The 72,089-nt window shown below is 44.2% G+C and overlaps 6 non-coding genes across 6 annotated transcripts; 4 read left to right on the forward strand and 2 right to left on the reverse strand.

Moving 5' to 3' along the window:
* Window positions 1–8,662: 8,662 nt before the first annotated feature.
* trnal-aag (transfer RNA leucine (anticodon AAG)) lies at window positions 8,663–8,744 on the forward strand. The gene has a single exon. It is a non-coding gene; the product is annotated as a tRNA-Leu (tRNA).
* Window positions 8,745–11,582: 2,838 nt separating this feature from the next.
* On the forward strand, window positions 11,583–11,664 carry trnal-aag (transfer RNA leucine (anticodon AAG)). The gene has a single exon. It is a non-coding gene; the product is annotated as a tRNA-Leu (tRNA).
* A 2,838-nt stretch (window positions 11,665–14,502) lies between these two features.
* trnal-aag (transfer RNA leucine (anticodon AAG)) lies at window positions 14,503–14,584 on the forward strand. Its single transcript has one exon. It is a non-coding gene; the product is annotated as a tRNA-Leu (tRNA).
* A 2,839-nt stretch (window positions 14,585–17,423) lies between these two features.
* Window positions 17,424–17,505, forward strand: trnal-aag (transfer RNA leucine (anticodon AAG)). Its single transcript has one exon. It is a non-coding gene; the product is annotated as a tRNA-Leu (tRNA).
* Window positions 17,506–33,910: 16,405 nt separating this feature from the next.
* Window positions 33,911–33,992, reverse strand: trnas-uga (transfer RNA serine (anticodon UGA)). Its single transcript has one exon. It is a non-coding gene; the product is annotated as a tRNA-Ser (tRNA).
* A 37,632-nt stretch (window positions 33,993–71,624) lies between these two features.
* On the reverse strand, window positions 71,625–71,698 carry trnai-aau (transfer RNA isoleucine (anticodon AAU)). Its single transcript has one exon. It is a non-coding gene; the product is annotated as a tRNA-Ile (tRNA).
* Window positions 71,699–72,089: the final 391 nt, after the last annotated feature.

The following is a 72,089-nucleotide window of genomic DNA, read 5'->3' on the forward strand; positions in this document are numbered from 1 at the left end:
GCTTTTGATTTCAGTTACTATGTTCCAAAAACTCCCTTTTAGAGTGAGGGGAACAGAAAACTGCATTTCTAATAAGTCCATGGAATTTAGCAAGATTTATTGAGGTCGCTTCTCGTCGATTCCCACGCAGGTTTCCAACTCAGTTGTATCGATGTGGCTCTGTCCAGGTGGTGAACATCCCTGCAGCAATTGCACGGTTTAGGTAAAAGGCAAGGAAAGTGGCATCCGAACTGGCCCCGAGGTCAGAGCATCCTCACCTGTGATCTGTCGTTCTCGGATTGTAATGCTACCTCCGCTTTTGGCTGGAGAACATTCTTTGGGACTCTTATCTGCAAACAGACACAGTGACTGAAACTATGCTGCACGGTATGATGTGGAACACGGCCTGCTCAGCATTGTGCATTTTCCCTGTAGTCCGGTGTGTTTCATGTTCCGTGTAAACGTGAAAGTTGTCCTGTTTCGAGCAATGGGTGAAATCATTAGCAAAGTAAGAATCGAAATTGCAGTAATGTCAAGCAGTTCATGGTTATTTGACCAAATCATAGCGAACATGTTTGCTCACGCACTCACAGATACATTTGTAGCTGAAAAGAGTCTGAGAAGATAGCCTCAGCTTACCATTGATTTTTATCCGGATTGATGAGCTATCATTATTTGTTGCGAAATTGATATTGTAGCCGGCACATCCAAGCAGCCGTGCGAGTCGGGAGAGGAATCATGGAACCCTTTTCACGTGACTTCCCATCTGTTGTCATGCAGGAGCTCAATTGGAATGCAGAAAATGGGCGGAGCGCAGCTGGTAGTGTGGCCGAGCGGTCTAAGGCGCTGGATTAAGGCTCCAGTCTCGACAGGGGCGTGGGTTCGAATCCATTTCTACTGTTCAGTTGCAACGACACAGCTTGTTTAAAATGCCGTTTCCATTCCCGCTGTACTTCTGTTCACAAAAAAATTTGATTTGCTTCCGGGGAATTAAATGTGTAGTGGGAAAGTGCCAAATTGTCTATGCTGTCTTGATCGTGTTCGCCTCCCGCGTGGAAATTTGCAGAACGCTCTACTGTTGCTTTATGTTCCAAGCATGTTGAGATTTTACTGGAACCGAATGGAGACTGCTATTTCATCGCTGTTGTGAAACAAAGTCCTGCGGTGAGTCGATTCATCGTTACTTGGCTTTCTGGCGAATGGGAAAATCGTTCCGATGAATTTTGATGTCATATGTTATTGAATTTCTCCAATTTCCTTCGTTTCCGTCCCGGAGACACCGGAAGGGAAAGGTAATCTAATCGAGACTGTGATTGGTGAAATTCACTTTTGTGGCCTATTCTTATTATGTTCTTTCTTTCTCTCTTTTCAGCATTGTCTGTGATATGGTGGTGCACTGAGGCTCAAGTATCATTGAAAGAGTAGTTTGGAATTGCCCTGATGTTAGTTGTGAGATTACTTTATGGCTCATGCCTCGGAGTGTCTCACATTTAGCATTCATGCTCACTGTATCTGAAAATGCATTTGGTTTGCCAGTTTTGTTTGTGTTGCGTGTCAAAATGTTTTCTGTTTTGCGATTCGTTCAATACATTACGAATTAACAGGCTTTCTGAGATAATTTCAGCTGCAAAACTCCTCAACTGAGAATCTGGGAAAATTTCACAGAGTATGGTCAGTCGGAGCAAAAGTAAGAAGTCCTTCGTTTCTGCAGTGTTTCACAATACTACTTTCCAGTGAGCAGTCGAACAGACTAAAGATTGTGCCACAGACTGCGACGGCATCTCGGCTAAAAAGCTATCCTTTTAAAGCTGGTGTAAGCAACACAACGTTATTGGGCTACACCGGGTGAAAACAGATTACTTCGGTGTATCTCGTCCATGCATACCACACAGCCAAAATTAAACAACTCCCATGAAACAACGAGCATTTGGAAAACAGAAAGGTGAAAGGTAGAATGTCTTCAACTTTCAGTGTCGGATACCACTGAGCTGCAGCAGGGGCGGCTGTGGGCTTGTTTCTGTAGCATAGTGATCAGCACGTTCACCTTCCGCAAGATAGGTTCCCGCGGTCGAAACTGTTTTGTTCTTCATCTGCAGCCTTTTACATTGGACAAGAACGGAGCTTTCCTGCTTGCTTCCCATCTGCAAACCTGCCTTCGAATTTGCTTGAACAAATCTGCTCTCGTAGTGAAATGCAATGCATTTCCATTTGATTACTGTGCAGAGCATTGTAAAGATATTCTACAAACTGCTTCTGATCATGTGCCATTCAGTTGGAGAGTGTAGTTACCGATCCTTCCACGAAGAGCAATACTGCATTTGCATTCCTTGCTGATGCGGCCCGGTTCAAAGACAGGGAAGAAGAAGGTGATGCGCTGGTGTCACAGTGCACCACGGATTCCTGAACTATTCTGTCTGCCAATGTACCCCAAAGTCGTATCTGAAGGCCTCTTTGGAAGCTGTCTGTCGTTATTCAAAGTGCGAGAATTGGCACCAGAGGTCCTGAATCATGTTTTGGAGCAGTTCGCACGTTAGCGGCTCATTCAATCAGCAACAGCAATGAAAGAAATTGCACTCTCAGAGGAAGCTCTGGACCTGTGCTTTCAAAGCTAGTATTAAGGTGCGCCCCGAGATCTAAGCCATGTTGGAATTTAAACGGAGGAATCGACAAAGAGGCTGCAGAATAACATCGCATCCTTTTGCTTTTCTTTAAATCACTGATGAGCAGGAAAATGTCAACGGTGGGAGAGCGACTGGGAAAGTGAGGCAGTTGAGCTCTGGTGAAACTCCTTCTTTTGGAGTCACTCAGCAACAAGAGGCGTGAAGGTGACTCAGGCGTGAGAGCTCTTCACATCGAGAACAAAAAGCAATCAAGTGCAGTTAGCACCTCTCCCGGAGTGGGGGGTGGGGTGAGATAATTAGCTTTTGCTTTCAGTTTACTATGTTCAAAAACTGCCTTTTAAATTGAGGTGAACAGAAACTGCATTTCTAATAAGCACCATGGAATTTAGCAAGATTCATTGAGTCGCTTCTCGTCGATTCCCACGCAGGTTTCCAACTCAGTTGTATCGATGTGGCTCATGTCCAGGTGTGAACATCCCTGCAGCCAATTGCACGGTTTAGGTAAAAGGCAAGGAAAGTGGCATCTCGAACTGGCCCCGAGGTCAGAGCATCTCACACTGTGATCTGTCGTTCTCGGATTGTAATGCTACCTCCGCTTTTAGGCTGGAGAACATTCTTTGGGACTCTTATTCTGCAAAACAGACACAGTGACTGAAACTATGCTGCACGGTATGATGTGGAACACGGCCTGCTCAGCTTTGTGCATTTTCCCTGTAGTCCGGTGTGTTTCATGTTCCGTGTAAACGTGAAAGTTGTCCTGTTTCGAGCAATGGGTGAAATCATTTAGCAAAGTAAGAATCGAAATTGCAGTAATGTCAAGCAGTTCATGGTTATTTGACCAAATCATAAGCGAACATGTTTGCTCACGCACTCACAGATACATTTGTAGCTGAAAAGAGTCTGAGAAGATAGCCTCAGCTTACCATTGATTTTTATCCGGATTGATGAGCTATCATTATTTGTTGCGAAATTGATATTGTAGCCGGCACATCCAAGCAGCCGTGCGAGTCGGAGAGGAATCATGGAACCCATTTCACGTGACTTCCATCTGTTGTCATGCAGGAGCTCAATTGGAAATGCAAGAAAATGGGGGTGCAGCGCAGCTGGTAGTGTGGCCGAGCGGTCTAAGGCGCTGGATTAAGGCTCCAGTCTCGACAGGGGCGTGGGTTCGAACCATTTCTCCTGTTCAGTTGCAACGACACAGCTTGTTAAAATGCCGTTTCCATTCCCGCTGTACTTCTGTTCACAAAAAAATTTGATTTGCTTCCCGGGGAATTAAATGTGTAGTGGAAAAGTGCCAAATTGTCTATGCTGTCTTGATCGTGTTCGCCTCCCGCGTGGAAAATTGCAGAACCGCTCTACTGTTGCTTTATGTTCCAAGCATGTTGAGATTTTACTGGAACCGAATGGAGACTGCTATTTCATCGCTGTTGTGAAACAAAGTCCTGCGGTGAGTCGATTCATCGTTACTTGGCTTTCTGGCGAATGGGAAAATCGTTCCGATGAATTTTGATGTCATATGTTATTGAATTTCTCCAATTTCCTTCGTTTCCGTCCCGGAGACACCGGAAGGGAAAGGTAATCTAATCGAGACTGTGATTGGTGAAATTCACTTTTTGTGGCCTATTCTTATTATGTTCTTTCTTTCTCTCTTTTCAGCATTGTCTGTGATATGGTGGTGCACTGAGGCTCAAGTATCATTGAAAGAGTAGTTTGGAATTGCCCTGATGTTAGTTGTGAGATTACTTTATGGCTCATGCCCTCGGAGTGTCTCACATTTAGCATTCATGCTCACTGTATCTGAAAATGCATTTGGTTTGCCAGTTTTGTTTGTGTTGCGTGTCAAATGTTTTCTGTTTTGCGATTCGTTCAATACATTACGAATTAACAGGCTTTCTGAGATAATTTCCAGCTGCAAAAACTCCTCAACTGAGAATCTGGGAAAATTTCACAGAGTATGGTCAGTCGGAGCAAAAGTAAGGAAGTCCTTCGTTTCTGCAGTGTTTCACAATACTACCTTTCCAGTGAGCAGTCGAACAGACTAAAGATTGTGCCACAGACTGCGACGGCCATCTCGGCTAAAAAGCTATCCTTTTAAAGCTGGTGTAAGCAACACAACGTTATTGGGCTACACCGGGTGAAAACAGATACTTCGGTGTATCTCGTCCATGCATACCACACAGCCAAAATTAAACAACTCCCATGAAACAACGAGCATTTGGAAACAGAAAGGTGAAAGGTAGAATGTCTTCAACTTTCAGTGTCGGATACCACTGAGCTGCAGCAGGGGCGGCTGTGGGCTTGTTTCTGTAGCATAGTGATCAGCACGTTCACCTTCCGCAAGATAGGTTCCCGCGGTCGAAACTGTTTTGTTCTTCATCTGCAGCCTTTTACATGGACAAGAACGGAGCTTTCCTGCTTGCTTTCCCATCTGCAAACCTGCCTTCGAATTTGCTTGAACAAATCTGCTCTCGTAGTGAAATGCAATGCATTTCCATTTGATTACTGTGCAGAGCATTGTAAAGATATTCTACAAACTGCTTCTGATCATGTGCCATTCAGTTGGAGAGTGTAGTTACCGATCCTTCCACGAAGAGCAATACTGCATTTGCATTCCTTGCTGAGGCGGCCCGGTTCAAAGACAGGGAAGAAGGTGATGCGCTGGTGTCACAGTGCACCACGGATTCCTGAACTATTCTGTCTGCCAAATGTACCCCAAAGTCGTATCTGAAAGGCCTCATTTGGAAGCTGTCTGTCGTTATTCAAAGTGCGAGAATTGGCACCAGAGGTCCTGAATCATGTTTTGGAGCAGTTCGCACGTTAGCGGCTCATTCAATCAGCAACAGCAATGAAAGAAATTGCACTCTCAGAGGAAGCTCTGGACCTGTGCTTTCAAAGCTAGTATTAAGGTGCGCCCCGAGATCTAAGCCATGTTGGAATTTAAACGGAGGAATCGACAAAGAGGCTGCAGAATAACATCGCATCCTCTTGCTTTTCTTTAAATCACTGATGAGCAGGAAAATGTCAACGGGGAGAGCGACTGGAAAGTGAGGCAGTTGCAGCTCTGGTGAAACTCCTTCTTTTGGAGTCACTCAGCAACAAGAGGCGTGAAGGTGACTCAGGCGTGAGAGCTCTTCACATCGAGAACAAAAAGCAATCAAGTGCAGTTAGCACCTCTCCCGGAGTGGGGGGTGGGGTGAGATAATTAGCTTTTGATTTCAGTTACTATGTTCAAAAACTCCCTTTTACATTGAGGTGAACAGAAACTGCATTTCTAATAAGCACCATGGAATTTAGCAAGATTTATTGAGTCGCTTCTCGTCGATTCCCACGCAGGTTTCCAACTCAGTTGTATCGATGTGGCTCATGTCCAGGTGTGAACATCCCTGCAGCCAATTGCACGGTTTAGGTAAAAGGCAAGGAAAGTGGCATCTCGAACTGGCCCCGAGGTCAGAGCATCCTCACACTGTGATCTGTCGTTCTCGGATTGTAATGCTACCTCCGCTTTAGGCTGGAGAACATTCTTTGGGACTCTTATTCTGCAAAACAGACACAGTGACTGAAACTATGCTGCACGGTATGATGTGGAACACGGCCTGCTCAGCTTTGTGCATTTTCCCTGTAGTCCGGTGTGTTTCATGTTCCGTGTAAACGTGAAAGTTGTCCTGTTTCGAGCAATGGGTGAAATCATTTAGCAAAGTAAGAATCGAAATTGCAGTAATGTCAAGCAGTTCATGGTTATTTGACCAAATCATAAGCGAACATGTTTGCTCACGCACTCACAGATACATTTGTAGCTGAAAAGAGTCTGAGAAGATAGCCTCAGCTTACCATTGATTTTTATCCGGATTGATGAGCTATCATTATTTGTTGCGAAATTGATATTGTAGCCGGCACATCCAAGCAGCCGTGCGAGTCGGAGAGGAATCATGGAACCCATTTCACGTGACTTTCCATCTGTTGTCATGCAGGAGCTCAATTGGAAATGCAAGAAAATGGGGCGGCAGCGCAGCTGGTAGTGTGGCCGAGCGGTCTAAGGCGCTGGATTAAGGCTCCAGTCTCGACAGGGGCGTGGGTTCGAATCCATTTCTCCTGTTCAGTTGCAACGACACAGCTTGTTAAAATGCCGTTTCCATTCCCGCTGTACTTTTGTTCACAAAAAAATTTGATTTGCTTCCCGGGAATTAAATGTGTAGTGGGAAAGTGCCAAATTGTCTATGCTGTCTTGATCGTGTTCGCCTCCCGCGTGGAAAATTGCAGAACCGCTCTACTGTTGCTTTATGTTCCAAGCATGTTGAGATTTTACTGGAACCGAATGGAGACTGCTATTTCATCGCTGTTGTGAAACAAAGTCCTGCGGTGAGTCGATTCATCGTTACTTGGCTTTCTGGCGAATGGGAAAATCGTTCCGATGAATTTTGATGTCATATGTTATTGAATTTCTCCAATTTCCTTCGTTTCCGTCCCGGAGACACCGGAAGGGAAAGGTAATCTAATCGAGACTGTGATTGGTGAAATTCACTTTTGTGGCCTATTCTTATTATGTTCTTTCTTCTCTCTTTTCAGCATTGTCTGTGATATGGTGGTGCACTGAGGCTCAAGTATCATTGAAAGAGTAGTTTGGAATTGCCCTGATGTTAGTTGTGAGATTACTTTATGGCTCATGCCCTCGGAGTGTCTCACATTTAGCATTCATGCTCACTGTATCTGAAAATGCATTTGGTTTGCCAGTTTTGTTTGTGTTGCGTGTCAAATGTTTTCTGTTTTGCGATTCGTTCAATACATTACGAATTAACAGGCTTTCTGAGATAATTTCCAGCTGCAAAAACTCCTCAACTGAGAATCTGGGAAAATTTCACAGAGTATGGTCAGTCGGAGCAAAAGTAAGGAAGTCCTTCGTTTCTGCAGTGTTTCACAATACTACCTTTCCAGTGAGCAGTCGAACAGACTAAAGATTGTGCCACAGACTGCGACGGCCATCTCGGCTAAAAAGCTATCCTTTTAAAGCTGGTGTAAGCAACACAACGTTATTGGGCTACACCGGGTGAAAACAGATACTTCGGTGTATCTCGTCCATGCATACCACACAGCCAAAATTAAACAACTCCCATGAAACAACGAGCATTTGGAAACAGAAAGGTGAAAGGTAGAATGTCTTCAACTTTCAGTGTCGGATACCACTGAGCTGCAGCAGGGGCGGCTGTGGGCTTGTTTCTGTAGCATAGTGATCAGCACGTTCACCTTCCGCAAGATAGGTTCCCGCGGTCGAAACTGTTTTGTTCTTCATCTGCAGCCTTTTACATGGACAAGAACGGAGCTTTCCTGCTTGCTTTCCCATCTGCAAACCTGCCTTCGAATTTGCTTGAACAAATCTGCTCTCGTAGTGAAATGCAATGCATTTCCATTTGATTACTGTGCAGAGCATTGTAAAGATATTCTACAAACTGCTTCTGATCATGTGCCATTCAGTTGGAGAGTGTAGTTACCGATCCTTCCACGAAGAGCAATACTGCATTTGCATTCCTTGCTGATGCGGCCCGGTTCAAAGACAGGGAAGAAGGTGATGCGCTGGTGTCACAGTGCACCACGGATTCCTGAACTATTCTGTCTGCCAAATGTACCCCAAAGTCGTATCTGAAAGGCCTCATTTGGAAGCTGTCTGTCGTTATTCAAAGTGCGAGAATTGGCACCAGAGGTCCTGAATCATGTTTTGGAGCAGTTCGCACGTTAGCGGCTCATTCAATCAGCAACAGCAATGAAAGAAATTGCACTCTCAGAGGAAGCTCTGGACCTGTGCTTTCAAAGCTAGTATTAAGGTGCGCCCCGAGATCTAAGCCATGTTGGAATTTAAACGGAGGAATCGACAAAGAGGCTGCAGAATAACATCGCAGAATAGATTGATGAGCTATCATTATTTGTTGCGAAATTGATATTGTAGCCGGCACATCCAAGCAGCCGTGCGAGTCGGAGAGGAATCATGGAACCCATTTCACGTGACTTTCCATCTGTTGTCATGAAGGAGCTCAATTGGAAATGCAAGAAAATGGGGCTGCAGCGCAGCTGGTAGTGTGGCTGAGCGGTCTAAGGCGCTGGATTAAGCCTCCAGTCTCGACAGGGGCGTGGGTTCGAATCCCACCACTGCCATTTCTACTGTTCAGTTGCAACGACACAGCTTGTTAAAATGCCGTTTCCATTCCCGCTGTACTTCTGTTCACAAAAAAATTTGATTTGCTTCCCGGGAATTAAATGTGTAGTGGGAAAGTGCCAAATTGTCTATGCTGTCTTGATCGTGTTCGCCTCCCGCGTGGAAAATTGCAGAACCGCTCTACTGTTGCTTTATGTTCCAAGCATGTTGAGATTTTACTGGAACCGAATGGAGACTGCTATTTCATCGCTGTTGTGAAACAAAGTCCTGCGGTGAGTCGATTCATCGTTACTTGGCTTTCTGGCGAATGGGAAAATCGTTCCGATGAATTTTGATGTCATATGTTATTGAATTTCTCCAATTTCCTTCGTTTCCGTCCGGAGACACCGGAAGGGAAAGGTAATCTAATCGAGACTGTGATTGGTGAAATTCACTTTTTGTGGCCTATTCTTATTATGTTCTTTCTTTCTCTCTTTTCAGCATTGTCTGTGATATGGTGGTGCACTGAGGCTCAAGTATCATTGAAAGAGTAGTTTGGAATTGCCCTGATGTTAGTTGTGAGATTACTTTATGGCTCATGCCCTCGGAGTGTCTCACATTTAGCATTCATGCTCACTGTATCTGAAAATGCATTTGGTTTGCCAGTTTTGTTTGTGTTGCGTGTCAAATGTTTTCTGTTTTGCGATTCGTTCAATACATTACGAATTAACAGGCTTTCTGAGATAATTTCCAGCTGCAAAAACTCCTCAACTGAGAATCTGGGAAAATTTCACAGAGTATGGTCAGTCGGAGCAAAAGTAAGGAAGTCCTTCGTTTCTGCAGTGTTTCACAATACTACCTTTCCAGTGAGCAGTCGAACAGACTAAAGATTGTGCCACAGACTGCGACGGCCATCTCGGCTAAAAAGCTATCCTTTTAAAGCTGGTGTAAGCAACACAACGTTATTGGGCTACACCGGGTGAAAACAGATACTTCGGTGTATCTCGTCCATGCATACCACACAGCCAAAATTAAACAACTCCCATGAAACAACGAGCATTTGGAAACAGAAAGGTGAAAGGTAGAATGTCTTCAACTTTCAGTGTCGGATACCACTGAGCTGCAGCAGGGGCGGCTGTGGGCTTGTTTCTGTAGCATAGTGATCAGCACGTTCACCTTCCGCAAGATAGGTTCCCGCGGTCGAAACTGTTTTGTTCTTCATCTGCAGCCTTTTACATGGACAAGAACGGAGCTTTCCTGCTTGCTTTCCCATCTGCAAACCTGCCTTCGAATTTGCTTGAACAAATCTGCTCTCGTAGTGAAATGCAATGCATTTCCATTTGATTACTGTGCAGAGCATTGTAAAGATATTCTACAAACTGCTTCTGATCATGTGCCATTCAGTTGGAGAGTGTAGTTACCGATCCTTCCACGAAGAGCAATACTGCATTTGCATTCCTTGCTGAGGCGGCCCGGTTCAAAGACAGGGAAGAAGGTGATGCGCTGGTGTCACAGTGCACCACGGATTCCTGAACTATTCTGTCTGCCAAATGTACCCCAAAGTCGTATCTGAAAGGCCTCATTTGGAAGCTGTCTGTCGTTATTCAAAGTGCGAGAATTGGCACCAGAGGTCCTGAATCATGTTTTGGAGCAGTTCGCACGTTAGCGGCTCATTCAATCAGCAACAGCAATGAAAGAAATTGCACTCTCAGAGGAAGCTCTGGACCTGTGCTTTCAAAGCTAGTATTAAGGTGCGCCCCGAGATCTAAGCCATGTTGGAATTTAAACGGAGGAATCGACAAAGAGGCTGCAGAATAACATCGCATCCTTTTGCTTTTCTTTAAATCACTGATGAGCAGGAAAATGTCAACGGGGAGAGCGACTGGGAAAGTGAGGCAGTTGCAGCTCTGGTGAAACTCCTTCTTTTGGAGTCACTCAGCAACAAGAGGCGTGAAGGTGACTCAGGCGTGAGAGCTCTTCACATCGAGAACAAAAAGCAATCAAGTGCAGTTAGCACCTCTCCCGGAGTGGGGGGTGGGGTGAGATAATTAGCTTTTGATTTCAGTTACTATGTTCAAAAACTGCCTTTTAAATTGAGGTGAACAGAAACTGCATTTCTAATAAGCACCATGGAATTTAGCAAGATTTATTGAGTCGCTTCTCGTCGATTCCCACGCAGGTTTCCAACTCAGTTGTATCGATGTGGCTCATGTCCAGGTGTGAACATCCCTGCAGCCAATTGCACGGTTTAGGTAAAAGGCAAGGAAAGTGGCATCTCGAACTGGCCCCGAGGTCAGAGCATCCTCACACTGTGATCTGTCGTTCTCGGATTGTAATGCTACCTCCGCTTTTAGGCTGGAGAACATTCTTTGGGACTCTTATTCTGCAAAACAGACACAGTGACTGAAACTATGCTGCACGGTATGATGTGGAACACGGCCTGCTCAGCTTTGTGCATTTTCCCTGTAGTCCGGTGTGTTTCATGTTCCGTGTAAACGTGAAAGTTGTCCTGTTTCGAGCAATGGGTGAAATCATTTAGCAAAGTAAGAATCGAAATTGCAGTAATGTCAAGCAGTTCATGGTTATTTGACCAAATCATAAGCGAACATGTTTGCTCACGCACTCACAGATACATTTGTAGCTGAAAAGAGTCTGAGAAGATAGCCTCAGCTTACCATTGATTTTTATCCGGATTGATGAGCTATCATTATTTGTTGCGAAATTGATATTGTAGCCGGCACATCCAAGCAGCCGTGCGAGTCGGAGAGGAATCATGGAACCCATTTCACGTGACTTTCCATCTGTTGTCATGCAGGAGCTCAATTGGAAATGCAAGAAAATGGGGCGGCAGCGCAGCTGGTAGTGTGGCCGAGCGGTCTAAGGCGCTGGATTAAGGCTCCAGTCTCGACAGGGGCGTGGGTTCGAATCCCCCCACTGCCATTTCTACTGTTCAGTTGCAACGACACAGCTTGTTAAAATGCCGTTTCCATTCCCGCTGTACTTCTGTTCACAAAAAATTTGATTTGCTTCCCGGGGAATTAAATGTGTAGTGGGAAAGTGCCAAATTGTCTATGCTGTCTTGATCGTGTTCGCCTCCCGCGTGGAAAATTGCAGAACAGCTCTACTGTTGCTTTATGTTCCAAGCATGTTGAGATTTTACTGGAACCGAATGGAGACTGCTATTTCATCGCTGTTGTGAAACAAAGTCCTGCGGTGAGTCGATTCATCGTTACTTGGCTTTCTGGCGAATGGGAAAATCGTTCCGATGAATTTTGATGTCATATGTTATTGAATTTCTCCAATTTCCTTCGTTTCCGTCCCGGAGACACCGGAAGGGAAAGGTAATCTAATCGAGACTGTGATTGGTGAAATTCACTTTTTGTGGCCTATTCTTATTATGTTCTTTCTTTCTCTCTTTTCAGCATTGTCTGTGATATGGTGGTGCACTGAGGCTCAAGTATCATTGAAAGAGTAGTTTGGAATTGCCCTGATGTTAGTTGTGAGATTACTTTATGGCTCATGCCCTCGGAGTGTCTCACATTTAGCATTCATGCTCACTGTATCTGAAAATGCATTTGGTTTGCCAGTTTTGTTTGTGTTGCGTGTCAAATGTTTTCTGTTTTGCGATTCGTTCAATACATTACGAATTAACAGGCTTTCTGAGATAATTTCCAGCTGCAAAAACTCCTCAACTGAGAATCTGGGAAAATTTCACAGAGTATGGTCAGTCGGAGCAAAAGTAAGGAAGTCCTTCGTTTCTGCAGTGTTTCACAATACTACCTTTCCAGTGAGCAGTCGAACAGACTAAAGATTGTGCCACAGACTGCGACGGCCATCTCGGCTAAAAAGCTATCCTTTTAAAGCTGGTGTAAGCAACACAACGTTATTGGGCTACACCGGGTGAAAACAGATACTTCGGTGTATCTCGTCCATGCATACCACACAGCCAAAATTAAACAACTCCCATGAAACAACGAGCATTTGGAAACAGAAAGGTGAAAGGTAGAATGTCTTCAACTTTCAGTGTCGGATACCACTGAGCTGCAGCGGGGCGGCTGTGGGCTTGTTTCTGTAGCATAGTGATCAGCACGTTCACCTTCCGCAAGATAGGTTCCCGCGGTCGAAACTGTTTTGTTCTTCATCTGCAGCCTTTTACATGGACAAGAACGGAGCTTTCCTGCTTGCTTTCCCATCTGCAAACCTGCCTTCGAATTTGCTTGAACAAATCTGCTCTCGTAGTGAAATGCAATGCATTTCCATTTGATTACTGTGCAGAGCATTGTAAAGATATTCTACAAACTGCTTCTGATCATGTGCCATTCAGTTGGAGAGTGTAGTTACCGATCCTTCCACGAAGAGCAATACTGCATTTGCATTCCTTGCTGAGGCGGCCCGGTTCAAAGACAGGGAAGAAGGTGATGCGCTGGTGTCACAGTGCACCACGGATTCCTGAACTATTCTGTCTGCCAAATGTACCCCAAAGTCGTATCTGAAAGGCCTCATTTGGAAGCTGTCTGTCGTTATTCAAAGTGCGAGAATTGGCACCAGAGGTCCTGAATCATGTTTTGGAGCAGTTCGCACGTTAGCGGCTCATTCAATCAGCAACAGCAATGAAAGAAATTGCACTCTCAGAGGAAGCTCTGGACCTGTGCTTTCAAAGCTAGTATTAAGGTGCGCCCCGAGATCTAAGCCATGTTGGAATTTAAACGGAGGAATCGACAAAGAGGCTGCAGAATAACATCGCATCCTTTTGCTTTTCTTTAAATCACTGATGAGCAGGAAAATGTCAACGGGGAGAGCGACTGGGAAAGTGAGGCAGTTGCAGCTCTGGTGAAACTCCTTCTTTTGGAGTCACTCAGCAACAAGAGGCGTGAAGGTGACTCAGGCGTGAGAGCTCTTCACATCGAGAACAAAAAGCAATCAAGTGCAGTTAGCACCTCTCCCGGAGTGGGGGGTGGGGTGAGATAATTAGCTTTTGATTTCAGTTACTATGTTCAAAAACTGCCTTTTAAATTGAGGTGAACAGAAACTGCATTTCTAATAAGCACCATGGAATTTAGCAAGATTTATTGAGTCGCTTCTCGTCGATTCCCACGCAGGTTTCCAACTCAGTTGTATCGATGTGGCTCATGTCCAGGTGTGAACATCCCTGCAGCCAATTGCACGGTTTAGGTAAAAGGCAAGGAAAGTGGCATCTCGAACTGGCCCCGAGGTCAGAGCATCCTCACACTGTGATCTGTCGTTCTCGGATTGTAATGCTACCTCCGCTTTTAGGCTGGAGAACATTCTTTGGGACTCTTATTCTGCAAAACAGACACAGTGACTGAAACTATGCTGCACGGTATGATGTGGAACACGGCCTGCTCAGCTTTGTGCATTTTCCCTGTAGTCCGGTGTGTTTCATGTTCCGTGTAAACGTGAAAGTTGTCCTGTTTCGAGCAATGGGTGAAATCATTTAGCAAAGTAAGAATCGAAATTGCAGTAATGTCAAGCAGTTCATGGTTATTTGACCAAATCATAAGCGAACATGTTTGCTCACGCACTCACAGATACATTTGTAGCTGAAAAGAGTCTGAGAAGATAGCCTCAGCTTACCATTGATTTTTATCCGGATTGATGAGCTATCATTATTTGTTGCGAAATTGATATTGTAGCCGGCACATCCAAGCAGCCGTGCGAGTCGGAGAGGAATCATGGAACCCATTTCACGTGACTTTCCATCTGTTGTCATGCAGGAGCTCAATTGGAAATGCAAGAAAATGGGGCGGCAGCGCAGCTGGTAGTGTGGCCGAGCGGTCTAAGGCGCTGGATTAAGGCTCCAGTCTCGACAGGGGCGTGGGTTCGAATCCCACCACTGCCATTTCTACTGTTCAGTTGCAACGACACAGCTTGTTAAAATGCCGTTTCCATTCCCGCTGTACTTCTGTTCACAAAAAAATTGATTTGCTTCCCGGGGAATTAAATGTGTAGTGGGAAAGTGCCAAATTGTCTATGCTGTCTTGATCGTGTTCGCCTCCCGCGTGGAAAATTGCAGAACAGCTCTACTGTTGCTTTATGTTCCAAGCATGTTGAGATTTTACTGGAACCGAATGGAGACTGCTATTTCATCGCTGTTGTGAAACAAAGTCCTGCGGTGAGTCGATTCATCGTTACTTGGCTTTCTGGCGAATGGGAAAATCGTTCCGATGAATTTTGATGTCATATGTTATTGAATTTCTCCAATTTCCTTCGTTTCCGTCCCGGAGACACCGGAAGGGAAAGGTAATCTAATCGAGACTGTGATTGGTGAAATTCACTTTTTGTGGCCTATTCTTATTATGTTCTTTCTTTCTCTCTTTTCAGCATTGTCTGTGATATGGTGGTGCACTGAGGCTCAAGTATCATTGAAAGAGTAGTTTGGAATTGCCCTGATGTTAGTTGTGAGATTACTTTATGGCTCATGCCCTCGGAGTGTCTCACATTTAGCATTCATGCTCACTGTATCTGAAAATGCATTTGGTTTGCCAGTTTTGTTTGTGTTGCGTGTCAAATGTTTTCTGTTTTGCGATTCGTTCAATACATTACGAATTAACAGGCTTTCTGAGATAATTTCCAGCTGCAAAAACTCCTCAACTGAGAATCTGGGAAAATTTCACAGAGTATGGTCAGTCGGAGCAAAAGTAAGGAAGTCCTTCGTTTCTGCAGTGTTTCACAATACTACCTTTCCAGTGAGCAGTCGAACAGACTAAAGATTGTGCCACAGACTGCGACGGCCATCTCGGCTAAAAAGCTATCCTTTTAAAGCTGGTGTAAGCAACACAACGTTATTGGGCTACACCGGGTGAAAACAGATACTTCGGTGTATCTCGTCCATGCATACCACACAGCCAAAATTAAACAACTCCCATGAAACAACGAGCATTTGGAAACAGAAAGGTGAAAGGTAGAATGTCTTCAACTTTCAGTGTCGGATACCACTGAGCTGCAGCAGGGGCGGCTGTGGGCTTGTTTCTGTAGCATAGTGATCAGCACGTTCACCTTCCGCAAGATAGGTTCCCGCGGTCGAAACTGTTTTGTTCTTCATCTGCAGCCTTTTACATGGACAAGAACGGAGCTTTCCTGCTTGCTTTCCCATCTGCAAACCTGCCTTCGAATTTGCTTGAACAAATCTGCTCTCGTAGTGAAATGCAATGCATTTCCATTTGATTACTGTGCAGAGCATTGTAAAGATATTCTACAAACTGCTTCTGATCATGTGCCATTCAGTTGGAGAGTGTAGTTACCGATCCTTCCACGAAGAGCAATACTGCATTTGCATTCCTTGCTGAGGCGGCCCGGTTCAAAGACAGGGAAGAAGGTGATGCGCTGGTGTCACAGTGCACCACGGATTCCTGAACTATTCTGTCTGCCAAATGTACCCCAAAGTCGTATCTGAAAGGCCTCATTTGGAAGCTGTCTGTCGTTATTCAAAGTGCGAGAATTGGCACCAGAGGTCCTGAATCATGTTTTGGAGCAGTTCGCACGTTAGCGGCTCATTCAATCAGCAACAGCAATGAAAGAAATTGCACTCTCAGAGGAAGCTCTGGACCTGTGCTTTCAAAGCTAGTATTAAGGTGCGCCCCGAGATCTAAGCCATGTTGGAATTTAAACGGAGGAATCGACAAAGAGGCTGCAGAATAACATCGCATCCTTTTGCTTTTCTTTAAATCACTGATGAGCAGGAAAATGTCAACGGGGAGAGCGACTGGGAAAGTGAGGCAGTTGCAGCTCTGGTGAAACTCCTTCTTTTGGAGTCACTCAGCAACAAGAGGCGTGAAGGTGACTCAGGCGTGAGAGCTCTTCACATCGAGAACAAAAAGCAATCAAGTGCAGTTAGCACCTCTCCCGGAGTGGGGGGTGGGGTGAGATAATTAGCTTTTGATTTCAGTTACTATGTTCAAAAACTGCCTTTTAAATTGAGGTGAACAGAAACTGCATTTCTAATAAGCACCATGGAATTTAGCAAGATTTATTGAGTCGCTTCTCGTCGATTCCCACGCAGGTTTCCAACTCAGTTGTATCGATGTGGCTCATGTCCAGGTGTGAACATCCCTGCAGCCAATTGCACGGTTTAGGTAAAAGGCAAGGAAAGTGGCATCTCGAACTGGCCCCGAGGTCAGAGCATCCTCACACTGTGATCTGTCGTTCTCGGATTGTAATGCTACCTCCGCTTTTAGGCTGGAGAACATTCTTTGGGACTCTTATTCTGCAAAACAGACACAGTGACTGAAACTATGCTGCACGGTATGATGTGGAACACGGCCTGCTCAGCTTTGTGCATTTTCCCTGTAGTCCGGTGTGTTTCATGTTCCGTGTAAACGTGAAAGTTGTCCTGTTTCGAGCAATGGGTGAAATCATTTAGCAAAGTAAGAATCGAAATTGCAGTAATGTCAAGCAGTTCATGGTTATTTGACCAAATCATAAGCGAACATGTTTGCTCACGCACTCACAGATACATTTGTAGCTGAAAAGAGTCTGAGAAGATAGCCTCAGCTTACCATTGATTTTTATCCGGATTGATGAGCTATCATTATTTGTTGCGAAATTGATATTGTAGCCGGCACATCCAAGCAGCCGTGCGAGTCGGAGAGGAATCATGGAACCCATTTCACGTGACTTTCCATCTGTTGTCATGCAGGAGCTCAATTGGAAATGCAAGAAAATGGGGTTGCAGCGCAGCTGGTAGTGTGGCCGAGCGGTCTAAGGCGCTGGATTAAGGCTCCAGTCCCAACAGGGGCGTGGGTTCGAATCCCACCACTGCCATTTCTACTGATCAGCTGCCATGACACAGCTTGTTGCAATGCTGTGTCCATTCCCGCTGTACTTCTGTTCCCAAAAAAATTTGTTTTACTTCCCGGGGAATTAACTGTGGTGTGGAAACATGCTGCGTTTTGCAAAGTTTCTCAGCTGTCATGACGGTGTTCACCTCCCGGGCAGAAGGCCACAAACAGCTCTACTGTTGCTTTATGTCCCAGGCAAGTTGAGTTGTTACTCGACAAGAATGGAGACTGTCATTTCATCGCTGTTGTTAAACAAACTTCTGCGGTGAGTCGATTCATCGTGATTTGGCTTTCTGATGAATTGGAAAATCATTCCAGTGAATATGTTATTGAGTTTCTCCCATTTCCTTCATTTCCGTCCTGGAAACATCGGCGTGTGAAATCATAATTGATCCGTTCCCTGGCTACAGTCTCCGAACACATTCCCATTCTGCTCCCCTAACAACAAACTGTGCATTGTACCCCACTCTTTTCTCACATGAAAGACCTGTAGCCACATCTCGTGACTGTTCTCTGGCCGAGTTCTGTACTCCGAGCAATGACTTGTGACTCAGTCCTCCCTATTTCCCTAGTAACGGCTGAAACCTCACCCCGACTCTGTTCTCCTCCCAACTGCCTGTGACGGCATCCCCGCTGCATATCGATCACAAGAGCCTTCCCCATACTCTACCCCTCGCAACGGCCTGTGAACCCATTCCCATTTTGTTCCTCTCGTAATGGCCAATGTACCCATCCTCATTCTTTTCTCTCAGCAACGGCTTGGAAATCCATTTCAACTCTCTTCTACCACCAACGACGTGTGATCCCATCCGCACTGTGATGTCCATGGTCTGTGTATCCATATGCACGATTGCTCTCAGAGCCACGGTCTGTGAACCCATTCTCATCCTGCTTCCCTATCAATTTTCTGAACCCAATCCCACGTTTTTCTCCCATAAACGACCTGTAATCCCATTCTGACTCTGTTGTCCAGGCATTGGCCTGTGATCCCGTTTCGTGACTGTTTTCGTAGCAATATGATGTGATCCCAGCCCCATTTTGCTTACGTCGCAACAATGTGTAACCCAATCCCCACTCTGCCTCCCCAGGAATTACCTGTGAAACATTCCCCACTCTGTTCTACGACTGATGGCCTGTTAAATCAATCTGTTCCCTACCAAGAGCCTGCAACCCCATTCCCAATCTGTTATCTTGGAAACAATCTGCGAACACATCACTCCATATCTTGCCCTAACAGCAGCTTGTGTCTTCATCCCTGCGGTTTTCCATGAACAATTGCCTGTGATTTCTTCACGACAGAAGCAAAACCAAGCATCAGGTAATTCAGAGACATGGAGATTGGTAGGTAGAGAGAGTGCAAGATGGAGAGTGAGTGAAGGAAAACGGCGGAGGATGTGTAAGACCAGAAGCGAGAGCAAAGACAGCAAAACTCAAACCCAACTCTCAAACCCGGTCCCCTCCACATCCTTGAGAAACAGGACTGGGGTTAAAACTTCGCGAGGAGATTTGTAACTCGGGTGCTCGTTGTTGTGGTTCTGTTGGCCAGGCTGCGAATTTTTGTTGCAGACGTTTCATCCCCTGTCTATGTGACATCCTCAGTGCTTGGGAGCCTCCTGTGAAGCGCTCCTGTGATGTTTCCTCCGGAATTTATAGTGGTTTGTCTCTGCCACTTCCGGTTGTCAGTTCCAGCTGTCCCTTGCAGTGGTCGGTATATTGGATCCAGGTCGATGTGCTTATTGATTGAATCTGTGGATGAGTGCATTGCCTCTAGGAATTCCCTGGCTGATCTCTGTTTGGCTTGTCCTATAATAGTAGTGTTGTCCCAGTCAAACTCATGTTGCTTGTCATCTGCGTGTGTAGCTACTCAGGATAGCTGGTCGTGTCGTTTCGTGGCTAATTGGTTTTCATGGATGCGGATCGTTATTTGTCTTCCTGTTTGTCCTATGTAGTGTTTTGTGCAGTCCTTGCATGGGAGTTTGTACACTGTGTTGGTTTTGCTCATGCTGGGTATCGGGTTCTTCGTTCTGGTGAGTCGTTGTCTGAGAGTGGCTGTGGGTTTGTGTGCTGCTATGAGTCCTCGTGGTCGCAGTAATCTGGTTGTCAGTTTTGAAACACTCTTGATGTATGGTAGTGTGGCTAGTCATTTGCGTTGTGGCATGTCCTCGTTCCGTTGCCTTTCACTTAGGCATCTGTTGATGAAATTGCGGGGTTATCCGTTTTTGGTGAAAACATTGTATCGGTGTTATTCTTCCTGTTTTTGCAGTCCTGGTGTACTGAAGTGTGTTGTTGCCCTTTTGAAGTGTGTTTTGATGCAACTTATTTCGTGTGTGATGGTGTGGTTGCTTTCATAGTTCAGGACTTGGTCTGTGTGAGTGACTTTCCTGTATACCTTTGTGGTGAATTCTCTGTTCGGTGTTCTCTGTACCATCACGTCTAGGAATGGGAGTTGATTGTCCTTTTCTTCTTCTCTAGTGAATCGGATTCCTGTGAGGATGGAGTTGATGATCGGGTGTGTGTTCGCTATTTCTGTGTTTTTAATGATTACAAAGGTGCAATCCACATATCTGACCCAGAGTTGAATTTGCGGTTAGACAGTTTGTTCTAACCTTTGCATTACCGCTTCTGCTATGAGTCCAGAGATGGGTGAACCCATTGGTGTACCGTTCATATATTTGGTTGTTGAATATGAAGCGTGTTGTGAGGCACCGGCCTAGTAGTTTAACTATGCCATCCGTGTTGAAAGATTCAACGCCCTGTTGTCTGTTCTGTATGTCCAGCAGGTTGGCTATTGTTTCTCTGGCTAGGGTTTTGTCGATAGAAGTGAACAATGCCGTTACATCGAATGAGACCATAGTTTCTTCCTTGTCTATATGGATATTTCTGATGATGTCCAAGAATTCCAGCGTTGACTGTATAGAGTGTCTGGATCCGCTGATCAGGTGTTTTTATTTCTGTTGCAGTTCTTTAGCCAGTTTGTGTGATGGTGTCCCTGGTAGTGATACTTTGGGTCTGAGTGGGATGTCTGGTTTGTGCACTTTATGTAGTCCATAAAATCTGGGGGTGTTGTTGCTTTCAGGTTTCATTCTTTGTAGGTCAAATCTGGTTATCCATTGACAGTTTTTCCTTTGACAGTTGAAGGCTGGTTATTTGCAGGCCCTGCAGAAGGGTCACTCTTTCAAATTTTGATGTGCTGTTTCATTGAGGTCTCTATTCAATCCCCTGTGAAAGAAGATATAAGTGACATTGTCAGCTCAGGAAAGAAATTCACGAAAGAAAGTCTGAGAACCTTAGAGGAGAACAGATTAATTGAGCAGAAGCCAAACTCAGGGAAAAAGATTCCCCAGAACGTTCTGTCTCAAAGGTTTCCAGTGTTCAGGCACAACCGGAGAAGAGAGACTGACAGCCAGTGAGCTCCTCGACCTTTGGGCCACGTGTTCTTATTTATAATGTGTTGCTTGAAACAGGATAGAGAGTGGGTCCAGGTGACAAACTAATGAGTTCTCTAGCTTCCTTCCTCCACACTTCCTCGCTTCCTGGATTCAAAACCATATGCAAGAAAGTCAGAATTTACACACTTTCCACTGTTTTGTTTCCAATTGTTTATGTCCTTTATTTTCTTTCAGTTGGAAGCTGGCCCCGGCACACACTTTATTTCTCTTCTCCGGACTTAACGGCTCTGATATTCCATTGTTCCTGTGTTCCACCCTAACTTAGAACTTTCTTTTTTTCTTGATACAAACCACTTATTGTTAAAGCCTGTTCAATGTCTAGCATTCCCAGATCTATTGAAACCATCTTGACGTCTCTCTCTCTCTCTCTCACTCTGCACCCCCTCTCCCTCCACCTACCCCCCTCGGCCTCTGAGTTTCTGATTATTTTCCAGCGTTTTCAGGTAATCAAGGTGTGGATTTAAGATCAAGTAACTCGAAATGAAATCTGCAGGTGATAACAAGCTGTGTATCTAAACTGAGGCAAAATGCAACTTGACACAACAAACATTGCAGAACACACAGTTTGGGCACTTAGTTAGCATATTAGACCATAACAGAAAGGAGCAGATATTAGTCCATTCAGACCATCAAGTCGTCTATACATTTCAATCTTGCATGATACGTTTCCTCACCTCATTCTCCCGCTTCTCCTCATATCCCTTGATTCTCAAGAACCTATCTATCTATCTCAGTCTTATACATACTCATCGGCCTGGCCTCCACAGCCTTCTGTGGCAATGAATTCCATAATCTCACCACTCATTTGATGAAGACTTTTATCCTTATCTCTGTTCTATTTGGTCTTCGCTTAACTCTAAGTCTATGCCCGCAGGTCCTAGTATCTCCAACTAATGGAAACATTTTCCCAACATCCACTCTGCCCAGGACATTCACTATTCTGCACTTTTCAGTTAGATGCCTGTTCATCTCTCCAAACTCCACCGAGAATAGAATCACATTAACCAAACAGTAAAACAGCAACTAGTGAAGTTAGAAGACCCATCCAGACAACAAGCAAAACTAATACAATTTACGAAATAACGTGCAAGAACTGTAACAAACAATATATTGGACAACAGGCACAAAACTAGCCCGACGATACATGAACACCAACTATCCACAAAACGATATGACCTTCTCACTAGTATCCTTACAGATGAGGAAGGATACCACATCGACTGGAACAACACATCCATCTTAGGACAAGACAAACAGATGCAATCGGGAATTCCAAGAAGCTTGGAATTGCAGCCAGAACACTATCAACAAACAAATCGCGTTATACCCCATCTACCACCCCCTGAGGAAAATAACAAGAAATGACATCACCACAGGAAATAACATCACCAACCCAAAGAAACCCAAACATATAAATAGAAAACAGGAATCATGTTCACTGATTCGCCTGAGGCCCACTGAAGATTTACCAACAGAGTGATGAAACTTCTGAAGTGAACCTCCCAGCTCAAGCGTGCGAACCTAACTCCACATCCATGCCTCAGTCCTGAGAACATTCTCATGAACATCCTCTGAACACGATACAACTGCAGTGGATTCCTCCTGAGATATGGGACACAAGAGTGTCGAAAATAGTCCAATTGTAAGAATGTAGAATCTGTTTGTTTAGATATGAGAAATTGTGAGGAAACAAGTCACCAGCGGGTGTAGTTTGCAAGCCCACTCACAGCAACTATGATGTGAAATAAAACATATGAGAAAAAAAAATTGTGTGTGATAAATAAAGGATGGCAATAATCTTCAGTGATCTTAATTTTACTCGCCCAGTCTCGGCTCTTTTGTAAAGAAATTTCAGAGAACATTAAACGATGCATCAAATATGTCCCATCGAACAAAACGAAACTTATCATGGTCTTCGATTAATTTACAGATTCCTTAGTTCCAGTGATTTCCTGGAAAACCATCTCATTGCAAAAATTAGAGAAGGGTATGGATCTTTTTGCCAGAAAATAATAAATCAATCGCTCATCTTTGTTTCATGCGTTAGAACATCCAGATTCTTCTGCACCACATTTTATTGCAGTTTCTCTCGATTTTAATAGTTTTCGGACTTTGATTCTTCCTTTCGAATTCATGGCCTCACATACCCGACAGGAAACTGCATCTGTCTTTTTTTTCCTTACCCAGACGACCTACATACAGTATATCGCATTGCAGATACCCCAACCTCATCAAAAGATGTCCTCCAATCTATTGTGCATCATCAGCAAAACTGGACAAATTTCACTCTGCCACTTCATCAGGTCGTTAATACAGAGAAACATCATTGAAGCCATATGCCTGACATTACTGCATTTCACGATTTACATTTTAAAACTTTAAAAATTACACATGATTCGGTGGCTTGTGTTCAGTAAATAATGGACAGTCAAAGGTCATTTATTACACAACACCATGAACTCTTAACTTGTTCAACGACGTTTTATTATTTGGCCCCATATTGAGTCTCTGCTAGAAATAGAAATAGAGTTCATCTATCTGCTTCCTTGATAAAATCTTCATGTCATGTCAGCAAAAAATCTCTGGCAAATTGCCAAAGTGTGATTTTCCTTTCAACGAAAGATGTTGACTGAGTTTACAATCATCTTTTCTAAACTATCTGCTTTACTTCCGTTACAATGGTCGCCAGCATTTTCAAATTCACAAAAATGGCATTGGTGCAGATGGAAGCCATTTGGGCCATCCCGTCAGCGTCAACGTTCAATGAGATCCTGGCTGATTTGTTTAATCCTCAACTCTGAAAATGTGTTGCTGGTTAAAGCACAGCAGGTTAGGCAGCATCCAAGGAAAAGGAAATTTGACGTTTCGGGCCAGAGCCCTTCATCAGGAATGAGGAGAGTGTGCCAGGCAGGCTAAGATAAAAGGTAGGGAGGAGGGACTTGGGGGAGGGGCGATGGAGATGTGATAGGTGGAAGGAGGTCAAGGTGAGGATGATAGGCCGGAGTGGGGTGGGGGCGGAGAGGTCAGAAAGAAGATTGCAGGTTAGGAGGGCGGTGCTGAGTTGAGGGAACCGACTGAGACAAGGTGGGGGGAGGGGAAATGAGGAAACTGGAGAAATCTGAGTTCATTCCTTGTGGTTGGAGGGTTCCCAGGCGGAAGATGAGGCGCTCTTCCTCCAACAGTCGTGTTGTTATGTTCTGCCGATGGAGGAGTCCAAGGACCTGCACGTCCTCGGTGGAGTGCGAGGGATAGTTAAAGTGTTGAGCCACGGGGTGGTTGGGTTGGTTGGTCCGGGCGTCCCAGAGGTGTTCCCTGAAGCGTTCCGCAAGTAGGCGGCCCGTCTCCCCAGTATAGAGGAGGCCACATCGGGTGCAGCGGATGCAATAGATGATGTGTGTGGAGGTGCAGGTGAAGTTGTGGCGGATATGGAAGGATCCCTTGGGGCCTTGGAGGGAAGTGAGGGAGGTGGTGTGGGCGCAAGTTTTACATTTCCTGCGGTTGCAGGGGAAGGTGCCGGGAGTGGAGTTTGGGTTGGTGGGCATTTCCTCCAACACGTTATTCAACATGTTATGATTCTTTCGAATTCTAAATACAACATCTTTTCCTCCGGAAATAAAAGCAGTTTCATTCGAAATATAGGATGACAATGATGTATTTACTGTTGGTGAAAGATGAATGATCGGTGACTGCAGAGAATGGAGATGATCACCTCTTAGTGTCTGTGCTATGGCCACAACATTTCCCGTCAAATCTGCAGTGTCTGCTGCCTCAACTCGTCATTCCCACTAAAACTGGGAGTGAAAGAGCAAGCGCAACGGAAGAGAAGAAAAGAAGTTTTTGTGGGACAATGGAAAGAGGTTCCAGTTTGTATTAACAGTCAGCAAGAAACAACATTCATTGGTGGAGAAAAAAGGAGTGAATAACTCTAGGAGCATCAAATCACAAAAGGCTGAGCTCAAATCAGAAAGCTGCGGGATCAGCAATATGACATTTGAAGAAGATGAAACAATGAGCCTTTGAAAGATTGGACATCCACAACTGGCATTTGAATCCCAAGTTCTCTTGTTTACTTGAGAAGCACTTTAACAAACCGAGTCACAGTGCCTCCACTAGAAGTGCGTTTTCACATCCACACTTGTAGTTCTTTAACCATTTCATCACAAAAGTTTGGAAATGTTTTTCTTTTTTGTTGAGAATTGCAATCAATGCCCGCTTTTGAACAGACATTTCACAGTTTAACATTCTCCATTGAAAATGTACAGGGAAAGTTAATGTGCACTTACATTGGTTTCAAACTGTACTGTTCACCTGTTTAAACTGATAGAATAAGGAGAATGTGTCCATCGTTTCTTGGCCCATTGACGGCGTTCACACACCCAGAGGGATCCTCACGCCAAGAAGAAGAGGGTTGTTGTGGTGAATTGACCTGGAGTGAGTGTGAGCCAGAATCACCATTGGGCAGTGTAGGCAGACCCATTGGCATCAACGCTGAGCCTAACACCACCAGCTCCACGATAACTTCCTGCCTCATGCGTTCCAGTCATCATTGCCATGCACATTTATTTGACTTCCTCACTCCGCTTCTTTTCTTGTTCACGACCGATTGCAGGTGCCTGCTTAGAACCTGACATTTTTAGAAATATGTCTCTATCAATGAGATATGATTCACTGATCATCCGAAGATACCCCGGAGAAGGAGGGAATGAGTTAGTTTCTCGAACCTTTCAACTCTTGAGCATGACGAATCGTCATGCTGCTGCTAACGATGGATTGCTCGGATGTAGACACGACAACACCGAAAAAACAGCAAGATGATTGGCGCGGGATTTGCCGTGGTAGTTTCTCCGTGTATCTACTACCATACTCCTTCTAATTGGATGCAAACAATCCATACCTACTGTAGAAGTGAAATGGAAAGGAATTACAATTAATTACTGTCTGAAACTTTGTTAAGCTGCTCTCATACCTTGGCCTCAACGTGCGCCGGAGTGTACAGCAGCAATTATCATCCTGATAAGGAGAGCAGTTTCCGTGCCCTCGCCCTTTCTGTAACAATAGTACCGCGTTTGCTTTCAGTGCGAAGGCAACCCCGTTTGAAAACAAAGTAACATTTATTTGCTGGTGTCACAGTGCACCACGGATTGTTGATGTCGTCTCTCTGTCAAATGAATCCCAAGATAGTCTCTGAAAGGCCTCATTTTGATTTTGTCTGCTGTTTTTCAATGCGAATGAATCAACATCAGAAATCCTGAATCATGCTTTGGTGCAGTTCGCATGTTAGTGACTCAGTCATTTCGCAACAGGAATGAATGGATTTGCAGTCAAACCTTCACACGTGCTCTGAAATCGAAGCCATGTTGGAACTGGAACTGAGAAAGTGATAGACATGAAATGACGTTGTATCATTTACCTCATAGAAGAGCAGGAAAATGTAAACCTGGTCAGGGGAGGAGGTGGGGACAGCAAAGTGAGACAAGTGTAGGTCTCGTGAAACCTCTGCTTTCTGATTCAGTCAGCAGCAAGAGACATGAAGGTGCCTCAGGCTGGATAGCTTTCCCATCTCGAACACCGAACAATCACGTCGAGTAAGGACCTCTTTGACGCCTCATTGTTTTGTTCTGCTAATTCTATTTGGAGTTTCTTACCTCGGTTCTAGAAGTGCTTTTGTTTCACCTCCTCGTTTATTCTCCGTCCTTCATTCTCAGTTTGTTGGGAAGAACGAGGTGAGGTAGGAATCAGTGCGGATATCACACGCTGATCATTCTCTGCTGTAACTGTTCATTAATTTTACACCAAAAGCAAAATATTATGAATTGTATTTGGAACTTAAAAGGAAACATGTCGAAGGCCTCAGGCCTAAGTGACAGATATATTATCGAGAGAATGTGAGCGCAGTTCTCCACAGTCCAGTCAGCGGGAGGAAAAATTGCCTCATCAGCTGCACTTTCACACTGTCTTCTGCAGTCAGAGTTTCCAAAGACCAGAAATGGGAAATGAGGGATTTGGACAGAGACTGTGAAAGAAGGTGACAATGAACAGACATAGAAAGACAAATGGAAACTCACATTGTGGAAGACACTGAAAGGGTCAATTGTCCACTTGACATGGCTGCTAAGTGACATAAAGGAAAAGAAAAAGGTAACCATTAAAGCACAGCTTGTCACCAGCTCATGGAAACGGAAGCAGCATTACCGCCAAAACAAACCTTTTAAATTTGTAAAAGTGACGGTTGGCAACTAATGAGAAGTTTTGATAAATATGATGATCCCACACATAATACTGAAAATTTACCTGCATTACAATGTTGAAATACCGAACGAACCTGCTTCTGTCGATCTGAAACACTAACTCTACTTTGCTCCATGGATCCTGCCAGGCGCTGAGTTTCTCCAGCATTCCATGTTTTTGTGTCACATTTCCAGCATCCGCAGCTCTTTGTCTTATGTTAACCTGAATCGTGTGTTTGACAAAACATGACCACTTCTCAGCCACATCCATCATTTCCTGCTGTAGGAATGCTGCCACTACGACAAACGAGCACAGGAAAATTCCCATTCCTCGACTGAAAATCAAACTTGAGCCAGAGCGCTGGGAGCACTGAATCAGAAACAGTAGAGCACCACAGAAAACAAAAGACCCTGTCGTCCCTTTCGTCAATTACACTGCTGTTGTAAGGTTTGTAGCTCAGGTTGAGGTTTCGGGTGTAGGTTTGCTCGCTGAGCTGGAGGTTTGAGATCCAGACGTTTCATTACCTGGCTAGGTAACATCATCAGTGGGACCTCTAAGTGAAGCGAAACTGTTCTCTCCTTGCGTTCTATTTATACATTTGTCCTGGATGGGGTTCGTGAGGTTTGGCGTGATGTCATTTCCTTTTCGTTTTCTGAGAGGTTGATAGATGGTATCTAGATACATGTATTTGTTTATGGCGTTGTGGATGGAGTGCCAGGAGGAAGAAACCGACAGCAACCGACGTCACGTCGAAAGAAAGGACAACGGAGAACTACAAACCTGCGTATACAGAAAATCGACAAACACTGACCAAATACTTAACTACACCAGCAATCATCCCAACACACACAAACGGAGGTTGTCAGAACACTATTCCAACGAGCCACCATACACTGCAGCACAGACGAACTTCGGAAAACAGAGGTGAACCACCTATACAACGTATTCATGAAGAACGGACACTCAAAACGTACAGTCCGCAGATTCCTCGAGAACAAACCACGACAAGCAGATCAAACACAGCCAGAAACACTAACAACCTTACGATACATCAAAGAAGTTTCAGAAATGACAGCCAGACTAACAAGACCCCTCGGAATCCTAGTAGCAAACAAACCCACCAACACTCTCAAATAAAAACTAGCAAACTTAAATGACACAGTACAACTCATGGTCAAAACCAACGTCATCTACAAAATTCCATGCAAGGACTGCCACAAAGACAACGTAGGACAAACAGGAACAAGGTTAGCCACCAGGATACACGAACACCAGCTATCCACAAAAAGACACGACCCTCTCTCCATCGTAGCCCTACACACGGATAAAAAAAAACATTTCGACTGGAACAACACATCTATCCTGGGATAGGCTAAGCAAAGATATGCCAGAGAATTCCTAGAGGCTTGGTACTCCAAACACAACGCCATAAACAAACATGTAGATCTAGATACCATCTGTCAACCACTCGGAAAACGAACAGGAAATGACATCACTACAAACCCCAGCAACCCCATCCAGGACAAACTTATAAATAGAAAGCAGGAGACAACAGCTTCGCTTCACTGCGAGGTCGCCACTGATGATGTTACCTAAATTAGTCTCGAGGAAAATGGAGTGAGAAGATAAACAAAGCGAGAGAGAGGAAAGCGAGAGGGAGAGAGAACGAAAGGGGGGAGAAGAATGAGAAAAAGTTAGAGAAGAGAAGGAGAGAGAGACAGAGAAACAGACAGAAGGGAGATATAGAGGGAGGAAAAAGAGAGAGAAGTTCCTTGCATGAGCAAAGGGAGATAAGAAAGGAACAGAGAAGAGAGAGAAGGAGAGAGAAAATTTGAACTTGAGAAGTTGCGACTTTGTCAGCAAAGTCAAGTTAGCAGGATGGAAATTAAAAGAGAAATTAGTGATATATGTAAATGTGTCACCACTCCGCAACATTTTGATGAGGATGATGTTGAAGCCTTCTTCATTTCAATCAAAAACATGGCTAGGCAGATGGAATGGTCCGAGGATTGATGGGTAATGCGAGTTCAGACTAAACTCGAAGTCAGAGCGAGTAAGGGATTTGGTATGATATTACGTGAGGTGTGAAAAGATTATGAATGAGTAAAACAGGCTCCTTTGAGTGCTTCTGAACCGGTACCAGATGTATATCGAGAGCGTTTCTGAAACACAGGTCAGACTTATGTTGAGTTTAAAAGAAATAAACACAATACTTTGATGGATGGATTCTTATTTGGATAAAGAGAGGATATTTCAGGCTATTAGAGAGATAATTCTGCTGGAGGAGTTCAAAAATACACTTTTAGAGATTGCAAGAATTCACGTGGAGGAAAAAAGATTTCGGAAAGTCAGAAGGACAACAGAATTAGTAGATGAGTACATGCTGGTGCATAAGACAAGCTTTTGAACAGATATTCGTCCTGTGAAGGATCCAAATTGGCAGAAGGGGAGATTCTGCATTACTAAACCAAGAACCTTCCTGCACTTGGAAGATATGAGAGCAGGAAAAAAAGAAGTCCAAGAGAGTCGAAAGGAGTTGAAAGGACTCAGCTGTTTCCATTCTGGCAAAGTTGAATACGGAAAGTATTTGAATACGGACAGTACTTGTCGTTAATTAAAGGCGTTGTGGAAAATAGAAGTGTTTAAAGAAGCTAAACTGGTGGCACGAGAGTGACACGATCTAACCAGTTGCTGGTAGTAAGGGATGGGCGAATATGTACCCTTTCATATCTATTTCCCATGAGTGTTGTAATTTGTGGTATATATGAGCAGAAATTTAGCGTTCCCTTATGTAAGATCACGTTGGAGCCCCAATTTAAGTCGGGGAAATTTACGCTGGGCGTGATAGACAGAGTGTCAGTTCCACGAATTCAGCTTGTGCTTGGAAGTGATTTGGCAAGATCCAAATTAGAAGTGACTCCCCTTATTGTGGAGAAGCCCAAGGAAGACGAAGAAACTGAGGAGTTAAAACAGAAATATCTTTCTATTTTCCCAGACTGTATGTTGAACAGATCCCACTCTCAATAGGCACAGCACCAAGTGACAAGTAAAAAGAAAGATGAAGGAGTTGAGTTTAGGTCAGCTGATACACTACTTGATGTGATTCGTGCAGTGGGCCGAAGTACACAAGACTGTGTTGCAGCTACAACATAGAGAGGAAGTGTTATGGGTAGCACATGAACTACCTATAGGGGGTCCCCGAGGGTGACGAAACACGCAAGCTAAATACTAAACATTTCTCTTGGCCTGGAATGCACACGGGATGTGGTTGCTTTTTCTGACAATGTCATACATGTCAAATGGCAGGTAAGTCCCAGGCGGCAATAAAAACACGCCTTTGTTGCCAATTACCACAGTTGGAGAATCTTTCAGGTGGATTATAATTGATTGCGTGCATCCCCTTCCGAGAACTAAATGTCAGAACCAGTGCTTGTTGACTACAATGGATGTGCTATCCATATTTCCAATGGCAATTCCTTCCCGGAGTATCAAGGCCACAATTCTGGTAGAGGAGTTAGTAGCTTTCTTCACACGCTATGACCTAACTAGTCAGATTCAGTCAGACTAAGGGTCAAATTTTACTGTACAACTGCTTAAGGAGGTTTTTGATAGCTGAGATAAAACACTTTAAATCTAGTGCATATCTTCCTGAATCGTTGGGAGCTTTAGAAAGATAGCTTAAGACCTTGAAGACCATGGACAGAGCATACTGTCAAGATTATCCGAATGATTGGGAAAAAGATATCCCGTTCGTATTGTTTGCCATTAAGACTGTTCCAAACGAATTCCTTTTAAGTTCATATTCGCACATGAAGTGATTGCCCTTTGGAATTAATTAAAGAAACAAATGACAGGGTCAAAGTCGAAGATCACACAATTAAATCATGTATCAGAATTGAGGGAGAGACTAAATTTAGTCAGTGATTCAGCAAAACAGCACCCAAAGATGGCACAGCGTAGAATTACGCAGGTGGCAGATAAAAATCTGGGACTCAGAAGTTTTCCCACAGGGATAACTTGTCAGTACTGTTACCAATCATAGGTGATCCCTTTAAAGTTAGGTTTACTGGTCCCTGTGAAAAAGTTGAGTCAGTTGAACTATTTAGCAAAGACGTCAGATATAAAATAAAACTGTATTGGGTATGTCATGTGAACATGTTGAAAACGTATTACACAACAAAGGAAGAACTGGAGGAAGAGTTGTTCGTTACTGCCCAGCAGAGTGAGGAATCGAATTCAGTTGCTTTGAATTTTGATGTACCTCAAAACAGATTCTAAAATGATGAAGTCCTTGAGGAGTGGGATGGATTAGAAAGCTGTCTGTCTCAGGAGCATAGAAAAGTGTTGAAAGATTTTTTGTTTCTACAGAGTCAGGGCACATGCAAGAATCACACGGGGAGGAGGAAAGCAATTGAACACGAAGTAGATGTAGGGAATTCTGCTGCAATAAAGCAGCAACCCTCTCGACTTAATCATCTCGAGAGGTGACAGGACAAGATGCAGGTGAACACCATGCTTGAAGAGAACATCACTGAACCAAGCCAGAGCGCGTGGAGTTCGTTGATTGTCTTAGTTACCAAACCAGATGATTTGTGTTGAATTTCGTGCGGATTATGGAACGGCCAACGCCGTTACAAAATCGAACTCATATCCAATTTCTAGATTGGAGGACTGCATCCAGAAAGTCGGACAAGCCAGTTACATCACCAAGTCGGGCATAATGCGTGGCTACTGGAAGGTTCCGTTGTCAAAGTTGGTGAACAGATCTCTGCGCTTGTAACTCCATATCGGCTATATCAGTTTCAAGTGATGCACTTTTGAATGAAGAACAAGCCCGCCACACCCAAAGACACTTGTACAGAGTTGTGGCCAGGTTGACAAATTGTGTAATCTATTTGGACGATGTAGTGATCCTTAGCAATTCAAGGAATAATCACAAGGGACTATTGGGAGAGCTCTTTGAACGACCACGAGAAGCAAAACTGATGACAAACATAAATAAAACAGAATTCACGGAAGCAGAGGTGATGTTCTTGGGATGTAACATCGGTCATGACAGGTTGAGCATCCTCCGGAACGTGAGGACGAAAGCTTCTGAGGAATTGCCATGATCAACCTCGAAGAAAGAGTTTCTTTAATTCTTCAGACTCAGCGGACTCTGTCAGAAGTCTGTTCCAAACTATACTAGTGTAGTGGCATCGTTAACCGATTTGCTGAAGAAGAACACAGTGTTTCGGTGGACAGTAACATGCCACATGACAATTGACCATTTGAAGTCGATATTAACCACCAAACCAGTATTACCTACACCGAACGTCTAAAAAACGTTAAAAGTAGCCATCGATGGTTGTGACGTTATAGTTGGAGGTGTACTCCAACGGGAAAAATGAGCATGGGATTGAACTGCCAGTTTATAACTTTTCATAGGAAATCAACATCTATCAGAAGAAATGCTCCACAATCGAAAAAAAACTATTGAGTTTGGTACTGGCGTTACAAATGTAATGTATGTGCCACGAAAAATGGATCGGAGAGGTTATGTACACAGACCACAATCCGCCAAAACTTTGTATATATGTAATAATATGAGACTATTTCGTTGGCTTCTCATGGAATAGACGTCCATTTTAAAAATCGTACATGTTGTGGGTCAGTAGTATGAAATCACAGACACTTTATCGCAGATTCAACTGATGGTATTCAGATGAGATTGTCTTAATTTCATGTTTTATATGTATATATAGGAAAAAACTAAATCGAAATTGTATAAAATTTATCGATATGTTAGGGCAAAGTATTTAAAAATTAAAATGAAAACATATCTTCATTATGATGGTTCATTGTTTCCTGTCGAGGCGATGTTTTTTAAACATATTAGTGCACATTTAAGAGATTTAAAAGCAGCAGAACAACCAGACACAGAAACAAGTGTTCTCAATAAGACAACGACGTAATCCTGGGTCGAACAATTCAATTCGTTCATTGCCTGGAGACATAAATAGTTCGAGTTTGGCCACTCAGTTTAAATTTTAATCAGGAAAATATATACATTTCAATTCAAATTTTAATTGCGTCTCTTGAAAGTCTTTTTAAAAAAAAACAGGGACCCAATCAGATGCTCTGGGGTATGAGACGGGGGACATTGAACAGTTGAGAGGAGGACTGCCAAGACCATGCATGTGACAATCTTCTTGAAAATATATACATCTGGAAAATAACTTTTCGATCCGTGATCTTTGACACAGTATCTCCTGACAGGGACAAAGAAGAGACAGGAAGATCCGAAGACAAGAACCTACAGCTGCCTGGTTTTGATAAAGAAGTGCTGTTTTGTAAACCTTAACTGGGAGTTTTATCTGAATAGCATTATCGAATGGAACATCAAAATGGGTAATAGATATACATTAGTTTGTTAATTAATCTCTCTTTTCCTTTAGAAATGAAGTGCTGAATTGTTACTTCGTGTAGTTCTTGGCCAATCGAATTGTTACAGATTCCTGTACAGCATAAATCGTTTCTGTGTTACTGGTTTTATCGTAAGCTGGAGGGGTTATGCTGTGTCGTAACGAGTCTAAAACAAATTTGGCAAAACAAGCGTGCATCTGTGCAGTTCATTGAGTGAACTGGAGATTTGCACCATTCATGACCTGGATGAAGTGATTCTTCCGCCGTGATCTGAATCTCCAAAAGTGAAAGGCTACCCAAATTCTCCGTAGTTGACAGGATTCGAACCTGCGTGGGAATGCCCCAATGGATTTCAAGTCCATCGCCTTAACCACTCGGCCACAACTACAAATGGATGGGCAGCATGCTCATTTCCAGGTCTCTGTCCCTGGGGCGCTTAGCAGTAGTGAATCATTGTTTGGTTTATTTGAATTCAAAGCCCACAGCTTTCAAATCGATGAAATGTCGGGACAAAGTGGGTCTGGGTGTTTCACCCCGATAGGTGGGATCTATATTCAGCTTAAACGACGGCGGAAAATGCAGACAAATACTCAGCAGGTCGAGCAGGATCTGGGCTTGGAAAAGGCGATTCAGTGTTTCAAAACTTCTCCAGAACGTTATCAGAACTCCGTTTTCTCCCAGTAGTACTGACAAACCTGTTGACATTCCCCAGAATGTTCTTTTTTTTCAGATTCCCAACATCCACAATCCTTTCCATTAGCCATTAAAACGATACAGAAATTCCTTTGCGATTCTGGATAAGATTCCTGTTTGGGGCACATTTTCGTGACATTAAAAACCCGGAGATGTGCAGGAAAGAAAGCCAATGAAGTATGACCTGTGAGAGGTCCGACACTGGAACGTCCCAAACAACCAACCGTTCAGTTAATGGATGAACGTGTTGACCAATTACACAACAGAGACGGGGTGAACTGACTCATTGTACGATCCAAAAACATGCTTTTCACGAATTCAAACTTCAGCCTGCCCTTCACGAAGTGATTGATGTCCTGTATCAGTTTTTCTTTTGCAAAATAAATCCTGGGACATTCACTGCAGTGAAATGGCAACAATCCTGTACCCGCTGGAAACACATCCACGTCACAGCAACCAACTTTTCTACAATAGGATTCCTGCTCTCTTCGATGCTTTTTCGTAACTTGTTTGTACCCGAGTCTTCGCGTGGTCTTGTAGCCGTGGCGAGGGTTGAATTCCTGACGCGCAGGAATGAAAATCCTTTCAATGTCTCCGATTGGTCCATGTCTAGAGAACAACAGAATCAACAGTCACGGCCTCTTAAAGACTGGTTGTGTTAAGTGGGACAATCCACCCTTCATTCACCTGTGGTTTCGCTTCCCAAAGAGATTCTAAAGTTTTCCAAAGCTGGAGACATGCGTTCACTGTTATTTTCCCATGTTGTGTTTTAACCTTCCCAGTGGTGATATTTTCCCCAAACTGCTTCGCAATTCTCCGCCTTTTATGATGTCCAGCGATGAGCAAAGACCTTTTGTCGAGAAATTACTGAGGTTGGGATTCTTCTCTTTGGAACAAAGAAGGTTAACTGGAGATTTTTATGGTCTATTTATAATGATAGGGGAGGGCGCAGTGCGGATGGGTGGGTTGATGTTGTGCAGGAAATGTTGCCAACGATCAGTGTCAGTTTCCAGAAGACTGGGGCTAAAGATATTTAATGAAAAACGAAATTTGCGAAGAATATATAGAGCCTAATCTCAGGGGAACCGTTAATCATTTAAGACACGGATGAGGAGGACATTCTGTCTTTGAGAGAGTAGCAAATCTGCAGAATTCTTTACACTGAAGGGCTGTCAAGGCTGAGTATAATCAAGGTTGAGACGGCCGCACAATTAGTCACTTTGGGAATCAAGAAGAATGGGGATAAGACGGAAAAGTGCCATTAAGAATTAACCAAATCAGACGTGACCTCATTAAAACTTGGAGCTGACCTAATGGGACGAATGACTTCCATCTTTTCCAATATCTCATCTGTCATTTGGAAACTGCGAGAGACAATCGTGAAGAAAGAAATTGCTGGACGTTGAGAAAAGATGATTAGAGTCAAACTGAGTCAACATCATTTGTTGAATGGAAAAACACACTTGACAACTTTGTCAGAGTCCTTTGATAATATTTCGAGCAGAGTTGATCAAATGTTTGTAGGCATTCCATAAGAGACCGTATCAAAAGCCATTGCACAAGATCGGAGTTCACGGTGAAAAGTTAAAAAAAAGTCCAGGATTGTCCGTTGTTTAATTGAAGATACAGAATCTGGATTATTGCGTATTTTTCAAGTTGTAAAAAAGTAATTAGTAAAGTGCTGGAATGGTGAGTCATACGACTTCCATAATTTATATCTGCCTTAATGACTTGATGGAATTGGCAGAGTGAAATATCCGCAGTTTTACTGACGATACACAACAGCTGGGAGGACATTTTGCGATGAGGACAGTGGAATCTGGAAATGGTTAGTGACAGGTTGAGTGGGTGGGAATGCAACAGGTGCACGGAGGAGGTTGCAGAGTTGATAGTTTGGAGGGGAGGGTGAGGCACATGGGTGGGAAGGAAATGGGACAGATGGGACAGGTCATAAGGATGATGCTGAGCTGGAAGTTTTGAAGTGAGGTCAGGTGGAGGGAGGGGAAATGTGGAAACTGGTGAAATCCTAATTGATGCCATGGGTTTGGAGGTCCCCGATGTGGATATTTAGCTTTAGAACGTAGAACAATGAAACAATACAGCGCAGCACAAGCCCTTTGGCTTTCGATGTTGTGCCAACCTGTGAACTGATCTGAACTCATCCCCCTATATTATCCCATCATCATCCATGTGTTTATCCAAGATTTGTTTACATTTCCACAATTTAACGACATTGACAGGCATGGCATTCCACACCCTTACTTCTCTCTGAGCAAAGAACCTGCCTCTGACATCTGGCTTAAACCTATATACCCTCAATTTGTAGTTATGACCACTCGTACAAGCTGACATCATCTTCCTAAGAAAAATAGTTCCACCGTCTACCTTATCTAATCCTCTTATCATCTTGTAACTCCCTGGAGTGGTTTTGATCGCAGAGCTGTAGATTTGATTCAAACCAACAGCTCAGCGAGCAGACCTGCACACTCAAACTCAACCTGAGCTGCACATCTTCACAAACCTTGCAAAAATCTTGTAACTCTGTATCAAATCTGCTCTCAGACTTCTTTCAGATGAGAACAGACCCAAGTCTCTCAGATTTTCCTGATAAGACTCTTCCTTCAGGACAGGCAATATCTTGTTCAATCTCGTCTGCAACTTTTCCAATGTTTCCACATTCTTCCTGGAATGGGCGACCAGGCAGTTCAAAATATTCCAAGTGGAGCCACACAAGTGTTTTGTTTCGTTGCAGCATGACATTATGCTCAGGAACTCAATCCTCTACCAATAAAATCGACGACGTCATACTCTTTCACAGGAGCACACTGGTTATTACTGCTGCATCGCAACACCAGCGACGCGAGTTCAATTTCTCCTTCAAGCGGCTATCTGTGTGGGTTTCCGCCCCGTACTCTGTTTTCCCCTCACAATCCAAAAAATGTGCTGGGTCGGTAAAGGGGTAAGTGTAGGAAAATGGGTCTGTCTGGGTCGCGCCTCGGAGGGTCGGTTTATACTTGTTGGGCCGCAAGGTCTGTTTCCACACGGTAAGTAATCAAAAAAAAATCAACCTGGCTTGAAACTATGTACATGGACTCCAAGGTCACTCTGCCCATCCACATTACCAAGAATCTTTCCATTAACTCAGTATTCTGCCTTCCTGTTATTGTTCCCAATGTGAATCACTTCACATTTAGCTGCATTGAACTTTATTTGCCACCTCTAAGACCAATTTTGCAAATTGTTCCTGCTCCCCTGCAACCTGCAACATTTTTCCACGCTGCCCACTACTCCAGCACCTTTCGTGTTATCCGCAAGCTTACTAACCCATTCACTCTATGCCTGCATCTTAGTCATTTACGAAAATGACAAACAACCGTGATCCCAAAACAGATCGTTGTGCCACACCACTCCTTACCGGATTCCAGGGTGAATATTTTCATTAGCCACCACTTGCTGCCTTCTCACAGAAAGCCAGATTCTAATCCAAACAGCGAAATCATCGTCAATACCATGCCTCTGCATTTTCTCCAACAGCCTAACATGTGGAATCTTATCAAAGGTTTTACAGACGTCATGTACACCACGTCAAGTGCCCTACCCTCATCCACATGCTTGGTCACCTTCTCGAAAAACTCACGAAACCATGTGGACCCGCTGAAATCAAGTTGTTGCTGGTTGAATGATTATATATCATCTCTCTCATACTCAGCTCCATATTCTTTCCTACAAGAAAGGTAAGGCTGACTAGTCTACGATTACTTTGGTCATCAGTATTACCCTTCTTCAACAAGGCAACAACTTTTGCTATCCTCCAATCTTCGAGTGCTATTCCTGTAGACAATATCGAAAATAAAGATCAAAGGCAAAGGCTCTGCAATCTCCCCCCGGCTTCCCAGGAAATCCTTGGATAGATCCCAGCTGACCCAGGGGACTTACTTATTTTCGCCCCTTCCAGAATTGCTAACAGGTCCTCCTTGTAAACCGCATTGTAAACCATCCAGTCTAGTAGCCTGTATCTCAGATTCTCCCCGACACCGTTGTCTTAAAACAATATGAATACTAACGAAAAATATTCGTTAGCGCCTTCTTACCTCCTCTGACTCCACACACAATTCATCACTCCTATTTTTGACAAGTCCTCATCTTCCTCTCGTCGTTCTTTGGTTCCTGATATACACGTAGAATTCCTTAGGGTTTTCTAAGATTCTATCCGCAAGCGACTTCTCATGTCCTCTCCTGTCTCTTCTGGACTCTCTGTACAGATTTTTCCTAACTAACTTGTAACTCTCAATCGCCCTAACTGAGCCTTCAAGTCAAATCCTAACATAATCCTCCTACTTTCTCTTGACCTGAGCTTTAAGTTCTTTAGTAAACCACGGTTGCTTCGCTCGACAACTTCCTTCATAACTGACAGGTATATACTCATCAAGTACATGCGATATCTGTTCCTTTAACAAGCTCCACATTTCAATTGTGCTCATACCGTCCGTTTCCTTCCACATCTAGTGCAAACTAAATCTTGCCAAATGTCATCCTAATTGCCTTTCCCTCGGATATAACTCTTTCCCTGCAGTACATAACTATCCCTTTCTATTGCTTAAGTAAACATACCGAACTGTGTTCACGATCACTCAATTGCTCACCTACCTTCACATCTAACACCAGGCCAATTACACAGTAACAAATCCAATGTGGCCTGTGACTGTTAATAAAACGTAGTCTGGCCTCAGGTTATGGACCTGTGTTGAGGATGAGGCAGGATTCATCAAAGTTGATAGGGACAAATAGTTTTTCAGCTCACCTCCCTCTGTTTCCCACACTCGCAGGAGACTGCTGTTATGATCTGGTGCAATTCACAGATGATATCTTTGGTTGCTTCGAAACTTCTGAACACTGTGCAAGTGAGTAAATTAGTACACGAGGACCAGGCTCCCGTCAGGGAGCCAAGAAAGCATGCATTGTCAGAGGGCCAGAACGGATGGAACGGCGCTTTCTCTTTCCAGTGCAAAAGGTCAGTGCTGAAAGGGCAGGCGCTTTTGGAGATTCAGTGCTGTGAGAGATGACGCTGTCAGAGCATCAGTACTGAGAATGCAGAAACTCTCAGATGGTTAGTGCTGAAGGATCGGTTACTGTAATAGGGCAAATTCTAAGGGAGTGGGCACATTCAGAGGGTTAGTGTTGAGGGAGCAGACACTGTTGGAGGGTCAGGACTGAGGGAGAGGTTACTGTCACAGGTTCAGTGCTGAGTAAGTGCCATCATCGCCCGTTCAGTGTTTGGAGAGTGGGTACTCTCGGATGGTCAGTGCTGAGGGATCATATTTAATTTATTTCATGCTAATATTTCCAGAAACAAATAAAATGGCAGCTGAATATGCAAACTGTCCATCAAAACATTCAATGGCAAGTGCAAACATAAATAAATTATCTAAAACCTCTCTCATATTTGAGGACATCCTGCCTGTTTTTGTCATACATCCGCTGCCTGTCTGGTCACATACATCATCACTGTTATAGTCTCACACAACCTCCCCATGTTTTTCATACATTCTCCCACTCTACATCTTACACACCCTCCATGACTTTGTCACACACACCTTCACAGCATGGGACAAACTCGAAGTCTGCCAGTACTGGAGTAGACTTCAGTTTTCCCATTCCCAGGGATACGATTGTGTATAAATGGTTAGAAGTTAGAGGACTCCAAATTCCACTGACTCAGCCCCAATCTCACTTCCCTGCCTGAACTGGGTTAAGAGCGCAGCGAGACCTGACCGAGAGAGAGACAGAGGGGGAGAGAGTGAGTCATAGAAATTGAATGCACAGAATCAGATCCTTCAGTCCAACTTTACCACGCTGATAGTATATCATTAATAACTCTCATCTCATATTTCAGCATTTGGCGTATATCTCTTCCTACTTATTTACCAATCCCGATGTATTATAAACTTTGTACTTCAACCAGCCTCTACCCCTCCCTCTGGCAGCTCATTCCACTCTTGCATCACTCTGAAGGAAAAATGCTGTGTGTGTGGAAAAGGATACTCTCAGGCGTCCACGCTGCTGAGACACCTGTGGGTTCACACCAGTGAGAAGCCATTCATTCATTCGTTGTGTTGGAAATGACTCAAATAATCATACGATCTGCTGTGACATTTTGGCAGCCATGCAGATGATAAATTCTTTATAACACTGACTAGAGCTGTTAATTTTATTCAATGATAAGTAAACGTATTGGTGAGTGGAGAATACATGAAGAGACAGGAGGGACAGATATGAAATGCTTCAATCCTTCACTAAATCTGTACCATGTGCAGATTGATGTCCGTTTCTTCCTTCACCAGTGTTACTTTTTTTAATGTAGGAGGATAAATTACGGACAGAAGTATTTCCTGAACTTTCCAAACCGGTAAAATATTGCAGGACATAGTCAGTTAATTTTCATCTGTCAACGTGTATTTTGGCAGGCTTAATAAATTAGATAAAAACATTTCCTCACAAACAGTGACCATCAAGTGTACACTGAAGATTATTGGAAAGGGCATCGTGGAGGTCGGTGTCCAGTGAACTTCATTAGGGATTGGCTAGGGGAGCTGTGCTCTTTGTGATGTTTATAAAAACGTTGGATGAGGAAGAAGAACGGTGAGGTACTAATTTTGCCGGTGACATGGAGGTTGGTGGAGTTGTCGGTCGTGTATTCGGCTGTTGTGGATTGCAATGAAACATTGCGAGTTTGCAGCACTGGTCTGATATGTGGCAGATGGAGATAAACCCGAAAAAGTATGGAGTCGTTCACTTTGGAAGTGCGATTGTCAATGCAGAACACAGGGTTAAAGGATTCCTGGCAGAGTGAAGGAGCAGAGGAATCTTGGGTCATATTGGCTCTCTTTAGAGCAAGTGTCAGGCGTTGGTCTATCCCAATAACCCTGCACATTTAGACCGACCAAGGAGCTTCCAGTTTTATAAATAAAGTTATGAAATAGTTGTTCGAAGTGACAATCAAAATGAAATAACTTCTTTCTTATGTACATTAGGAGAACCTTTGGATGTAGTATCTACCCAGGTTGCAATTAAAGTCAAGAAAGGTGAGATGATTTGAACAAGTTGGTATACCTCCTTGGAGATATTTCGATTGTTTGCCAATAAATTATGTTTTAGGAAACTAGATATGATAATCTCGTCACGACCAATGAGAGCAAGACGACGGAGATGGCTGTTGTGACTAACATTCATTTTAATAAATGCACCTGGAATTTCTGACATACCACGATGTTTAGCTTTCAGTAAATGTTCTGATATGATGTGTTATATATGAAAAAAAGAAAGTGTGAATTCCCAGTGAACCTGCACTGGAATGGGTCCTAGATACATGTTACTCTTTGAGGAAAAGCCGGACATGAAACGATTTACGTGTCCCGGACAATCACGCTGCATTTTGACATCATCGATGCAGTGACATATTCTCCCATAAGGAACTATCTTTAACCAATCAGAAGCCAGTTAATTCTCACTGGAAATGGGCAGGAATGCAGCGAGGATAATCAGGAAGAGACTACACAATTAGATTGTTAAGATTAAGAACTGTTTACATTTCGAACACAACTGAATAAAAGGGATGGCATATTTTACACCAATGTTTAATCTGTTGTTTGAAACCCATGCATCTGTGTCTGAGTATTTTATAAGCTCACGGCACTCCTCAGGAGAAGGACGGGTCGAGTCGATCTGACCGCAGCAGTTGAAGATGGGGATTTTTAACATCAACTGATCTTAAGTTACTAAAGGTGTTCTTTTCTCTTTCTTGCACAGCGAATTCTTGTGGGAATCAATATTAATGTGGAGATTTTTTTGATGTGTGGGAAACTGCAGCTAACTCCTGCTAATGCACAGTTGATCGGTTATAACACTGTGAATGAAGACACAGAATCGAGACAACATTTACATATTAAAAATGTCGTAATTAAAACAGTATATGTCAAGCAGCATCTGCAATCAAGAACAAGATCAGATGTCGTGCCTGAGATTTGTGGGCGGACAGAGCGTGAAATACACAAATAAAATGAAGCTGGCACTCAAAATACTGCTTCAATGACGTCGTTGAAAGGGAGAATTGCAGATGCTGGAGATTAGTCAGGAGCATATTCCTCAAAAAGGACAGCAGTTCAGGCATCTTCCGACAAGCAGGAAAATCGAAGTTTCAGCAAAAGCCCTTCATTAGTGTTGAGGGTTTGAGACTCACAGGTGGAGAGATTAAATGGCAGGGGCGTGGGGCTGGGGGAAATGCAGCTGAGAGTGCAAAAGATAGATGGAAGTGGGGGGACTGGTGAGAGTCAGAGAGAAGCAGGTTGGACAGGTAGGACAAGCCTTGAGCGCGGTACTGAGATGGAAGTTTGAAACTGGGATTAGATGGGGGGGAGGGGATATGGGGAAACTGTTGAAATCTATATTGATGCCATGGGCCTGGTGTTTCCCGAGGCTGAAAATTAGGTGTATTTTCTCAAAAGTCAGGTGGTAAGGGAGTGGCAATGGAGGAGGCCCAGGACCGGCATGTCCTCGGTGGAGTGGGAGGGTAGTTGAAGTTTTTAGCCAAGAGGTGTTTGGTGTAGGAGTCCTGAAGCGCTCTTCGAGTCAGCATCCGGTCTTCGAAACACAGATGAGAATGCATCTGGAGCAATGGATACAGTAACTGACATGTATGGAAATGGCGGTAAAAGTCTGATGATGTGGAAGGCAGCTTTGTGGCTATGGACCCTGGTTGGCGGGATGTGTGGGCGCAGGTTTTGCAATTCCTGTGGTGGCAAAAGAAACGGCCAATATCTCTGGTGTTGTGTTCCGTTTGTAGGTGGCATAAATGGCCAAGGTTGTATGTAATCTGCAGAGGTAGCTGGGGGTGGAGGGTGATAACCAGGGAATCCCTGCCCTTTTTTGGGGTTGGGGGAGTGTGTTTCGAATGTGAAGGTGCAGGAAATGGACGAGATGTTTGGGAGGGCTTCATCAACCAGGTAGGAGGGGAAATTGCGGACTTTGGAAATCCGGACATCTGGTGTGATCTGTGGTGCACTAGTCACCCAGTCATAGAATCATAGAGATATCCAGTAAGGAAACTAGCCCTTCAGTCCAAGCCACCCATGCCGTCCAGATATCCCAAATCAATCTAGTTCACCTGCCAGCAGCCAGCCCATAACCCTCCTAACCCTTCCTATTCATTTGCTCATCAAAGTGCATTTTACATGTTGCAATTGTACCATGCTCCACCACTTCCTGTGGCAGCTGATTCCATACACGTACAACCCTCTGTGTGAAAAAGTTGCCACTGAGATTTCTCTTATATCATTCATCTCTCACCCTAAATTTGTGCCCTCTAATTCTGGACTCTCACACGTCATGGAAAATACTTTGGCTATTTTTCCTATCCATGACCCTCTTAACTATGTAAACCTCCAGAAGGTCACCCCTCAGCCTCCAACGCTCGAGGCAAAATAGCTCCAGTCAGTTCAGCCTCTCCCTTTAGCTCAAATCCTCCAACCGTGGCAACATCCTTGTAAATCTTTTCTGGACCCTTTCAAGTTTCACCGCATGAATTAGATAGGAAGGAAACCAGAATTGCACGCAATATTCCGAAAGTGGACGAAGCAATGTCCGGGACAGCCGCAAAATGGACGCAATGTTCTGAACAATTATGCAAAGGATACCATTGTTCACTATCCTATCTGCCAGCGAATACACTTTCAAGGAGCTATGAACGTGCACTCCATGGTCTCTTCTTTCCTCAACACTCCCTATGTCCTGACCGTTAAGTGGAAATGTCCTGCTGAGTTTTGCTTTCCCAAAATGCAGCACCTCACATTCACCTTAATTAATCTCCACCTTCCCCTTCTCAGCCGATTGGCCCATCTGACAAAGATCTTGTTGTAATCTGTGGCAACATTCCTTGCTGTCCACGACACCTCCAATGATGATGTCATTTGCAAGCTTACTGATTATGCCTCATATGCTCACATCCATATCATTTATAAAAAATGACGAAAAGTCGAGGACCAAGCAACGATCCTTCTGGCACTCCACTGGTCACAGGCCTCCAGTCTGAAAAGCAACCCTCGGCCACCACATTCTTCATTCTACCGTTCAGCCAGTTCAATATTCAAATGGCTAGTTCTGCCTGTATTCGTTGAGATCTAACCTTGTTCATCAGTCTCCCATGGGAAAACTTGTCGAACGCCCCTGTGAAGTCCATATAGATGACATCTATCGCTGTGCCCTCATGAATACATTTAGTTACTGTTATGGAAAGTTATCCATTTCGTGAGGAATTTGAAAGAGAATGATTTTCGAACATTTCATGCTGTGCTGAGCTTTGTATACAATACGTTGTTGAGGTTTGCAGCCAGCTTGTCGCTGTTTCAATTTTGTAAACGTTCAACTCGTTCTTGCGAGAGTCGGACACAGTGAAAGCAGAAAAACTGTTATGTCCAAGACCAGGGAATGAGAGAATAACAACCTGAGTTCTCCCAGTCATTGCACTTGAGTGTGAGATAAGAAACAGTATAAGGGAAGTATCTGAAGAATGCTCCGATAACCCTCACATTGAGGCATCGAGATGAAAGTACTGGGGTCAATTCTGCTGAATTTAAATTGAGCTCCTTTCTTTGCCCTTGCTCTGAGTTGAGTCAAGTCATTTTAGTTTCCACGACAGTAAACTTGGGGGCTCGTCCCGGTACCAGGCGACTGAGTGGGATTCTGAAGATTCCTAGGAGGCGTAGCCACCAGCACCATGAAGGTGATTCTCTTCATATCGAGCGCTGAATTGGCCCTTTTGTGTGACAGGACCCCGAATATGTTGATCACACAAGCGCCGGCATTCAAATCGAATAGGGTCGCCTTCAGAGTCGTGACTTAAATAATCCTACGTAGACACTCATTCTAAGAGAATAAATTAAGCAGGGGCAGAGTTCAGTAAACTCTCGCGTGGCATTAGATCAAAACCCAAGGGAAGGGAACAGCCGTCTCTGGAGTGTTTCAGAGACAGCACATTTAAGGGTGGTTTTAGACTTGAAGCCACCACTGGTTGAGTTGGACTCACCAAAGGCGTACTGGATGTGTGGTTTCTTCGTTTACGAAAACCAAGGCATTGAGGCGGACTTGTCCAATGCGAGAGGGGAACTCCAGAGGTAAGGAAGCTAGTCAAAGAGAAAAGATAACGGTACCACGAGAGAGAGAGGGAGAGAGAGAGAGAGAGAGAGAGAGAGAGAGAGAGAGAGCTGAACACTTTTCCAGTTACTCGAAAAATGTGCTCTGACAAGAGCAAACAAATGGACAGTCCACACAGTACTTGAAAGGGCCAACCAAAAACGCAATACATGCTAAATAATTATGTCCTCGCATATGTAAAGCGGTCAGAGTTGTGGATCAAGGAATGTGATTTACCTGAGGGAGAAAGTTTTAGTAAATGACATGTGGAAATATTGAGGTTGATGTCGTAGGAGAGGGAGGAGAAAAGGACGGGAAAAATAGAACCTGTGAATTGGAGTGCTTCTCAAATGAGGCTGATATCAGAGAAAGGAAATCTCAAGTAGGTGATAGATCAAATACACGTGCAAACACCAACACACATGCAAACTCGAGCGTAACACAACCTAACGACGCTGTACAGGGTCATACTTAAGTTTCATATTCTGACCTTTTTTACTGCCCTCCGAGACCAACAGACCCCTACGACATCCGCCTGGCGAAGGTTCCACGTCAGCAGCCAACGCCTCATGGTCTGCTGAATCACAAGTCGCACGCCATACCTGCAACCAATTGAAGGAAGAAGCCCAAAAGAAGGACATCCACTCCAAGATGGAAAGACATTTAGATGCTGGAATCTGAAACCAAAAGAGAAAATGCTGGAAAATCTCAGCAGGTCTGGCACCATCTGCAAGGAGAGAAAAGACCTGACGTTTTGAGTCTGACCCTTTGTTAAAGATAAAAAATGAGGAGAATTAGGGAACTATTTACACCAGGCTGAGAGAAGGTGAGTCAAGGCTCCAGATGCAAAGGTGATAATGACAGTGCACAGACAGATTAAAGGGAGATGAGGAGCTGCGAATGACCAAGGCTGAAGACAGTGCAATGTAACAAAATATGTGGGGGATGGGTGAAACAAAGACAAAATGGAAAACAGGGGAGAAGCGTAGCAAAGCGGGAAGAGAAGAGGAAAAATTTATTGACAGAGTGGGAAGCGACAGAAAGAGAGACAGTCAAGAAATAAGAGGTACAGAACAGTGAACAAACACAAATAAGAAAGGTAAATAAAATAATTGAAATAAAATTATCTGAAGTTTCTTGAATTTAACAACTTCAGACAATTTTACTTCATCATTTTATTCATCTATTTTATCATTTCACCTGCAATATCATAGAGACATTACATATGGACAGCACTGAAAACACAGTCTTCGGTCAAACTCGTCCATTCTGAACAGATATCCTCAACCGATCCAGCCGCGATTGCATGCACTTGACCCATGTCTCTCTAAAGCCTTCCTATTCAAATACACATCCAAATTCCTTAAAAGTATTGGAATTGTACCAGCCATCACCAGCTTGTCTGGCAACTTATTGCAGAAGCGCACCATCCTCTGCGTGAAGCCGTTGCTCCACACTGCCTTTCGAATTCTCACCCTCCCACACCAGATTGCTACCCTCTTGTTCTGCACTGCCCCACCTGAACGAAAGGAACTTATCTATTTACCCGATTCATGCCCCTCATGATTGAAAAACCTCTATAAGATCAGCTCCAAGCCTCTGACGCGCAAAGCAAAATCGTGAGAGAGTGTTCAGCCTGTAAACGTTTGCACCTTTTCCATTTTCAAATGTAGGATGTACTGTGCTGTCTGAAGCAGTCATCTTAGCAGCTGATTTGTCGCTGACGAACGCTGCAGGAAGGCGTGATAACTTGCTAAATATGCTGTTAAAAGAAGATTGCATAAGCAACATGAGTCATTGAGCAAAACATGCAAGTGAGTTCTGCGCTGTTGCTGACACCAAAGCAACTGCATCGTTCGGGAGCAGCAAGAATCCATGGATATCCAATTTGAGGTGGTTAATGTTTCAGTGGCAGTTGGAAATGAAGAGATTGAAGGCAGGTAATAGGACAGCACGGGGTGTCCTGGTGGATGGAGTGCATTGGAGGTGGGCAAAGGGGTCCTTGGAGGTTGGCGGGAGTCTTCATTGTGAAAGTAAGCTCGGAGGCGGCAGAAGAAGTGTACTTTTTGGTGATCGTCTTAGCATCATAATCTAATATGATCCATTTTGTCCGAAGTGAGGGACGGGTGGGAATTTCTTGCTGAGATTTAATGTTTCAATTGAATGTCCTTTTGTTGAGTATTTTTCACTGTCCCTCAAATGTTTTCCATTGTTCATTTACAGACACATATTTCAGTTTGTTTAGCTTGGTAATCTTGGTCAGTTCTCCTCTCAACCTGATGTAACTGGCTATTTTTGTTTCTAGTTCTAATTTGTCCTTTCTGTGATTCACTTTAAAAGTTTAAATTCCTTTAAACTGCACATTATCACAATTTCCCAGAGGATCTCGCCAGGTGACATTACTCAGTCAGTAAGTTCCATCATTCAACGGTCGATCTGACACAGTTACATCCCTAGCGAGTTGCACAATGGGTTATTCAAAGAAACTCTGAAAAAAATCTCCCAACCCCTCTTCCAATATCACTTTTGCCAGTGTGATTGACAAGATTATACGAAAATTGAAGTTTCACTGAATTATCCCCAAGCCTTTGTTAACAATTCCAATGAGTTCCGGTTTAATGCAGTGATGAGCAATGGAATACTGTTCGTTGTCTAAAACTGTTTTGCTGCTTGTGTCCTCGGCACGTAGTAGCCAGTATTTACATTCAGACTGACTCTACTGCATGATCTGTGGTGAAATGCTTTCGCCTTTGTTATCCATTATTGTTAGTGTTATCCATTTTGCCTGAGTTTGCACAAGATTGTGAATCATTGAATATTTTTGTACACCCTGTATCCATGTCTCTCTGTTGTCTAAACTCCATCTACCTTATTGCAGCGACGTTGTCTATCCAAAATAAAACATAACTTACTCTTTCCCACAATTTCTCTTCACGAATCTATTCACTGATGTACAATTTTACTTAAACTCTGTCCCATCCTGTTCTTTACTGCTTGTCTTCAGCCACATTCCATGTTGTTCCGATGCTACACCTTTTCTCTTTGGATTTGGAAAGCTCCTTTGACCTGAACCCTGTCCCTGCATCCTCTCTGTCAGTTGAAAGCTCTGTCCATAAACCTACCAACATGATTGGCCTGGACACTGGTCCCAGCACGGTTCCAGTGGGACCATCCGAATAGATTACTTTTAAATGAGGTGTGGGATGTAGGTATCTCTGGCAGACCAGCCTTTCTTGCCCAGCCCTAGCTGCCCTTGAGCTGAGTAACTTGCGCGGCCATTTCAGTTGGTCATTGAGAGGCAAACACTTTGCTGTGGTTACGTCGGGCAGACCACGTGAGGATGGGCAGATATCCTTCTCGAAATGACAATTGTTTGGTTTTTTGTACATCATCAATGGTGTTACACTTACTTGTGGATTGTTAATTACTGTTTTTAAAATTATTGATTTCAAATTCCACCATTTCTGATGGTGGAATTCCAGCCTGCATCCTTGAACATTAGCTGAGGTTTGGGATACATGCTCTAGCGATAATACCACGAGACCATCACTTCACCAGCTCATTGGTTGCTCATTCCTGACCGGTTATACCAGCGCATCATGAAACAAAACCTGTTCTTCCAACACAGTTATGTGTTCCTGGTATCTTCCAGGACTCTGGTTATATCACTTAGTATCTCACTCTTGCTCTTCCTCTCGCTTTCTCTCTCTCTCTCCCTCTCTGTCTCTGTCTCTCTTTCTCTCTCTCTCTCTCTCTCTCTCCCCGTGTCTCTCCCCAGATTTTCCAGATCTCTATGTCTTCAATAATTTGTAACTCCTATAACAGTTCCTATCTCTGTAACCTCCTCCTAGCCCAATAGTCCCTCCACATATTTGAAATGTATTGCATTCCGGACTACCATCCCTTTCGCTGTAAATTGCTTCAATGTTTACAACATTCTTTATCTCGGTAGTCTCCTCCTTAATAAATGGAGACAGAGCCATACAGCACGGAAACTGTTCCTTCAACTCAACTAGTCCATGCTGACCAGAGTCCATAAACGAGTTGCGTTTCCCTGCATTTGACCCGTATCCCTTCAAACCTTCTCCTCCCCATGTACCTGCCCAACTTTTACATGTTGTAATTGTACTTTTATCTGCCATTTCCGCTGGAAGCTCATTCCATAATTTCACCATCCTCTGTGTAGAAAATTATCTCCTAAAATGTCTTTAAAGTATTTCCTCTCCCATCTGCCCTCGATTTTGCGCCAACCTGTAGACCCAATCTGAAGCCAATCGAACCAACACCATTCCAATTCTTGTCCATATGCCTACCCAAAGACCGTTTAGATGCCTTTAAAGTTGGCCCCGACTATTCTGAGTAAAGAACCTACCGCTGGCATCTATCCCATATCTATTTATTGATATTAATATCTGCCTCAATTTAAAGCTATCTCCCCTTGTGCTAGGCATCGCCATCCAAGAGAAAAGGCTCTCACTGTCCAACACATCTCTTCTGCTAATTATCTTATATATCTCAATTAATTGACCTCAAACACATTCTCATGAACAAAAACAGCTTCAAGTCCCTCAGCTTTTCCTCATAAGACCTTCCCTCCATACCAGGTAACTTCTGAGTAAATCTCCTCTGAATCATTTCCAAAGCTTACGCATCCATCCTGTAATGCACTGACCTGAACAAATGTGGCCACACCAGAGTTTTGTACAGCTGCAGCATGATCTAATGGTGCCGAAACTCAATCCCTCTACCAATACAAACTCACACACGCAATGGCTTCTTAAACCTGGGTGGCAACTTTCAACGATCTATGTACACGTACATAGAGATCTGCCTGTTCATCGACACTGCCAATAATCTTACCATTATCCCAGTACTCTGTGCTCCTGTTACTCCCTCCAGAGTGAATCGCCTCTCACCTTTCCACATTAAGCTCCATTTGCGAACTTTAAGTCCAGTTGTGCAGCTTATCTAGACCTTTCTGTAACCTACAACATCTTTCGTCACTATCCACATCTCTACCAACCTTCGTGTCTTCTGCAAATTTACTAACCCATCCTTCAATGCCCTCATTCAGGTCATTGATATAAATGACAGCAACAGTGGACTCAAAACACATCCTGGCAGGATCCAATAGTAACTGAACTCCAGGATCAACCACTACCCTCTGTCTTCTTTCAGTGATCCAAACTGCTGATCCAAACTGCTTAATCACCCACAATCCCATGCCACCGTATTATCGGCAATAGCCTACCATGGAGAACCTTAACAAACGCCTTACTGAAATGCAAATACACCACATCAACTGCTTTACCGTCATCCATCTCTGTCTTTATTCTCCTTCTTAAAGACCTCAATAAGGTTTGTGAGGCACGACCTACCCTTCACAAAATCGTGTTGACTATCCCTAATCAACTTACTCATCTCCAGATGATTATAAATCCTATGCCTTCCAAGCCTTTCCAACACCTTACCCAGAATCAAATTTAGGCTCACACGTCTATAACTACAAGGATGGTCTCCACACCCCTGCTTGGGGAGGCACGGTGGCGCAGCAGTTAGCACTGCTGCCTCACAGCACCAGAGACCCGGCTTCAATTCCTGTTTCAGCCAACTGTCTGTGTGGAGTTTCCACATTCTCCCCGTGTCTGTGTGGGTTTCTTCCAGGTGTTCCGGTTTCCATCCACAGTCCAAAATGTTCAGGTTAGATGATTCGGCCGTGCTAAATTACCCATAGTGTTAGGTGAAGGGACAATGTAAGGGGATGGGTCTGGGTGAGTTGCTCATCAGAGGGTCGGTGTGGACTTGTTGGGCCGAAGGACCTGTTTCCACACAATAAGTAATCTATTCTAGGGGGACAACATTTGCTCTCTTCCAGCCTTCTGGCACTATTCCTGTAAACAATGACGTCAGAACCATCAAAGCCAAAGGCATGGCAATCTCCTTCCTGGATTCCCACAGAATCCGAGGATAAATCACATCCAGCCCTGGGGACTTACCTATTTTTAGACTTTGCAGAATTGTTAACACCCCCTACTTCAGCCCTTCGATCCAATCTAGTTATAGAATCCACTACCGTGGGGGAAAGACGTTGGCTAATTACCTTACCTGTATTCCTCGTGGACAATGATACGAATATTTCTGCTCGGGTCCCTGCCACTACTTTGCCACAATGTACTGGGATACACATGTTCAGGACTTAGTGCTTTCTCGAGCTTTGTGTGTTCTAAGACCTCCAGCACCACCTCTTCTGTAAAGGAACCTCTTTTCAAGCCACCAGCGTGTCTTTAACTGATTTGTTTGCAGTAATTACTGACAAAAAATGTTCATTTACGGTCTCGCCCATCTTCTATGATTCCACTCATGGATGGTCTTGTTGACATTTGCGGGGCCCTAGTGTCTCTCTAGTTGTTTTTTTTTGTCCTTGTGTGCTGTAGAATTTCCTTGCATTCTCCTTAATCTAAAATGCCAAATCTATCTCATCCCCCTATGTTGCTTTCCATCTTATCCAGCTTCTCAGTTTCTGTCAAACGCTGCAGTATCAGTCACATCTTCGTCAATCTTTGCGCCATTTAAAGTTTCAGGAAATTCTTCCCCAAGAAGGAGGATCCGAATTCTATGCAGTACTCCAACTGGGACCCAGCAATGCCTTGTACAGCCTTATCATAATGTACCAACTCATGTTGTCAACGCTGTGACCCATGAGAGCAAGTCTGCCAAATGCCCTTTCCCCACCCTGTCCATGTGTGATGCCACATCCAAGGAACAACATAACTGTGCGCCTTGGTCTCTCTCTCTGTTCGCCAACACTGCCCAGGCCGACCATTAATGGTGTTCGTCCTCCCTAGTTTGTTTTACCAAAATCCATCACCTGAATTCAACTCCATTCTTCATTCCTTGGCCCACTGGCTCAGTTGCTTGAGATCCCCCTCGATAACTGTATTCCCTGCGCACTATAACCCGTGTTCTATCCTGACTTTTATCAACATACTTACTAACAATGACTCCTATGCTTTTACAGAAATAATTTCTGTAAATGATACATAGCAGTGGATCTATTACTGTTCCTTATGGCACACTGCTGGTGATAGGCCCGTAGTCTGCACAACAACCCTCTCCCACCACTCTCTGTCTCCCACTGTCAAGCCAATTTTGTATCCAGTTGGCTATCTCTCCCTTCTCCCATGTGATCTAACCTTACCAACCAGGGTTCCACGCTAAACCCTGTCCAAGGCCTTGCTGTGGTCAATATAGACAAAGTCTCCTGTTCTGTCTGTCATCATCTATCTTCTTAGTCACCTCTTCAACAAACTCAGTCAAGTTTGTGAGACACTACTTGTGCAGGCTTCTAGCGCATCCCCCGTGGCTGTCACTGATATGAATACCTCTTTAAGGGGCACTTCTTCCTGAGTTACCCTCAATGTCCTCAGATATACAGGATTAGCTACAGGGTATTGTCTTTTTTTTTACGCATTTTAAAATCTTCAGCAACTCTTGTTCTGATATGCGGAGTCTTTTGAAGACTTTAGTTCCCTGACTTTCCCAGTCTTTAAGTTCTGATGTGAAATTTTATTTAAGGATCTCACCCATTTCTTGTGGTTCCACACATGGATTATGCATTTATCTTCAAGGGGGCACATTCTGTCCCTAGTTAATCTTCTATCGTTAGTATTCATGAAGAATCCCTTTGGATTTTCCTCAGCATTACCAACCAAAGTTTTCTCAGGTCTCCTGTTTGCCCTCCTGCTCTTCCTCTTCAGTGTATTACTGTACCCGCAATGTTCTTTGAGGAATTCAGCTGGCCATATATGACATGGACCGCCTTTTTCTGGACCAGAACCTCAATAATCCCAGTCATCCAGAATTTTCTACTTGTAATCAGCATTGTCCTTCACAGTTACAGAAATATCCTCACCCTGAACTCTCATTTTATCTTGCTTTTGAAACAGTCCCACCTGCCTGAGGTCCATTTACCTGAAAATGGTCTCCATAATCAAATGCTGAAAGCTCTTGACCAATACCTTCTGGATTGGGGCAGGCCAATATTGATGTTTCACGTCTGGACCAGGCCTGTCATTTTCAATATGTGTTTTCAAACTAATATAGTTGTGCACACTTTGTCAAAGTGCTTCTCAACCAACACCTCAGTCCCTTTCCCTACCTTGTTTCCCAAGGGGATGTCAAATTTTGCCCATTTGCGAGGGGGAGGGCAAACAACCTGTGGTAACTGGGCACATCAGTACACATGACATAGATATAGTTAGGTGTGTTCTGGTCAAGTGAATATTGGGAGTTAGGTAATAAGTTAAAAAGCAGGACTACAAGGGTAGTGAGCCCCAGATTACTCCCAGTGCCATTCACCAGCGAATACGGAAATAGAAAGACAAGCCGATGAATGAGTGCATTAGGAGCTGGTGGAGGGGGAAGGGTTTTTACGTCTTGGATCATTGGGATCTCTTCTGCAGTAGAGGTGACCTGGACAAGGGGGACGGGTTAGACTTGAAACACAGGGGTACTAGCAACCTGGGAGGGAGATTTGTTAGTGTTACCTGGGAGAGCTTAATCTGGTTTGCCAGGCGATTGGGATTCTGAAAAAGAGAGAGACAATCGGCCTGTCAGAGGAAAATACACCAGCCACTGAGAGCAAGTTTCATATCCAGGATATCCAGGGTCATAGTCAAGGGAGAGAAAAAAAAACTTCTGGTTTAAAGGGCATTTATTTCATGAGGCCTGACTGGTAAGGCAGGTGAGCTCAGAAGCATGGATTGGCTCTGGGGACTGGGATGTTATAGCCATAACAGAAACATGACTGAGCGAAGGGCAGGATTGGCAGCTCAGTGTTCCAGGATACAGAAGGTACAGGCATGACAGAAAGACAAGTAAGGGAGGATGGGGATTTGCCCTTTGGTAAGGGAGGACATAATATCAGTGCTCAGATAGGATACTCCTAAAGAGTCATCAAATGAGGACATATGTTTAGAAGTTAGAAAGAAGAATGGGGTGGTCACTTTGTTGGGACTGTTTTACACACTCGCAAATAGCCAGCGGGTATGAGAAGAACAGAAGTGTAGAGAGATTGTAGATAGGTGTTGGAATAAGAGAGTAATACTGATTGGAGGTTTTAATTTCCCCTGGATTGACTTGTGCACTCAGAGACTAAAAGGCCCATATGGGTAACAATTTGTCAAATGGGTCCAAGAAAGTTTACTTGAGCAATATGTAGACCGCCCTACTCTACTCAGGTGGGAATAACATTGAATGTCCCCTGAGAAAACGAGATGAGGAAGTGACTGAAGTATCAGTCTGAGAGCACTTTGGGTCCAGTGACCGCAACTATCTTAGATTTCACATAACTACAGAAATGATAGGAGAGGTCCACAGGTTAAGGGGCTATGCTGGAACACAGCTAGTTTTGGAGCCATGAAGCAGGACCTTGCAGAGATTGAGTGGGTGAGTCTGTTTGAAGGAAAAGAAACGACTGGAAAATTGGGAAGCTTTTAAAAGTGTGATACTGAAAATCCAGGGTCAGTATTTTCCTGTTAGGGTGAAGGGAAAATGGCAGGTTTAGGGATCCCTGGCTGGTGCACGATATTGAGGCTCTGGTCTGGCAAATGAAGATGGTATACATTGGGTTTAAGGTTTCCATATCTCCCGAACCTCTTCCTTCCCTAAAGACACAATCAATCTGTGGGGTCCCTATAATCTTCTCAGGTCTCTGCCACACTCTGATCTGTCGAACCCACTCTAGTCGCTGTGACTGTTCCAATACAGTCCCTAAAGTATCTGCGATCTGTGCAACATGCTCTCATCACTTTCACCCACAGTGTCAATGTAAGGTCTTCCAGTATTTCCACCCATCTACTCATCTGCACAACCTTCTCCAGCTCTTACACCCTATCTCTGTTAACAACAACCTCCCCTACAACACTTGCCGACTTAGGCCAAACTGGAGGAGATTACTAATGCTCCTTTACCTGTGTAACTGTCTCCAACCAAAATTGCTGTTCTCATCTCCAGGGAAATCTGTCCGATTCCACATCCTCCATGTCTAAATAACACCAGAACCTAAGAATTTCGATATTTATAAACCTGTCCAGTCCCGACTACCCTCCATATGTGTGTTTTTTTCTTTCAGTCTATACAACCCTCTTTATCTCTGTAATCGGCTCCATTCCCTAAATAGTCACTGTCAGTATAAACCAGCACTGTGCCACCACTATCCGCATCCCTATAAACTGCTCCATCCCTCCCAACCTCCCCATCTCCATGAACTCCTGCAGGCCCTACCGCTTTCTAAATTTCTGTAACCTCCAGTGGCTCTATGGTCCTCCCTCCCTGTCAAACCACCTCCAGGCCCCACATCCCTCCCAATCTGGGTCCTCTGCTCCAGACCAGACCATGTAAACACCTCCACTCCTGACAACTCTTCCCATTTGTGTAACCTCGTTCAGACCCCATACCCTCCAGCTTCCTGAATCCTCTTCCTGCCATTGCAATCAAAATCATGTTTCTGTAAAATCCACCAGTGCTTAAACCTTCCCCAACTCAGTAACGTCTTACAGTCCTAACAAAACACCTAAACCGTGAAACCTTTCATTTCGCTACAATCCTCTCTCCCTCCCTCCTCAAATGCGTTCATCACCATGTAACCTCCCAATTACTGAATCCTCCTTTTGGCACCGCAACATTCCGAATGTCTGCAAAATCCTCCTGTCCTGATATCCCTCCCTATCTCTGTAACCCCCACCACCCTCCAGTGGCCTTTTGGGAACAAGGCAGAGGAGAGAAGATTTGTAGAGTCTGGGCCATGTTACGGAGGGAGAATCCTGGGCATTACAGATTTAGTCTTATGTCTGTGAAGTGCTGATTATTGGAAAGAACTCTGACAGACAGGATTTATGACCACTTGGAAAACCGTAGTTAAATTTTAGACAGTCAGCACGGGTTTGTGAGGGGCAGGTCATGCCTTACAAACCTTATTGAATTCTTTGAAGATATGGCAGAATCTGTTGAAGCTCGTTCAGAAAATAAGGAGGCATGGGATACAGTGAAATCAGTCTGTCTGGATAAAGGATTGGATGGCCCAGAGAAGACAGAGTATGGCAGCAGATGGACAGTATTGAGCCTGGAGCTCAGTGACCAGAGGTGTTTTGTAACAGTCGGCTTTGGGACCCTGCTCTCTGTGATTTGTATGAAAGACTTGGATGTGGATGTTGGAGAGTGGGTTAGTAAGTTTGCCAATCACACGAAGGTTGGTGGAGTGGTGGGTAATGTGGAGGGCTGTTGTCGTTTGCAATGGGGCATTCAAAGGACGCAGAGCTGGGCTGGAAATGGCAAATGGAGTTCAAGCTGGAAAAGTGTGAATTGCATCATTCTGGAAGGTAGAATTTGAATACAGAATACAGGGTGAAAGGCAGAATGCTTGGCAGTGTGGAGGAACAGAGAGACCATGGGGTCCGTGTCCATAGATCCCTCAAAGTTGCCACGCAGGTTGATAGGGTCGTTAAAAAGGCATATGTTGTGTTGGCTTTTCTGAGCAAGGGGATTGATTTTAAGAATAGTGAGGTTTTACTGCGTCTTTATAGCGTCCTGGTGAGACCACACTTGGAATATTGTGTTCAGTTCTGGTCCCCTCTTTACAGGACGCTTGTGCAAGTTTTAGAGACCGTACACAGGAGATTTACCAGGATGCTGCCTGGAATGGAGGGCATTTCTTCTGAAGAGAGGTTGAGGGAACTAAGGCTTTTCTCATTGGAGTGAAGAAAGGGGTGGGCCAAGGTGGTAGAGGTGAACAAGATGATGAGAATCACAGAGAGGGTGAATAGTGAGAGACTTTTTCTCCTATGGCATAAATGGCTATTACAAAGGGTGTAATTCTAAGGTGAATGGAGGATGGATAAAAAGATAGAGAATGGTAGGTTGTTAGAATGCACTGACTATGGTGGTAGTAAAATTAGATACTTTCGGGACATTTAATAGACTCTTGGATATGCACATGGATGATAGTAAAATGAAGAGTATGGAAGTTAGTTTGGTCTTACAGTTGGATAAAACGTTGGCATGGCATCATGGCCGAAATGTCTTGTGCTGTACTGTTCTGTGTTCTACATTCCATATGGTAAATGGGTAATAAGCTCAAATCAGTGTAAAAGGATATAGCATTCAGGAGAAGCTATTCAACTGGATACGAAATTGGCTTGATGATTGGAGACAGAGGGTGATGGGAGATATGTTGTTTTTCTGACTGAAGGCATGTGACCAGCGGTGTAGTGGGTTCACTGTTGTTTGTCATTTGGATAAACGGTTTGTATGGGAATATTGGTTTCCTGGTAAGTAAGGTTTTTGGGTGACACTGTAATTGGTTGGAAATTGGACTGTGGAGAAGGTTATCTGTGATACAACAGGATGAACAGTACTGCTGGGATAGTGAGCTGAAGAATAGCAGATGGAGTTTAATTTGATAAACGTGAAGTGTTCCTTTTTGGTGAAACAAACCAGGGATGGGACTTGTAGAGCTAATGTTCGGGCCCTGGGTGGTGTTGTCACTCAGAGACACGGGGATGCAGGTACACAGTTGTTTGAAAGTTGCATCAGAGGCAGGCTGGCTGGTGAAGCAGGCGTTTGGGATGGTTACCGTCATTGGACTGGGCATTGAGAGTAGGAGTTGGGACGTAATGTTGTATCTGTACAGGACATTGGCGAGGCCACCATTAGTGCATTGCTGATCAGTAGGAAGAACTCATCAGTTTGACTTCTCTGCTTTAGGGAAGGACAACAGATATTCTCACCTGGTCTGGCCAACATTTGACTTCAGACACACAGCAAGAGGGCTGACTCTGAGCTGCCCTCTGGGTAATTAAGAGTGAAGTCAAAGAATGCTAGTTCAGGCAGTGACACCCACATCCCATGAATGAATAAATAAAAATACGTATGTCCCTCCCTACCTCTGCAAACAACTCCAGCTGCAACAATCCGTACTTAGTTTAAAACACACTTCAGGCCCTGACCACTCTCTGTAACACTCTCACCACTTCCAGCACCTTCACCTCTCCCTGTTCCTGTTGTGACATTATACCCTCACAGGGATTCCTCTTCCAACTACCCTCCTCCTGCGAACAAACCCTTTGCAACCCCTTTAACACTTACTCCTAAAGCACTCTCGCACTTCAGGATTTTAAGTACTTTTTGGTGATCTTCTCAGTCTCATAATCTGATGTGATCCATTTTGTGCTGAGTGAGAGACAGGCGTGAGTTTCTTGTTGAAGTTTTGTCTGTTTCAATGGAATGTCCTTTTATTGAGTGACTTACACAGTTCCTTCAAATGTTTGCCACAGTTCATTTATGCACACACATGTTTCAGTCTGTTTAGCTTGTTTAGCTTGCTCAGTTCTCTTCTCAAACTCATGAAATTGGCAATTTTTGTTTTTAGATGTAGCTTTTCCTTTCTGTGATTCACTTTAAAATTTTATATTTCTTTAAAATGCACTTTATCACAATTTCCCAGAGGATCTCTCCAGGTGACATTACTCATTCACTAAGTTTCATCACACAACGGTCGATCTGACATTTTTACATCCCTCGTCAGTTGCACAATGTGTTATTTAAAGAAACGCTGAAAAAAATCTCCGAACTTCCCTTCCAAAATCACTTTTGTCAGTGTGATTGTCAAGATTATAAGAATTTTGAATTTTCACTGAATTGTCATTATTAAAAATTCCAATGAGGTCCTGTGTAATGCGGTGATGAGCAATGAAATGTTCTTCAGTGGCCTAAAACTGTTCTGCTGCTTGTGTCCTTGGCAAGTAGTAGCCAGAATTTACATTCAGACTGACTCTACTTCATGGTCTGATGCCAAATGCTTTTTCTGTAATGCCTTTGTTATCAATTGTTGTTAGCGTTGTCGGCTTTGCCTGAGTTTGTACAAGGTTGTGAACCATTGAATATTTATGTCCACCTATTTTTCACCCTGTAACCACGTCACCCTGGTGTTCCCAATTCTCTTCTATCTCTGAGTCACAAATCCACCTACCTTATGGCAGAGACTTTGTCCATTCCAAAAAATAACATAATTTACTGTTTCCTACAATTTCCGGTCACAAATTGATTCACTGACGTACAGTTTAGTTCAACTTGGTCCCATCCTGGTGCTTTCTGATTGCCTTCAGCCACATCCCCGTGCTGTTCCAAAGCTTCACCTTTTCTATTTGGATTTGGAAATTTCCTTTCACCTGAACCCTGTCCCTGCATCCTCTCTGTCAGTTTGAAGTCCTGTCCCTAAACCTACCAACGTGATTGGCCAGGACACTGGTCCCAGCACACTTCCTGTGGGACCATCCGAATGGTTTATTTTTAAACTCAGGTATGGGATGTTGGTGTCTCTGGCTGACCAGCCTTTCTTGCCCAGCCCACGCTGCCCTTTAGCTGCGTAACTTACTCAGCCATTTCAGAGGCAAACACTTTGCTGTGGGGATGTCGTACAGACCACGGGAGGATGGCAGATGTCTCCTAGTGTATGTTTGATGAACAAACATTGTTTTGGACATTAGCAATGATTTCGTACTTATTCATGGATTGTTAATTGCAATTTTAAAAAAAATGATGATTGCAAATTCCACCATTTCTGATGGTGAGATTGAAACTTGCCTCTACTGAACATTGGGTGCGCTTTTGGATACATGCTCTCGCAATAATACCACGAGGCCATCACTTCACCTGCTCAAAGTTTGCTCATTTCTGAGCACTGATACCAGGGCATCAGGAACCTAAACCTGTACTTGCTACATGATTGTTTCGTTATGAAATCTTCCTGCCCTCTTGTGATATCACTCAGTCTTACTCCATGTGGTATCCATCACTGTGAGATTCTAGTTGCTGCCTCTGTCAGCGTCTCTCACTCTTGCAGCTACTTCAGAACCTGAGCCAATTGAAGTCTTCACTCCAGAGAGACACAGCAGCACAGGCCAGGGATGGAGACAGGGTTTTTCAGATCTCTGTTGGACTTAGTGACATTCTCCATGTGTATCCCTCACAGGATCAGTCTAATTTCCCATACTGTATATTCCTCTGACTCCTGTAGGTATTAGGAAGCGCTTGACTCAAATAGACTTCCCAGCTGCTGGGTTTCTCGTCCATCGCCACATTGAAGATGGTTGATCAGCCAGGGAGACAAAGGGAAGGGAGATTTGGAGTCTTCAATAAATCCTGCAGTGAGGTAAGATCACTCACAGTGAACAGAGCAGAGAGCAAAGAGAGAGCTCCAAACATCGGCTAACAAAACATGACATAGATGCAGTGCTGGAAGGGGAGCACAGTACAGACACACCCCAGGCTCAATCAACACCCCTATAGTAAGTTCTGTTGTGCTAAGACTCACTACTCTGCAACACTCTATGCATGGCATGTCTTGGTGACTCGTGTCTTCAATAATTTGTAACACCTATAACAATTTCTGTCCCGATAACCTCATCCTTTCCCTATACTCCCTCCACATATTTGGATGGTACTGCATTACCGACTACCATCCCTATCGCTGTAACTTGCTTCAGTGTCTATAACGTGCCTTATCTTCGTGGTCTCCTCCTCCAATAACAGGAGACAGGGTCATGCAGCATGAAAACGGTTCCTTCGATCCAACTAGTCCATGCTGACCAGAGTCCCTGAACGAGTTGCGTTTCCCTGTACTTGACCCATATCCGTTCAAACCTTCTCCTCTCCATGTACCTGCCCAAATGTCTTTTGCATATTGTTATTGTACTTTTCTCTACCACATCCCCCCGAAACCCATTCCATACCTGCACCATCTTCTTTGTGGAAAACTTCTCCTTCAAAGCCTTTTAAGTTTTTTCCTCTCCCATCTCCTAATTATGCCCTCCAGAACACACAACATAAGAACATGACAGTGCAGTACAGGCCCTTCGGCCCTCAATGTGTGTCAACCTGTGGAGTCAATCTGAAGCCCATCTAACCTTCCCAATTCCATTCTCATTCATATGCCTATCCAATGACCGTTTAAATGCCCTTAAAGTTGGCGAGTCTACCACTGTTTCATGCCATGTATTCCATGCCCTGACTATTCTGAGTAAAGAATCTACCTCTAGCATCTGTCCGATATCTATTAATTAATATTAATATTAATTACTACCTCAGCATAAAGCTATTTGCCCTCGTGCTAGGCATCGCCATCCGAGGGAAAAGGCTCTCACTGTCCAACCCATGTCACCCTCTGATTATCTTATATGTCTCAATTAATTGGTCTTAAACTCTTCTCTCACACAAATACAGATTCAAGTTCCTCAGCCTTCCTCATAATACCTTCCCTCCGTTGCAGGTAACATCATAGTAAAACTCCTCAGAACCCTTTCCAAATATTTTAACATCTTTCTTCTAATGCGGTGACCTGGACAATAGCCAACACTCCAAATGCGGCCACACCAGAGTTTTGTACAGCTGCAGCATTGTCACATGGTTCCGAAACTCAATCCCTGTACCAATAAAACCTCAAATGCTGAATGCCTTCTTAACAACCCTATTAAACTGGGTGGCAACTTTCAGCGATCCATGTACATGGACACAGTGATCTCTCTGCTCATCTGCACTACCAAGTTCTGCTTTATCCACATCCACCAGTTTGGTCACCTCAAAAAAGTCAACAAGGTTTGTGAGGGATGATCTACCCTTCACAAAACCGTGATGACTATCCCTTATCAACGTATTCATCTCCAGATGATTAAAAATGCTAGCTTTTACAAGCCTTTCCAACACATTACTCAGAATCGAAGTAAGTCTCACAGCTCTATAATTACCAGGGTTGTCTCTATTCCCATTCTTGGTCAAGGGGACCACATTTGCTGTCCTCCAGCCTTCTGACACTATTCCTGAAGGCAATGACGACATAAAGATCAAAGCCAACGGCTCAGCAATCTCCTTACTGCCCTCCCAGAGAAGCCAAGAATAAATCCCATCTGGCCCAGGGGACCTTTGTTTTCACTTTCCAGAATTGCTAACACTTTATCCTTCTGCTGTTCAATCCCATCTAGTTATGGTCTCCACTACCCTGGGGTAAAGACGTTGGCTACCTGTACCCTTCATGGTTTTATAAACCTTTATACGGTCACCCCTCAGCCACCTACGCCCAGTGGAAATGTGAAGGACAATGATATAAATATTTCTGCTCGCGTCCCTGCTAAAACTTTGCCACAATGTTCTGGGATACACTTGTTCAGGACCGAGTGATTTCTCTACCTTTGTGTTCTAAGACCTCCAGCACTACCCCGTCTGTAATGGGAACTCTTTACGAGCCATCACTGTTTCTTTCCCTTTTTTTCCTAATGTTTGTCCACGGTACTTTCTGACATGAAGCACTCATTTAGGCTCTCTCCCATCTCCTGTGGTCGATACTTGGATGGCTTCGCTGATCTTTGAGGAGCCCTAGTTTCTCTCCAATTGCTTTTTTGTACTTGTGTACTGTAGAAATTTCTTCGCATTCCCCTGAACTTTATATGCCAAATCTATCTCACTCCCCCATGTTGCTTTCCAGCTTATCCAGTCTCTCCTTTTCTGTCAAACCCTCCAGTATCAGTAACAGTTTTGTCAATCTTTGCTCCATTTGCAGTTTCAGGAAATGCTTCCCAGATCAGGATGATCAGAATTCTATGCAGCGTTCCAAAGCTGTGCTGATTATCCGTAATCAACTCTTGTCATTGCAAATGCATGTAACTCCTGTCCCACAGAAGTAGGACACACCGGATGACTGAAGATATTGAGGCTCTGGTCAACAAAAAGTGGGCACGTGTCACATATAGGCAGCTGGATTAAGGGAATCCATTGAAGAACATAGCGGGTGGAGTAATTCACTTAAGAGGGAAATCAGGAGGGCACAAAGGGGACCACAAAAAGCATTGGCAGATCAGGCTGAGGAAAATCCAGCATTGTCCTTCACACTAACAGAAATATGGTGTCCCTGAACTCTCATTTTATCGCTCTTTTGAAAGCTTCCCACCTGCCTGGCGTCCCTTTACCTGCAAATAGCCTCCACAATCAATTACCAAAAGCTCTTCACTAATATCTTCTAGATTGCGGCAAGATGAATTTTGATCTTTAACCTGTGGAGAAATCCTGAAGAAGGGCTCATGCCCAAACGTCGATTCTCCTGCTCCTTGGATGCTGCCTGACGTGCTGCGCTTTTCCAGCAACAAATTTTCAGCTCTTTAACTTGTGGACCAGGCTTGTGCTTTTCCATCGCTATTTTCAAACTAATACAATTGTGCTCACTTTGCCAAAGTATTGCCCCACTAATGCCTCAGTCCATTTCCCTACCTTGATCCCCAAGGGGAGGTCAGGTTTTACCCTTTCCTGCAGTCCAAACATTTACATTCTGACTGAGTCATTTTTCTTGTACATGCCTAACAAATTCCATCCATTCAAGCTCAGAGCACTCTGGCAGTCCCAGACTAGTTTTGGAACGTTACAATCCCTGATCATTCCAACCCTATCATTCTTACAGATATCTGAGATCTCCCGACATATTTACTGCTCAAAATCTCACTGACTGTTGGGGGCCTGTAGTAGTCATATCAAACTGATGGCCCATTCCCATTTTTCAATTGTACTATTATCGTTTCAATGGGCATTCCCCAGGAATATCCTCTCTAAGTGCTGCAGTGATATTTCACTGATCAAAAACTCCACCCCCTCCTCTCTCACCTCCTGTTTTATCCTCCCTATGGAATCTGTACCCTCGAACATTGAGCTCCCAGTCCTGTCTCACTCTCAGCTGTGTTTCTGCCATAACTGTGGTATTCCAGTCCCATGTTCTCATCCCTGCGCCGACTTCATTTGCCTTAATTGTTAGGCCTTTTATTTTCAAATAAATGCACTTTAATCAATCAGTTTTCCCTCAATGTCTGCTGTGTTCTCTTTCCTGATGTTTCTACTTAAGTTCCTGGCTTGAAATTCTGTCCCAGCCTCTACCTTCAGACTGCAGCCTGGCACCATCCACCTCACTATGGACAACACCCTCAGCTTTCATGTCATCTGCAAACCTACTAATGATACCTTCTGCTTTCAATCAGAGTTATTAATGTATATAATAAACAGCAATGGCTCCCGTACAGATCCCTGTGGTACACTCGTTAGTGAAAGAATTTCAATTGTAAAAACAGCCCTCCACCAGTTGTGGATCCTGTTTGCCAAATTGCCTTGGATCCTATTGGTCTGTTTGACCAGCCTTCTATATGGGATCTTGTGAAACGATGTAATGAACTCCATGTAACCCACATTGTCTGCACAGCCCTCATCAAAATCCTCAATCATAATTTCAAATATAAATCTCAGCTGAATTTGGGAAAGGATCTTACTCTACTAAATGTATGATGAGTATCCCAAATCGATCTCTGCCTTTCCAATTTTTGATTCATTCTGTTCCTCAGAATTGTTCCCAACAATTTCTCTCCCCCTGCTGTCAGACTGTCTGATCTTTAATTAGCTGGCCAATCCCTGCTGCCCTTCTTGAACAAAGGAACCACATTAGCTATCCTCCAGTCATTCCACACTTTATCAGTGGCCAGCAAAGTATTAAATATATCCACCAGGGTCCGAGCAATCTCCTCCCTTACCTCCCATAGCAGCGTGGGATACATTCAATTGGGCACTGGGGATTTCTCCACATTTAAGCCTGTGAAAACATAAAATACCTCTTCCTTATTGATCGTAATATGTTTGAGAAAATCACCATCCCACCTGAAATCCCGAGCTACGATGCCTTGCTCCTGTGTGAATACAGATGGGAAGTATTCATTGAAGACCTCACATACTTCCTCAGGCTTCATGTCCCGATTGTCCCTTTGCATTTTTTTGTGAAAACAATTGAGACTGATTGATTTGCTGCAGACAACATCCACCAGTCATCATGGGTACGGTGATCGAGTTGTGCATCTATCCTTGTCAAATGTTTTATTGCGCTGGTGAGGCTTACAGCTTGGTGATTTTGTGGGACAATTTGTTGGAAATACAGCAACGCAGCTGAGATCCGGCATGGGACCGACGAGTTGATGTTCCAGGACAGCGATGGCCGGCGTTCGAATGAATACGCATCTGAATCGATCATGTGACAAGTTCTTGCAGACGGTGAAAGCAAACGCCACGACAAACCTTGACACAGCAAGCTGACGAGACGAGCGCTGCATATGGTCAGAGTGCGGAATGAAACCACGACCTTGGCGTTATTAACACCACGCTCAAACCAGCTGAGGTAACCTACCAACGAACGCTCTGCTTCAAAGCATATTCCTATATTGCCGACGCTCATAACCACGGCGGCTATTGTAACGTACCTTTAACGATCGCTCACTGTGCTTCTGGAAACTCACAGACCTTTGGAGTCAGGGTTATGTGCTGCTGATAAACTGCTGCGAACCTTATGCCAAATGCATTGGAATTGTAACCCAACTGTGGGATTCTTTCTGCTCCCGAAGGACGCAGTTGCTTTAGAGTCAGCAACAGCGCAGAACTCAATTGCACGTTTTGCTCAATGACTCATGTTGCTTTTGCAATCTTCGTTTGACAGCATATTTAGCAGGTTATCACGCCTTCCTGCAGCGTTTGTCAGCGACAGATCAGCTGTTAAGATGACTGCTTCAGACAGCATGCTAAATCCTACATTTGAAAATGGAAAAGGTGCAAACGCTTACAGGCTGAACACTCTCTCACTATTTTGCCTGGCGCGTCAGAGGCTGGGAGGTGACCTTATGAAGGTTTTTCAATCATGAGGGGCATTTTTCGGGTAAATAGATAAGTTCGTTTCGCTCAGGTGGGGCAGTGCAGCACGAGTGGGTATACATCTGGTGTGGGAGGGTGAGAATTCGACAGGCAGTGAGGAGCAACGGCGTCACGCAAAGGGTGGTGAGTGTCTGCAATAAGTTGCCGGACGAGCTGGTGATGGCTGGTACAATTCCAATACTTTTAAGGAATTTGGATGTGTATTTGAATAGGAAGGGTTTAGAGAGACATGGGTCAAGTGCATGCAATCGTGGCTGGATCAGTTGAGGATATCTGTTCGGAATGAATGAGCCAGACCGAAGATTGTGTTTTCAGTGCTGTCCATATCTAATGGCTCTATGATATTGCAGGTGAAATGATAAAAGAGATGAATAAAATAATGAAGTAAAATTGTCTGAAGTTGTTAAATTCAAACAACTTCAGATAATTTTATTTCAATTATTTTACTTACCTTTTTTATTTGCGTTTTTCTCACTGTTGTGTACCTCTTATTTCTTGATTGTCTGCCTTTCTGTCGCTTCCCACTCTGTCAATACATTTTTACATAGAACATAGAACATAGAAAAATATAGCGCAGCACAGGTCCTTCGGCCCTCGATGTTGCGCCGACCAAATCCTACCAAACCTACACTAGCCCAATAACTTCCATATGCCTATCCAATGCCTGCTTAAATGACCATAAAGAGGGAGAGTTCACCACTGCTACTGGCAGGGCATTCCATTAACTCACAACCCGCTGAGTAAAGAATCTACCCCTAACATCTGTCCTATACCTACCACCCCTTAATTTAAAGCTGTGTCCCCTAGTAACAGCTGACTCCATTAGCGGTAAAAGGTTCTCAGTGTCTACCCTATCTAAACCCCTAATCATCTTATACACCTCTATCAAATCTCCCCTAAACCTTCTTTTCTCCAATGAGAACAGGCCCAAGTGCCTCAGCCTTTCCTCATACGATCTTCCTACCATGCCAGGCAACATCCTGGTAAACCTCCTCTGCACTCGTTCCAATGCCTCCACATCCTTCCTATAGTATGGCAACCAAAACTGCACACAATACTCCAGATGAGGCCGCACCAGAGTCTTATACATCAGCAACATGACCTCAGGACTCCGGAACTCAATTCCTCTACCAATAAAGCCCAGTACACCATATGCCTTCCTCACAGCACTATTTGCCTGGGTGGCAACTTTCAGAGATCTGTGTACATGGACACCAAGATCCCTCTGCTCATCCACACTACCAAGTAGCCTACCATTAGCCCAGTAATCCATCTTCTTGTTACTCCTACCAAAGTGAATGACTTCACACTTAACTACATTGAATTCCATCTGCCACCTTTCTGCCCAGCTCTGCAACCTATCTATATCCCGCTGTAACCTGCCACATCCTTCTTCACTGTCCACAACTCCACCGACCTTTGTGTCATCCGCAAACTTGCTCACCCAGCTTTCAAGCCCCTCCTCTAGATCATTTATAAAAATGACAAACAGCAACGGTCCCAAAACAGATCCCTGCGGTACACCGCTAGTAACTGCACTCCAAGATGAACCTAGTCCATCAACTACTACCCTCTGTCTCCTTCCAGCCAACCAATTCCTAATCCAAACCTCTAATGCACCCTCAATGCCATACCTCCGTTGTTTTTGCATTAGCCTACCATGGGGTACCTTATCAAACGCCTTGCTAAAATCCATATACACCACATCTACTGCTTTACCCTCATTCACCTCCTTAGTCACCTTCTCAAAGAACTCAATAAGGTTTGTGAGGCACGACCTGCCCTTCACAAAACCATGCTGACTATCCTTGATCACATTATTCCTATCCAGATGATCATAAATCTTATCCCTTACAATTCTCTCTAAGACTTTGCCCACAACAGAAGTGAGACTCACTGGCCTATAGTTACTCGGGCTGTCCCTACTCCCCTTCTTGAATAAGGGGACCACATTCGCTATCCTCCAGTCTTCTGGTAATATTCCCGTTGACAATGACTCCATAAAAATCAAGGACAATGGCTCTGCTATCTCCTCCCTAGCTTCCCAGAGGATCCTAGGGTAAACGCCATCAGGCCCAGGAGACTTATCTATTTTCATCCTTTCCAGTATTCCCAAAACCTCCTCCCTACATACTTCAAGGCCATCCATTCTAATCACTTGTGACTCAATATTCACACCAGCAACAGAGTCCCGTTCCTGAGTGAATACTGACGAAAAGTATTGATTTAGTGTCTCACCAATCTCCTCCGCCTCCACGCACAACTTCCCACTACTATCCTTGACTGGACCGATACCTACCCTAGTCATCCTTTTATTCCTGACATACCTATAGAAAGCCTTTGTGTTTTCCCTCATCCTACCAACTAAGGACTTTTCATGTCCCCTTCTCGCTGCTCTTAGCTCTCTCTTCAGATCCTTCCTGGCACGCCTCATCCTTACATAGGCCACCCTCTTCCCTTTCACAAGGGATTCCAATTCCCTCTTAAACCACGGATCCCTCACAAGACCCTTTACTCCCTGCGTGACTGGCACATACTTATCAAGGACACTCAATATGTGTTCCTTGAACAATCTCCACATATCATTAGTGTTCTTCTCCTGAAGCCTGTTTTTCCAATCCACGCATCCTCAGTCATGCCTCACCGCATCATAATTTCCCTGCCCCCAGCTATAGCTCTTGCCCTGCAGTGCACACTTATCCCTCTCCATCACTAAAGTAAAAGTCACCGAGTTGTGGTCACTGTCCCCGAAGTGCTCACCTACCTCCAAGTCTAACACCTGGCCTGGTTCATTACCTAGAACCAAATCCAGCATGGCCTCACCTCTTGTTGGCCTGTCTACATATGGTGTCAGGAAACCCTCCTGCACACATTGGACAAACACCAACCCATCTAACGAACTCAAGCTACAGCTTTCCCAGTCAATATCTGGGAAGTTGAAGTCCCCATAACAACCAACCTGCTACTTTCACTCTTCTCCTGAATCATCCTCGCAATACTATCATCTACTTCTCTCGGACTATTGGGAGGACTGTAGAAAACACCTAACAGGGAGACCTCACCTTTCCTATTTCTAACCTCAGCCCAAACTACCTCATATGGCAAATCTTCCTCCATCGTCCTTTCCACCGCTGTAATGCTATCCTTGACAAGCAATGCCACACCTCCCCCTCTTTTACCCCCATGTCTGACCCTACTAAAACATTTAAACCCTGGAACCTGCAACAGCCATTCCTGCCCCTGTTCTACCCACGTCTCTGTAATGGTCACAACATCGAAGTCCCAGGTACAAACCCACGCTGCAAGTTCACCTACCTTATTTCTTATACTTCTGGCATTGAAGTATACACACTTCAAGCCACCTTTCTGTTTACAGGCACCCTCCTTCGAAATCGATGCCTTGTTCCTAACCTCCCTACACTCAAGGTCCTGTACCCTGAAGCTACAGTCCAGGTTCCCATGCCCCTGCAGAGTTAGTTTAAACCCTCCCAAAGAGCACTAGCAAACCACCCCCAAGGATACTGGTGCCCCTCAGGTTCAGGTGTAGACCATCCTGTTTATAGAGTTCCCACCTTCCCGAGAAAGAACCCCAGTTGTCCAGAAACCGGAATCCCTCCCTCCTGCACCATGCCTGTAGCCAGGCATTTAACTGCTCTCTCTCCCTATTCCTCGACTCTCTATCACGTGGCACGGGTAACAAACCAGAGACAACATCTCTGTTTGTTCTAGCTCTGAGCTTCCAACCTAGCTCCCTGAAAGCCTGTCTGACATCGTCACCCCACTTCCCACCTATGTCGTTGGTGCCAACGTGGACCACGATCTGGGACTGCACCCCCTCCCCCTTAAGGACCCGGAAAACACGATCAGAGACATCACGACCCCTTGCCCGCACAAAACCGCCTATCTGTACCCCTCACTATTGAGTCCCCAAGAACTATCACTCTAACTTTCTCCACCCTTCCCTTCTGAGCAACGGGGCCAGGCTCCGTGCCAGAGGCCTGAACCTCGTTGCTTACCCCAGGTAAGTCATCCCCCACACAAGTATCCAAAACGGTATACTTGTTCTTGAGGGGAATGGCCGCAGGGGGTCCCTGCACTGGCTGGTTCCTCCCACATTCCCTCACTGTCACCCACCTGTCTATAACTTTCGGTGTAACTACTTTCCTAAAGCTCTGATCTATGACCACCTCTGCCTCCCGAATGATCCGCAGTTCATCCAACTCCAGCTCCAGTTCCCTAACACGGTCTTGGAGGAGCTGGAGATGGATGCACTTCTTGCAAGTGTAATCAGCAGGGATGCTAATGGCTTCTCTCACCTCATACATGTTGCAAGAGGAACATTGCACTGCCTTCACTGCCATCCCTCTAAAAAGTAAGCTTTAAAACTAAATCTAAAGAAACAAACATGAGAGGTGAGCAAGCGAATGATTTTCCTCTCCTCTTCCCGCTTTGCTCCGTTTCTCCCCTGTTTTCCATTTTGTCTCTGTTTCACACATCCCCCACATATTTTGACACGTAACACTGGCTTCAGCCTTGGTCATTCGCGGCTCCTAATCTCCCTTTAACCTCTCCGTGCACTGTCATTATCACCTTTGCATCTGGAGCCTTGACTCACCTTCTCTCAGCCTGGTGTTAATAGCTCTATAAATCTCCCCTTTTTCCAAAATCTTTACCAAAGTGTCAGTTAGACTCGAAACGTCAACTCTTTTCTCTCCTTGCAGATGGTGCCAGACCTGCTGAGATTTTCCAGCATTTTCTCTTTTGGTTTCGAATTCCAGCATCTGCAGTAATTTGCTTTTATTAATGACTCTGTGACATTGCTGGGGATATGATGACTCCAGTGTCGATGCATGAGAGGTGAGCAAGCGAATGAATTCTCTCTGGAAGTCGCGGGAAATGTAGTAACAGAGATCCAGGAAAATGAGTTGAACGAATCTTTGAAGTGAATTGAAGCCTGAATTCTGGTTCTCCTCCGAGACTGTGCCAGGTCGACTTAATACTTTATATATTTCATGTTTTGCATTTCTTTGTGAAAACAATTGAGACTGATTGATTTGCTGCAGACAACATCCACCAGTCATCATGGGTACGGTGATCGAGTTGTGCGTCTATCCCTGTCAAATGTTTTATTGCGCTGGTGAGGCTTTCTGCTTGGTGGTTTTGTGGTTTCGTGGGACACATTGTTTGGAAATACAGCAACGCAGCTGAGATCCGGCATAGGACCAACGAGTTGATGTTCCATGATAGCGATGGTCGGCTTTCAAATGAATACACATCTGAATCGATCATGTGACAAGTTCTTGCAGACGGTTTAAGCAAAAGCCGTGACAAACCTTGACACAAGCACAGCTGATAAACGGAGTGCTGCACATGGTCAGTGTGGGGATTGAACCCACGACTGTGGCGTCATTAGCACCACGGTCTAACCAGCTGAGCTAACCGAACTACGCAGAGCTTTCGTCAAACCAAAGGCTTATATTGCCTGCGCTCACAACCACGGTGGCTATTCGTTTTCTGATTTGCAATCGATCGCACGATCGTCTGAAGTATTTCCTTCCGTTGCAAAGTTTTTTTTACAAAAAAACATTGACTTTTCCGAACGCGCACACTCGAGCTAACCATTTGCTCTGATATGCAAAATTAAGCACAATGTTCGGACGCATGCAATTTCAATCGCAATGCCACCAGCTCAGCTGCAGCTTTTCATGTTGACAAATATCATCTGGTTGAAACGTACCTTCAACGATCGCTCACTGTGCTTCTGGAAACTCACAGACCTTTGGAGTCAGGGTTATGTGCTGCTGATAAACTGCTGCGAACCTTATGCCAAATGCAT

The sequence above is a fragment of the Hemiscyllium ocellatum genome, unplaced genomic scaffold, assembly GCF_020745735.1.
Source record: "Hemiscyllium ocellatum isolate sHemOce1 unplaced genomic scaffold, sHemOce1.pat.X.cur. scaffold_125_pat_ctg1, whole genome shotgun sequence".
Classification (NCBI taxonomy): Eukaryota; Metazoa; Chordata; class Chondrichthyes; order Orectolobiformes; family Hemiscylliidae; genus Hemiscyllium; species Hemiscyllium ocellatum.